Source organism: Gymnodraco acuticeps, unplaced genomic scaffold, assembly GCF_902827175.1.
Source record: "Gymnodraco acuticeps unplaced genomic scaffold, fGymAcu1.1, whole genome shotgun sequence".
NCBI classification, from domain to species: Eukaryota; Metazoa; Chordata; class Actinopteri; order Perciformes; family Bathydraconidae; genus Gymnodraco; species Gymnodraco acuticeps.
Window position 1 is genome coordinate 1,345,968 of NW_022991064.1, and position 72,089 is coordinate 1,418,056.

General features: G+C 39.2%; 2 protein-coding genes across 2 annotated transcripts; both read left to right on the forward strand.

Moving 5' to 3' along the window:
* Nucleotides 1-2,535: 2,535 nt before the first annotated feature.
* Nucleotides 2,536-22,205, forward strand: hivep3a (HIVEP zinc finger 3a). The gene is given in 8 exon segments (XM_034236752.1): nucleotides 2,536-5,838; nucleotides 5,840-8,200; nucleotides 9,124-9,299; nucleotides 15,324-15,460; nucleotides 15,914-15,988; nucleotides 16,724-17,142; nucleotides 20,567-21,011; nucleotides 21,334-22,205. Coding segments are annotated over 7 exon segments (4,965 nt in total). The 5' UTR covers nucleotides 2,536-4,440; the 3' UTR covers nucleotides 20,966-21,011; nucleotides 21,334-22,205.
* Nucleotides 22,206-27,044: 4,839 nt separating this feature from the next.
* Nucleotides 27,045-31,495, forward strand: edn2 (endothelin 2). Its single transcript, XM_034236754.1, has 5 exons — nucleotides 27,045-27,226; nucleotides 28,157-28,277; nucleotides 29,183-29,296; nucleotides 30,328-30,411; nucleotides 31,056-31,495. Exons 1-5 carry the CDS (start codon nucleotides 27,166-27,168, stop codon nucleotides 31,129-31,131), a joined length of 456 nt encoding a protein of 151 aa, XP_034092645.1. The 5' UTR covers nucleotides 27,045-27,165; the 3' UTR covers nucleotides 31,132-31,495.
* Nucleotides 31,496-72,089: the final 40,594 nt, after the last annotated feature.

Sequence of the window (72,089 nt, forward strand, 5' to 3'; positions counted from 1 at the left end):
AAATTATTGCCATTGTAGGTCTAGTTTAATACGACCCAAAGGTGGAAAGAAGGGTTTAAAATGTGCTGGATTTGTATAGAAATGATAGCTTCCTCCAGTTTTCTTTGTCATCCTCCGTGTATGCACTTCCCTTTCTAGTTTCCTCTTGGAAAAGAGTGGAGGAGTATCGGTGTGGAACGGATTTAAGACTCCCAAAGTATTGATTTCCTCTCCAAAAAAAGCTGTAGCTTCGAGGAGGGAGGCACCTTCGCCTGCCTGCCTGCCTCCCTCTGTAGTGGGTGAGGATGCTGGGAGATAAATTTAGCCTCCAGCTCTCCTTCCATCTGCTACCACATGGTTTAGGGCCGTTACCATAGGAACCACCGCTGGGTGCCCATTAGTGTGAGAGGAGGAAATTGACAAGATTTTTAAAAAGCCATTTATACAATATTCTCTTTCCGCGTGGCGGTGTGTGAATGGATAAAGCGTTTATATAAGAGAGTTGTTTTTTTTACTCAACTTGAGGTTTCAGTACCTGTTCACTCTGCAGATTTTAACTGATGCCCACACTGCAACGACATCAGAACATTACTTTATTCTGTGCTATTATATACTATAGCAGCCCCTACAGATTTGTGGATGTTCACTGAATACACTATACATTTATATACTGACATATTGATCATATAACGGGCATATTTTTTCACCTATCATACGTTCCTTACTAAAGGCTGGTGATGTCCTAATGTCTTTAGCAGGAATTGATTGTGTGCTAGTTCTATGAACCTCTGATTAATTTGTATTCATAGGCTGTATATAAAGATTGGATTCAGTTAGCGTGACATCACCCATTGGTTTTCTAGACCAGTGATTCTCAAATGGGGGTACGCGGACCCCTGGGGGTACGTTGGGGTACTGCTGGGGGTACGCGAGATTAAAAAAAAAAAAAAAAGTTAATTAAAAAAATAATCTTAGTAAAATAAGTTAAATAGAAAACACAATTTTATATAAAACATTCCTAGAACCACCAAGGGGGTCCTCATATAAACATATCAAATGTGTGTATTGTATTTGATAGTTTTTCACAATAACATATTACTTAAATTGAAAAACTCCTTGGAAAAATCTGTTTTATAAAAGCGTTATGTTATTTTTTTTCATGCATAAAGTGAAAATATCCTTAGTTTGTTGTAATGCATACCACGAAGGAGTTAATACATCACACACGGAGGGAACATCACTATATTGTAATTATTTATATAGGCTTTTTCGATCAACATTTTTCGGCATCGGTCAGGGGGTACTTGGCTGAGAAAATGTTTCAAAGGGGGTACACTACTGAAAAAAGTTTGAGAAGCACTGATCTAGACTACCGTTTAAAAGCCTTTAGTTTGGCATTTCAGGTTTTTCTGAAATATGAAGTAAAACGAGACGGTGGAGAAAAGTACGACCGAACGCTGGACAAGATATTTTTAGGCAAAAATAATGTTACAATTTACTTTCATGAAATAAGAAAACACTGTAAAAATAGTTTAAGTTTGGGTAAGACAGAAATACGAACAACGTTGTGGAAGCGGTTATCAACCTCAATGTAGCCCCACCCTAATACGTACCCTCTTTATCATCCATTTTACCCTAAATAGGACAATACATTATACATTTAACATTAAAATGATTTGAGGAAGATTTGAAACTAACAATTAGGACCATAAACTCATCGGGAAAAGGTTTAATGAGGTACTGAATCAAGTAAGAAGAAGGGTCATTTTTCATAGACTTCTATAACATTTGTTTTACTAGGAGTGGCCCCAAGCATTACTAGAAAGAATGTGGATTAGTTCTGCATTGGCTTTATCGTCAGGTTGACCATTGTTGGTATGGCATTATGGAAAACTGTAAATAGATCAACCGCAATAATTCATGTTCGCAATAAACATGAACGTTTCTACAGTGATCAAAAAAGCAGCTTGCAATAGTTTCCTTAGAACAACAACTTGCATTTCAATGACAACTCTTGATCCTACCTCAAGAAGCATGTCCTTGATCTGCCTGATTCTCACTCCTGTAGCTCCTCTCCTTGATGAAAGTATAGTCGCTTTCACACCAAGTACTTTGCCGTACTTAGTTCATCAGAACTAAAGAGCAGATCGCGTTCACACCGGAATAATAAGTCCCTGAGGGAGGATTAGGTAAATGAAGCCTCTGACGTCACTTCTTCTTCTTCTGCTTTGGGTTTACTGGCAGGCCGCAAACAACTTCACGGCGTATACTGCCACCCGAAGTCCCCGGCCGGAAGTCCCCGGAGTTGGGGACTGGCTTCAGTAGAAGCTGCTGGGACTCCCAGTAGCTTCTACTGAAGCCTTCCGAGTAAATCGCCAGAACGCCATAGAACGACATAGGAACCTTTTTCTCCCACGAAAGTACTTGCTCTCTAGCAGGGACTGAAAAGGTTCTCATGAACTAAGTTCTAGTTCCAATTTTTTTTGGTGTGAACGCACATTTTCAGAACTATATCGGAACTATACTGAGAAAAGTACTCGGTGTGAAAGCGCCTAATGTCCATCAGTGGGGTGCAATGGTCAAAAGTTGATTCAAGGCTGGTTATTCCCTTGAATTCGTCATTTATCTGTGGACCAAACAAACAGAATAATTAAATATTGCAGACAATTAGTTTTACAGCCTTCATTGAAGAGGGAGAAATCAATCAATTAACTTTACAAGATACCAATCGGCCTAGAATAGCATAGTATCTTTGCATTTACTGTTGATGCAAAGTCTTAACATCACAGCGGCTGATTTCCAAAGACGGATGAAAACAGGATTCGTGTGGAGAGAAGAGTTGAAGAGAAAACAAGTTCCTGGCCATTTGCACAATGAGAGGTGCAAATGAGCAGTCTTTAATTAACTCTGGAAGTGTGACACGCTTCTGTAAATGTGATGCATTGCAAGATGTTTTAGGTGCTAGTTTTGTGACTGCAAGTGCGGGGGCTCTGAAAATCCCACAGTCTGAACTCTGAGGCAAACAAATTCTGTGGGATGACTGAGTCCCTGCCTCTCCTCCAAAAGCTCTAAATCCATTTATAACTCCTGTTGGACCTACATTTAGTCTCACTGCAAGAGTTTTATGACATCTGAATGGTCTTTTACAAAGTACAGATTGCTTTTGGTTTAATATTCGTCCAATACTACAATGTATTTTCTCCCCACAAGTAAAAGCAAAGATGGTTATCAACCTGTTATCAGTCATTTGGAGATAATCCAGCAGCGTCCACCTGCACGTGGGAGTAGAAACCAGCTGGTCAGTGCGTGGGATGCCTTGTTTACCGTTTCAGTTTGCTGGCACTAAAAAGCATTGGGAGATCTCTTCAGTATCTCAACTCAGTCACCTTGTGTAATTCACTCACAGCCGAAAGCAATCCCTCTCCATTACTTGGAAAATCATTAAAAAATCATAGATAAAATGATTAACACGCTATGAGGAAATTATGCTGCCATCCACATCTGATCTAATGTGGCAGTACTGTTCTGGAGTAATGTCTAATGATCGTTATTTTGAAGAAAGTAGATCTGATGCTAGAAAACGTAACATATCAAACGGGCAGCAATAATTAGAGCATGTTGAGACACTGTTAGTATCAATATAAACGTAATTATTCCCTTGTTAAAATGAAAAACTCTTCATTGTACAGCTTTTTTTAAATCTGTTTTGGAGCATTTATTGATTTTATTAAAGTGAGTTTGATATGTAAGGCTGTCTGACAGAAAAGCATTTTGGTCCACTGTTTTCTTTTTTTGGATGAGTAATACACGGTTGAGTACAAATCATTGAAGACCTTGACAATGTAACGTCTCTTTGAATGTTAGCAGAATAATCGTTTTTATTTGCTTACGTGCTGATGTATTTTCATACACAAATATTACATAAGCTTATTCTAATTTAAAATAATTCAGCAGCCGCCGGAAAGCGAAAGCTGAATGTTATGACACATAAAGGGATTATGTAACACATGAAATATAAATATCTATATTTGGAAAGCAGAGCGTCAGAAGATTTTCTGTGTCTCAAAATTGCATCCACTATTTTATATAATGAGTTGTTTGTTTTCACAGATCTTCCTGTTGAGAAGACAGAAGGATAATTCATTCAGCTGAGTCAACTGAGACTGTGTGGCGGAAAAGACAGGCTGAGTGCTTCATGATGGGAAACTTTAGGTCATCACTGCACAGGACTTCCTCCACGCATGATATATCAAGGCTGCATTTCTTGATGCCGCCTTTCTGCAACTAATGGCATCGTTCTGCAATAAAGTTTAAGCAAACAAGTGATGAAGTCAGCTAAAGTGGATGCAAATTGATATAATTCACACTTTAAACCCATTATCCAGTTAATGATTTGGCTTGAACTCTGTAAGCTGGCGCAGGCAGACGCTTCCCACGTGTCTATCTGAGGCCGTCCGTTTTATGGAGGCCTTGCATAGTCGCCTGACGACTGGGGAGCAGTCCGGAGGTCAAGAACATTGTCAACCAGAGTCTCCTCCCCCTCAGAATAAGTCTCCCCCCCAGACTCGTCGACAACAGCAAACTGGCTCTCCGAAGCCCCATGGCACGCTACCGCAACCCAAACAGTCCAGACGACAGCATCCTGGACGCAAACGTCTCAGGCACCAGCGGCAGAGCGTCGACTCAGATACGGCGCCAGAACACAAACATGAGGCTACAAAAACAACCACAGCTTCTAGTCCATCACCGGGCTCGCCTTCCTCAGCAGGAGGACCCAGCGAGTCCAAACCAGACAGCCAGGAGGGCACCCCAAAACAGAAACGAGAGCGCAAGCCTCAGAGACCGGGCAAATATGTCTGTTCGTACTGTGGCCGTGCATGTGCAAAGCCAAGTGTGCTACAGAAACATATTCGTTCCCACACAGGTGAAAGACCCTATCCCTGCGCCCCATGTGGCTTCTCTTTTAAGACCAAGAGTAACTTGTACAAACACCGTAAATCGCACACCCACAGGGTGAAGGCAGGTCTGACCCTTGGGGAGCCGAGACCTTTAGAGGAGCAGGTGACTGAATCAGAAGATGAAACCAGGCAATTATCATCAGCATCAACCCTTTTAGAAAGACAAGACAGCGTAGCCTCAATCAAGAGTCATGAAACGGACGGGGCCAAAGATTGCACTGGAGGAAGCGATGACTCCTTCGCAGTGAAGAAGAGACTGGCTCTGCGTCTAAGTAGAGGAAAGCATGGTCAAAGAGACTCATCTGATGAAAAGACCTCATCTCTAGTTTTAGGGAGTAAAGGTAGTACAGAGTCAGGATATTTCTCTCGCTCTGAAAGTACTGAGCAGACACAAGACAGTCCACCTAACACAAGTGCCAAAAGCTATGCAGAGATCATCCTCGGCAAGTATGGACGTCTCGGACACCTTCAGAGGATGTCTCGGCACCATAACCAGCAGCCCTCTGGTCAGGAGGACAAAAGCATCCCATTCACAGTGCCCAAGAAGCAGGTCATTGACCATATCACCAAACTTATCACTATCAACGAGGCGGTGGTGGACACCAGTAAAATTGACAGTGTAAAACCAAGGAGATTCTCACTCTCCAGGAAGAATAGTTCAGACACTAAAAAGAGTTCAGCTCTGAAAGAAACACTTGTTCAAAGTCTTAAAGCTGTAGATCTGGGCTACAAAGGTGGCTCCATAACCATGGGAGTTCCATGTGAGAAATTTCATCATCCAACCCTAAAAGTGGAGCAACCAGCTGGTCAAACATCTACCGCTCCTTTGTTGAGAAGCAACTCAATGCCATCTGCAGCTAGTTCGTTTGACGCCTCCAGTGGGGGACTCAGTAAATTCCGCCCTAAGTCAGTCTTTTGATGAACGACAGCCGGTGTCCCGTCGTTATGGGATGCTAAGACGGCAGCCAGCTATTGAAATCCCTATTGGAGCCGAACTAACAAAAGAGGAACATGAGGTTTCTCATTCCCTTTTCCCTGACAGCGTTACCACTGTGCCTGACCACACGCTAAGCCAACCGCAGCCGTATGAGTGTGAGGCCTGCGGCACCGGCTGCAAAGACTGGGAAGGTTATAAGAAACACAAACAAAGCCTATGCCTAGCACATCATCCCAGAAACGAGGTGGTAATTAGTCAAATGGGATGCTCCCAGCTAATTAACCATGCAGTCAGAGCAGGAGCTTCAGTAATGCGAAAGAGAAGGAAAGAAGAGAGTTTTGAATTTGATGATCCCTCTTCGCCGTCATTACCCTCTCCTGCGCTCTTGTCGGGGAAGTGTAAAGATGAAAGCAGTTTAGCTTATGAGAGTCCAAGAAGACCTACACTACAAACCTGTTCAGTAATCCAACATACAAGTTCATTTGAAAAACAGGAGTCTTTGTGCAATGAGAATCAAGACCCTCATGAAGAATATCAACTGGTGCCTCAGAAAGAACCGTCGACAAAACAAGCAACTCGAAAGCTGGTCCGCCAACACAGTGTGCTGGTCCCAGAAATACTGGTCACAGAGGATTCAAACATGAGCACAGCGTCCTCAACAGAGACCTCATCCATCGCAAAACATTCAGAGAAACCTGAGGAGTTTCAGTGGCCGCAGAGAAGCCCCTCTCTGGCCCAGCTCCCCATTGAAAAGCTCCCTCCAAAGAAGAAGCGCTTACGTCTAGCCGAGATCGCCCAATCCTCGGGGGAATCCAGTTTCGACTCTATATCCCTGCCTCGCAGCCCGAGTCAGGACAGTAGTGCATCTTACGCATCCAGTCGGTCCACGTCCTTTGAAGAGTCGAATAGACCAGACATGGAGTTGGCAGGATCAACCCCTCTGAGAAGATCAAGAGCAGCTCAAATGTTGATGGTGCCCGGGGTGCATCAGCACCGAGAGATGAGGCGTTCAGCTTCAGAGCAGGCGCCTCATGACCCCCAACTGAGTGTCCTCATGTCTGAGACTCGCAGTAAGTCCTTTGACTACAGTTGCCTGTCGCCTGAACGCTCAGCAGTGGGCTGGAGGGAAAGAAGGAAATGCCTCCTTGTGAGACACACTGCTATTAGAGATCCAGATGAGGAGGAGGAAGAGCGGTGCACAATACAGAACCGTAGTCCTGAACGCCTCAGCTCTACAACAACTTCTAAAGCAAGTCCAACTTCTACGTACAGGTCTCCTGCTTCCCCGTCATTAGGTGATCCAGTCCTGCGTAATCCAGTGAGATTACAATGCAAAGAGATCTTCTCCCAGTGGAAACTAAGTCAAAATATTCAGTTAACCGGCGGCACAGAGCTCACATCTGTAGATCCTGTGAACGAGGAGGTCTTGAACATCCAAACAGAGCAACCCACGCCTCCAGCACCACAGCCGTACCCTTCACATGCAGCATCAGGTGCAGCCAGAGCTCGATACCTCCCCATGTCTACAGGACTGAAGCTAGAGATCCCCCTTCTACATGAGGATTACTCAGAGGTTAGAGTTACTCCGTCCGTCCCTCTTATATCTTCCAGTCTAGAATTAGTTAGGCCGGTCACATCTCCAGCAGTAGCAGTTCGTCTCCAAACAGACACCCTCACCCTTGCATGTGCCATATACACAACATATTCTCAACCCAGCCCCCCAAGACCCCCAGATGCTTTTGATTCACACAATATAGGCATCCCTACAGCTGAATATAGAAACCACAGGTATGCAAGTACGGACGTTCAACTGTGGCCTGACGATGGTCTGAGGGGATCGGGCTCAGGGGGGAACAAACGCATGCTTTCGCCTTCAAATAGCATGGAGCTCCCCCCTGAGTCTAAGCAGCAGCAGAAAAGGGTGAAAGAAGAAGAAGAGGGGAAGGAGGTGGGAAGGGTTGACAAGGCATCAGTGGACACGTGCAATCAGGAACTAAAACATCAGACATCCAGTGTTTACACTCCCATCACACATGTGGGAACATCATACCCCAGTCTGCAGTCCGGCACCTGTAATAGCTGGTGCTATTTGAACTACATTAAACCAAACCCTTCCCCTCTGGATGAACAGAAGCCCTCAGTGTATTCATCCTGGTCCACGAGCGGCTATGACCCCAACCCACCTGGCCTCTCCAGCAAGACAGCGCTCTCTCTGCTGCAGTGCAAGCAGAGGCTCAGTCCCTCCATCTACACCTTCTCCCCCATGACAGTCAGGACAACAGAGTCAATGGAGCAAGAGGACAACAGAAGACCATGCTCAACTGAGGTAATTTCATCACTAATCACCAGAGGTGGACGAAGTACTCAGAACTTGAACTTAAGTAAGAGTAGATATACCATAGTGTAAGAAAACTCTGTTACTCCGCATTACAAATGTTTCTCAACCTAAGAAAAACAAGTATTGGCAACAAAATATACTTAAAGTACCAAAAGTAAAAGTACTCATTATACAGATTGGCCCATTTCAGAATAATATATATATATATGTTTTGATTATAAATATAGTATTAATGTATTAATATGATTATCACAGTTGGTAAAGGTGTAACTAAAGTGTTAATTATATTTGTTATCCATGTCTATGAAGTTACTTAGGGTAAGGTAATACATGTAGTGGAGTAAAAGTACAATAGTTACATCTGAATTGTAGTTGGGTGGAATACAACGTAGCAGAAAATGATAATACTATAATAGAGTATAAGAACCTAAACATTTTACTTTACTGCAGTACTTAGTTACTTTACATCACTGCTAATCATTGATTGCAATACTCTCTGTACATCAACCACTGTCAAATATTTTTAAGCCCTTTTTTTTCTGTCTCGAAATCTACCAAACTCCATTGACAAAAACTGTAATTGTACCTATAGCCAACCACAGGAGTTGCTGTTCTACAACTGCCATCATCGGTTGGTTTATTTGTCATTTTGTGACTTTACTGTTTTAAACGTAGAGTTCGATTCACAATCATAACACAAACTATCTAACCAATGGAGGCAGAAATTAACCAGCAACTTCCCTTTTCCAAAAGGTATCCTCAAAAGGCATTCATTAAACGTTGCTTAGTTATCCAGAACTATTATTTTGTTTGTTTTGAAAAAAACCGTTCAATGAGAATTCCCAATTTCTTTCTCCCTGGGCATGCTGGAGCAGAGTTGGTGAATTTGCCCATGTCTCTTTCGGGTGTAGGTGTACAACAGCCAGTCGTTCTGCAGAGACCGAGAGGAAACGAGGCAGCAGTCAAACAGAAAAGAGGGGCAGGAGAAGAAGAACGATGAGAAGGAGGAGGAGGAGGAGGAGGAGGAGGAAGTACAGTCATGCTCCAGAAGTCAACAACCTCCTGACGTCTGGAAATCTGAGAGAGGGTGAGTGTGAGCTCATGAGAAGCTTCAGGTTTGCCGGTGACATATGGTCTGTATTTACAGAATGAAATCCCTCGTTACTAACAGTGTTGTGGGATTGCGTCACGTATTGTGGTTTGTTGTGGAAACTGTTGTCTGTCTGTTGGACAGGGCGAGGGTTGGCTGTCTGCACCAATAGAGCCGTCTGTTGAGGGGCTGAAGCCAGAAAAAAACGACATTGTTTCCTCTCCGCCTGCAGAGAATCATTTACACCAAACATCCCAGCCACTCACATGGAGGGGCTGTATTTTAAATTCCTACCTAATAGAAAAAAGGAAGATTATTAAGTAGTTGTTGTGGTCGTTGATTGTCAAGAGAGTGATGTTTCAATTTCTGGACTTGTCTTTTAAGTGGACACCAGGAGGAATAGTTGATACTGTGGTAAATGGTATAAATACATCTTAAATAGACAAATCATAGCATTAGTCAAGGGGGCCATATTGAATGGGAAAACACAGACAAACTATTTAAAATCTTGTTTTTTGAGAACATGCTTGGATATCATTTCTTTAAAAGTTACAATTAGCTCCTGGTTGTTGTTTTAGGATTCATACTGATCATTTTATACAGTGTTTATATTGCTATTTCATCTTCCTTTTTATATTATAAATGGGTGAATGAATTGAATCAAGGCTTGAATGCCCCCAAACAGCATTTCACTGTTAACATTAAGGTAAAATTAGGTTTGATTTGGGGATTTTCTTGCCCTGACTAAGGCAGGGTGTCCGCGGGGTCTTAAAAAATATTAAAAGTTGATAAATCAATGTAGCGAAAATGAAGGCTATTAAAAAGTATTAAAGGGCATTTCCCAAGGTATTACATTTTGTAGCTTGTTTTCAATAAGTATATAAATTGAGGTTGTATTCCACAGTCTGCCTGAATGTAATCATGGCGTAGGTGTGTAGTGTGATTCTGTGTAGTTGATTTATGGCATCCCGTTGGATTTGACGTCATCTGAACAGGACATCGCGCGCTCACTGCTTGATAGCGCGCGAAGCTCCGTTTACGCCGGTTGTTAAACAACATCGTTATGGGGAAATGCAAGTTTGTGTCCAATTGGTTGGAAGATAAGGAGGAAGGACAATCAATACTGTATATAGTGAATGTGAGGTAAAGTGTGTCGCCAATGTAACCGGTTAAAACTCTAAGTGGCGATGAGGTCTTAACATGTATGGAAAGGGTCTTAAAAGGGATTACATCTGACTTCAGGATTCCTGCATACCCTGTAAGGCCTCTCAAGCTAAAAGATGTTTATTAGACTCAGTGGCATGCTCAGTAGGCTACTGTAGGTGGTTCTAAGCAGTAAACTCAAACTCCTGGCTCCCACTTTTATAACCTCTGAATGAGGTTATGTTTCCGGTTTGGCTTGTTTGTCAGCAGGATTACGGGAAAACCACTGGCCGGATTTTCATGAGAAATTGCTGGAAGGTTCGGCATCGGCCAAAGAAGAACCCAATAAATGTCCACATTGGTTCTCACATTTGTGAACAACAGAGAATTTGTACTTGGAGGAGGTCTTTGCCACTAAGCGCTCCTTTAGTTTTTACATTTTTGCATATTGAAAACAGTCAGGTTTTAATATATCTTACTATAAATGGGCAGAAGTCTTAATTTGTTGATATCATAGTCACAGAAACAGCTTTTCCTGATTAGCTTGAACCTCTCACAAACATCCAGTGTACACTTAAACACTACCCTAAATCTGTTTGCAAATACAGCATATTAAATATTAAACGGTATCTTTAAATACGATTAGCCAGAGCAACCATACTTATGGCTCGATAACAATACAAATCTACCAATGACATGCAAACACTCAAAACGAAATATTGATGTATGTCCTCAAATAGAAAATATTGGACTCTTTGTTTCTCATAAGTTTGCATAAAACAACATATTAAAATGGTATTTTTAAAAATACAAATAATCAAAGCAACCATACATCTGCTTAATGCTGTATTGACAGATACAACTTGGACCATTGCTGTGTTAAAAACTGATTAACAACATGTTTTCAGTGCCCTAAAATATAAAAGTATTTTGTCCCAGGATCATAGTTTAGGACAATTTCCTGTGTATTATATGTATTAGTTAAAGTTAAAATAATACTATGAACAGAGATGGCAAAAGTACACACATCCTTTACTCAAGTAGAAGTGCAGATACTCATGTTTAAAAATACTCTGGTAAAAGTAGAAGTACTGAATAAACGTCTTTACTCAAGTAAAAGTAAAGAGGCTTTGAAATGTACTTAAGTAAAAAGTACCCATAACTAGCAGCTGTTTTAAAGAGTACCTGACCTCCCTTTATATTAATAGAACAATAATGTCATTGTTAGCTAATGAATGTTTCCATGCTGAACAACGGCAACATGACAACGTTTCCATTGGTCCCTCTTCTTTAGAGAAGACCAGGAAATGATGGATACACGGATCGTGTTCAAATCAATAGGCCCGCAATGACTCTAAAGAATAATGATCACGCATCAAACACACATTCAGACTAAAGGAACCAGCTGTTTGGAAAATGAGAGAAGTAGAAAGTACAGGTATTTGAGTTCAACATGTAAGAAGTAGAAAGTACAGGTATTTGGGTTCAACGTGTAAGAAGTAGAAAGTACAGGTATTTGTGTTCAAAATGTAAGAAGTAGAAAGTACAGGTATTTGAGTTCAACATGTGAGAAGTAGAAAGTACAGGTATTTGGGTTCAACGTGTAAGAAGTAGAAAGTACAGGTATTTGTGTTCAACATGTAAGAAGTAGAAAGTACAGGTATTTGAGTTCAACATGTGAGAAGTAGAAAGTATAGGTATTTGTGTTCAACATGTAAGAAGTAGAAAGTACAGGTATTTGTGTTCAACATGTAAGAAGTAGAAAGTACAGGTATTTGAGTTCAACATGTGAGAAGTAGAAAGTATAGGTATTTGTGTTCAACATGTAAGAAGTAGAAAGTACAGGTATTTGTGTTCAACATGTAAGAAGTAGAAAGTTCAGGTATTTGTGTTCAACATGTAAGAAGTAGAAAGTACAGGTATTTGAGTTCAACATGTGAGAAGTAGAAAGTATAGGTATTTGTGTTCAACATGTAAGAAGTAGAAAGTACAGGTATTTGTGTTCAACATGTGAGAAGTAGAAAGTACAGGTATTTGGGTTCAACATGTAAGAAGTAGAAAGTTCAGGTATTTGTGTTCAACATGTAAGAAGTAGAAAGTACAGGTATTTGGGTTCAACGTGTAAGAAGTAGAAAGTACAGGTATTTGTGTTCAAAATGTAAGAAGTAGAAAGTACAGGTATTTGAGTTCAACATGTGAGAAGTAGAAAGTATAGGTATTTGTGTTCAACATGTAAGAAGTAGAAAGTACAGGTATTTGTGTTCAACATGTGAGAAGTAGAAAGTACAGGTATTTGTGTTCAACATGTAAGAAGTAGAAAGTACAGGTATTTGTGTTCAACATGTAAGAAGTAGAAAGTACAGGTATTTGGGTTCAAAATGTAAGAAGTAGAAAGTACAGGTATTTGTGTTCAGAATGTAAGAAGTAGAAAGTACAGGTATTTGTGTTCAACATGTAAGAAGTAGAAAGTACAGGTATTTGTGTTCAACATGTAAGAAGTAGAAAGTACAGGTATTTGTGTTCAACATGTAAGAAGTAGAAAGTACAGGTATTTGTGTTCAACATGTAAGAAGTAGAAAGTACAGGTATTTGGGTTCAGCATGTAAGAAGTAGAAAGTACAGGTATTTGGGTTCAAAATGTAAGAAGTAGAAAGTACAGGTATTTGTGTTCAACATGTAAGAAGTAGAAAGTACAGGTATTTGTGTTCAACATGTAAGAAGTAGAAAGTACAGGTATTTGTGTTCAACATGTAAGAAGTAGAAAGTGCAGGTATTTGTGTTCAACATGTAAGAAGTAGAAAGTACAGGTATTTGGGTTCAAAATGTAAGAAGTAGAAAGTACAGGTATTTGTGTTCAACATGTAAGAAGTAGAAAGTGCAGGTATTTGTGTTCAGAATGTAAGAAGTAGAAAGTACAGGTATTTGTGTTCAACATGTAAGAAGTAGAAAGTGCAGGTATTTGTGTTCAGAATGTAAGAAGTAGAAAGTACAGGTATTTGTGTTCAACATGTAAGAAGTAGAAAGTACAGGTATTTGAGTTCAACATGTAAGAAGTAGAAAGTACAGGTATTTGTGTTCAACATGTAAGAAGTAGAAAGTACAGGTATTTGGGTTCAACATGTGAGAAGTAGAAAGTACAGGTATTTGTGTTCAACATGTAAGAAGTAGAAAGTACAGGTATTTGAGTTCAACATGTAAGAAGTAGAAAGTACAGGTATTTGTGTTCAACATGTAAGAAGTAGAAAGTACAGGTATTTGGGTTCAACATGTGAGAAGTAGAAAGTACAGGTATTTGTGTTCAACATGTAAGAAGTAGAAAGTACAGGTATTTGAGTTCAACATGTAAGAAGTAGAAAGTACAGGTATTTGGGTTCAACATGTGAGAAGTAGAAAGTACAGGTATTTGGGTTCAACATGTAAGAAGTCAAAGTAAAAGTCGTCAGAGAAATAAGTAGTGGAGTAAAGTACTGATACCAGAAAAATGTACCTAGGTACAGTAACGCAATTTGTACTCCACTACTTCCCTCCTCTGACTATGAATATAATAACAATACAATTAAACATAAAGGGTGTTTATCTGCACACTGTTCTGTTCTTTTTTTCAGTTTTTCTCACATACATGTTCAGCAAGGTTAAAGCAGACAGGCTGAGATAAACACGCTGCGACGCAGAGCGCTGCCATCTGTGACTCTCTTCTGGCTTTGGGAGTCTGTGAACAAATCCCTGTTGGGACTCATGTTGACGCTCCTCACTGCCTTCCTCAAGGAGTGAGTCATCCTCGCTCTCTCCTCCTCCTCAGTCTGTCTGAGGAGGAGGAGAGAGCCAACAGAGGCAGAGGAGTAGTTGTTGGGGAAAGGGGAAAAGCAGGGGCAACTAGACTCAAATCTCAGGTGGGAAAAGGTGCTGCATGAAAGGCTGATGATGTTGGGAGGGTCACTTAAAAGATGTATTCCATTACAATGACTAGTTATCTGTAGAAATATGTAATCAGTAACCTAATCTGAGTATCACAATATAAAAGTAAAGTAACCTGACTACTTTCTGTTACTTTTGGATTACCTCAATATCAAATGCAATGTAAATAAATACTAGAGAAAACAAATATCAATGTTTTACTTAAGTATGAGTGTCACCTTATTGGGCCCTATTAATACAAAATAACAAACCCATTTACTTCAGTTCATTAAGAATTGTTTCGGAATTCTCGCGTCATTTCTACATTCTAATTTTAATTCCAGAATGGAATCGTCGTCTTCATTTGGAATAATGTCATATAGAAAATTAAAGGTAATCTGATTTTTTTATGTAACTTTAATGGATACCTTCTTTCTTGTGTCCTGATTTTCCCGTTACATGTAATCCATTAGCCTGGACATGAAGTGGAACTATAAGCGCCCCTAAATGAAATGTTTCTCTTTCATTAAGACCGTAAAAGCCACCCTGCGCCGAAAATAGAAGCAAAAACAGTCGATGATAATCAGAAGGATTGTTTGTCGTAGGAATGTGTTTTTATTTTGGGTGTTTTTTCACGCTTATTTGCAGCAGCAGCTGGTCTCGGCCAGGGTTTCCCTCCCTCTCCCGACTGTTTGTGTTGGCTTCCTTGCAGCTAAAAGGCCCTGAAACCTTGGGCCAGGCTGTTTGGACTGGTGTGAGCCATGATGGGTGGGGGGTTGTGCTGGTTTTGGCGTATGAAAGCCCCTCTGTTGCAGTGAAGTGGGAGCCCCTTCAGTGTACATGTGTGGCAGCTCAGTGTGTAGATAACGTACTTACGCTGGATACACAGAGGCTGCTTACAGGTGCCTGTCAGATCTTGTTACTCCTATCGATTGAGCAGCATCAATGCACATCTGACAGGGAAACCTCTCTTTACACCTGCAGATCAAATGAGAAGCATCCACTCCTGCATGGTGATGGTGGAGGGAAGAAGTGCCAAAGTGAGGACAGTGGATCCAACCTCCCAACATGCAGCCACGGCGTCACACAATCCCCATCGAACACCTGTCTCAAAGACAAAAGTAAGAGTTATTATTTATTAGTTTGTGATTTCCATTTCCTGTGCATCCATTATCCATTCTTCTCCAGTTGGACTCAGATGAGGGTGTCACACATTTCCTTGCACATGTGATGTTTTGGTGTTTTGTTAACTGTCAAGTGGGAACTAAGTATTTTTTGTAGTAGTTTTTGTGTTTCTCTTATTTTCCTACGATACCGTTATGTTTGGCTGTGAATGAGTAAATATGCAGGACAGACCATCTATTTCTATTTATTTTGTTTTTTTTAGAAAGGGGCGGGTCATATACGATTATTTTCTTCTCCCTACTCCTTTTCGCTCAATGGTGTGTTTACAGAGACATGTTTTGTTAATAATTGTTAGACATTAAGTTGTGCCTACCGTGAACGGAACAAATAAAAATGAAATGAAATGATAAGCTTGTTTGTTGTTGTTGTTGTTGATGTTGTTGTTTCAGGAAGCAGCGTCGAACACCTGAAGTCTGAAGCACATGGAGAAGAAACCGTTTGCTCCCCGGACAGCACAAATAAAGGTATCATTTTTTACGAGGTTGTTTTTCATACTTCTAATGCTGTTTTCACTCTAGACGAGGCGCCTTTGTTGTTCATTCCCCTTATTGAAATTCATCTGGTTTTCTACTGTAGAGGCAAAACATATATATATCTTCAGTCTCCAGGAATTATGCATTTCAACATTTTAACCATCTCTCTGTTACTTAGCTTACTATCTAAAACATTCAGCCATTACTTTGAGGTTTTAATTTCCTGCTTGACGGCCACACATATTCGCTCAACCCTAACCCTAACCCTAACCCTAACCCTAACCCTAACCAATTGTGTTCAGGTTTGTTTGTATTTATATGCACATGTTTTCAAATTAATTGATCTACTATTACCCTTTTTCTGATCCCCTGTTCAGTGTAAAAGTACAATAGGAATCAGAGCAGTTATCCAAAATCAGCTTCACTCTGAAAAACCTGAACCGTTGACTTTAATTCAATGTTTTATATCAACAGATTTCACATAAATGTATTGGCTTAGTTGAAAGCAATAATAATAAATTGACCCCAATCCTTTTTTATTTAAACTTAATATTATTGCTTTCAACTAACCTAACACATTTATGTGAAATCTGTTGATATAATACATTTAATTAAAGTAAACGTTTTCCGGTTTTTCCCTAAAGAATAAGAGATGGTAAGTGCAAGAAAAATGGAGAGGAATTAAAACAAAATGTGTTAGATATGACTTTTTTCTTTTTGCCCCAGGAGGCTGTGAAGATCGTCCTCTTCCCCCAGATACAAGTCAACATAATGAGGATAACAAGGATGGCCGTCGTGATGAAGACACCAGCTCCAAAGCACCTGAAATCCCTCACCCTGCCTCCTCTGAGGGAGATAAACCTCACCCAGGAGGTCAGGAGATGAAACTCGAACACAAAGAATCCCCCCGGAGGAGCTCGGCCTCCGCCATGAGGGCCGCCTTCGCCCGCAGACGATTAGACGCATCAACGTCCTCCGGAGAATCTGCACGAACTAAAGAGACGTCTCCCCCTCAGAGCCTTTCTCCTCCCCCCTCCTCCCCCTCCACATCCAGTTGTCATGTCTCCATCTCCACCCTAACTCCTCTAACAGTGCAGTGTCACACCCGTCTCCCCCCGAGAGACAGACCGACTACAGCGAGACAGGTGAGTCACTTAAAGGTCACCTATTATGCAAAATCCACTTTTTATTGTCTTTTATACATCAACATGTGTCCCCTCTTCTTCATGTCTCTTCTACATCACCATGTGTCCCCTCTTCTTCATGTCTCTTCTACATCAACATGTGTCCCCTCTTCTTCATGTCTCTTCTACATCACCATGTGTCCCCTCTTCTTCATGTCTCTTCTACATCAACATGTGTCCCCTCTTCTTCATGTCTCTTCTACATCAACATGTGGAAACTCTGTGGAAAGAGATTCTGAAAGTTTCAGGAACAAAGATTCTCTCACTTTTTGTCCTGATCCATTTATATAAAAAAACGAGTTTTTCAATAGCTAACAGTCCATAAAAAATGTGCATTAAAATGTATATTTGAAAGGTTATTAAGAAATCTAGTCTGGTTAATATTTAAACATAATGTATGCACATACTGTATATGTACCCATCAAATATTGAGGTGTATACAAATGTCTCCCCTTACCACACAAACCCAGTTAACAGGTGTAGAAATGTTTGCAGCTGTGAAAAACACCCTGCAGAGAATAAGCCTCTCCTCCTCAGAGACCTATATCAGTGTGAGAGGAAGTGGTGAGGTTACACCGAAACATAACCACACTTTTAGAGTAGTTTTTGTATTATTATATTAGGGAGAAGTGAGATATTCTCCCTGGTTGTTTGACATGTGGTTCCCATCTTTGGTTTTTAACGATGGCCTGTTTTATCAGCGGCTGCCCAGGGACAACATGTTGCGTCTATTTGGGAGCTCTGCGCTTTATTTAAAGGAGCTGCAGGCTGGGTTTGAGCGATAATAAAACAAGAAGAGATTTGCCTTTTCCTTCCTTTTGCAATAAATGTGCAGCTTTTAAAATAACCCTCGTATGTACCAGCCTATCTATATTTGTTCTAGGTGTTGACTCACTGAGCCACACAAGATTATCTTTGTGAGCCCAAAGCTGCTGTGTGTAAAAACTGTCGGCTAAACTAACACAGTTGCAGGTGAGTGAAAAGACGGCGGTTTGAACAAAAGCCACGCTCTGACCAAGTGTTAATTATACACACGACTAAAACAGATTCAGAATACATGAAAAACAATAATTAAATGCAGATTTTATGTTGAAATCTGATGAAAATGCTGCAGAAGATGTGGTTGCATTTTCCATCTGTTGTTTGTCATTTCATGCTTATACCTTGCATAATCTGTTTATTCCACATATCCACATATTTATATATTATCAAAGTATACAGTATTTATTCTACTGTACATTTATTAATCTATATATTTTGTATGGATATAATTTTCTTCTTCCTGCAACTCACTTTCGCCATTATGTCTGATGCACTGTTTCAAGATGTGTCCCCGGTGTGTTGGGGAACTCACGCAGCGTCAGAAAATAAAAGCCTCTCTCTTTTCCTCCGTACCCAAATCTCTAAAAACGGGGGAACAACGGAGCTGATCCAGATTTGCGTCCGATATGACGTAATATCTGAAATGTGGACCCACGGCCCAATCAGAAACGTTGCTATCAGAAACAATGCCCGACTGTTTTGGACGTAATATGGTCGGTGTTTACATTAGCATCGCTAACACTCAGAGCTAACCTGTACTGGAGAGCATGTGTGTGAAGAAGCAGGAAGTAAAAAGGAACTCACCTTGTGGTATAACCGGCAAGAGAGAAAGCCTTTGAGCTCCAAACTGTTTCAGAGAGAGTCCTTGATAATCCATGATATGGCGTTTCATCACGGAAGTATTTAGTTTAGACAGTATGAGCTCAGCCCCCTCCTTTTTTATTTATCAATCGTTTTGTTTTTTAAAGCTGTATAGTATACCCCAAATCAGCACTTTTGAAACAGGAAGTGAAATAGAGGGATATGAGGCATGGCTAGAATGGGTGATCTGTTTGGTATTTTTTTTTTAATATATTTGTATATATCTGAGACCCATGCTATTGCCTGAAAATAGCATGATAGGTGACCTTTAAGTATATTGTATTTTGCATTGTTGGAGGATCCTGAGATTTTAATTCCCAAAACGACAGTGTGGTTATTGTGCATATGAAAAATATAACCTTTAAATTATATTTAAATGATGACGAACAGGTTGTTCACTTTCTGTCAACCGTAGTTGTGGAATTTTAGGCTTACTGTAAATGAACAAATAAAAGGTTGAAATTGTTAGTTTAAATAATAAATAAATAGTTTTAGTTCAATGCTGCTACTCACAGTCAGTTAATTTAAAAATCACGGTAGATAAATCAATATCCTAATTTCTCAAAATGATGAACAGCCTTTATATTTTCTGTCATTATTTCTAAAAAACAGAAAAGCCCAGGTGGTTTTTCTGTCTCTGCAACTCAACTCCCTTTGAATAATCTGATGTCACCGTGTTATGTCCCCTATCATACTGTTTTTCATCAATATATAATAGCTCTCAGATATATATACAAATATGTCTCTGAAGTGTTTGGCTCCAAACACCAAACAGATCATGGCAGCATTACCCATAATCCCCTCTGTTTCAGCCCTGTTTCCAAAGTGCTGATTCTCTGTCTGTTACTTTAGATGAAAATAAGGAGCCCCTCCCCACGCCCCTCTGAGAGAGATTTGGTTACAAAGAACTCAATGGTGCTCTAGGAGGAGATTCAGGTGATAAGGTGGGGGGGGGGGGGGGGTTACCCTGGTTGCTGATTGGCTAATGGTCACACAAGCCAAAAAATCGTTATGACATCATAAAGTGGCCAAAATCTGATCAGCTCATTTTCAGACAGGTTTTTAAAGAAATGGATCAGGACAAAAAGAGAGAGAATCTTTGTTCCTGAAACTTTCAGAGTCTCTTTCCACAGAGGGGACACATGTTGATGTAGAAGAGACGTGAAGAAGAGGGGACACATGTTGATGTAGAAGAGACATGAAGAAGAGGGGACACATGTTGATGTAGAAGAGACATGAAGAAGAGGGGACACATGTTGATGTAGAAGAGACGTGAAGAAGAGGGGACACATGTTGATGTAGAAGAGACATGAAGAAGAGGGGACACATGTTGATGTAGAAAATACATGGAGAAGAGGGGACACATGTTGATGTAGAAGAGACATGAAGAAGAGGGGACACATGTTGATGTAGAAGAGACATGAAGAAGAGGGGACACATGTTGATGTAGAAAAGACATGGAGAAGAGGGGACACATGTTGATGTAGAAGAGACATGAAGAAGAGGGGACACATGTTGATGTAGAAGAGACATGAAGAAGAGGGGACACATGTTGATGTAGAAGAGACATGAAGAAGAGGGGACACATGTTGATGTAGAAGAGACATGAAGAAGAGGGGACACATGTTGATGTAGAAGAGACGTGAACAAGTGGATTTTGCATAATTAATAGGTGATTAATTTTCCTCTTGTTTTGTTGCAGTATGTGGATGAGGTTGGTCTGACCCTCACCCCCCCACATCCCCCTCGACCCCGAGGGAACCATAACCTCCTGAGTCACCTCCCCCTGCACTCCCAGCAGCCCGGCCGGACCCCCACCCCCCTGATCCCCATCGGGGGGATCCACATGATCACGCCCCGCTCCACCATGCCCCTCTACAGCCTGGAGAGCAGACCCTCAGCGGGGGCGTCCTGGAGGCTGGGGGGGTTTCCTCCGCTGCAGCGCCACGAAACTCTGGAAGAAACGCAGCGAGACCCAGAGGTGTTGGTGGGAATACAGAGAAACACCAGAGGAGGTGTTCAACAACCGTCGAGTCCCGGGGAAGAGGCAAGACATCCGGGTATCAATACGGAAAGACGTGCTGTGTTGAAGAAGACTTGAAACTACCGATTGAGGGCTTAAATTGATCAGGAAAATGTTTACTGAGGTAATAAATCAAGTTAGAAGTTTCTCATAGACCTCTATACAATCAGACTTGCTTAGTTAAAGGTCACCTATTATGTAAAATCCACTTGTTCATGTCTCTTCTACATAAACATGTGTCCCCTCTGTGGAAAGAGATTCTCTTGTTGTCCTGATCCATTTATATAAAAACCTGTCTGAAAATGAGCTGATCAGATTCTGGCCACTTTATGATGTCATAACGATTTGTTGGCTTGAGTAACCATTAGCCAATCACCAACCAAGGTACATTTGAATTGCTTTTCTTTATATTACTGCCACTAATAATGCCATTTTCTCACCTGCAGCCTCGGGAAACTCTTAAAGAGACGTCGGCCAGCAGCGACACCCGGGTCAAAGACGAAGATCCGGATGTGGACAAACATGTGGCAGAAAGACCCGTTTACCCCGAGACCCCCAAAGGCCAAAAAGAGACTCCTTCCTCCGAGACACAACTCTTATAGGAGGCGGAGTCTTAAAGGGACAGTGCAAAAAGACTAAAAACCAGAGTCTGGTGTAAAAAAACACGACAAAAAAGCACTTCAGCACCGCTTCTGAATGACGCTGTTATGTAATTATATGAATAATATATATAGACACTACGTTAGATATGCAGTACGTTTTGTAAATCTTTTTTTACCCTCTGGTTTGATGTCATCGGTGTTAATTTATTTAAAGGCTATTATGCAAACTCTGTACTATATGCAAAAGCAGCTGGAATGAAAATAGAAGTTTTAATCTGTTTTTTCTTATTAACCCCTTATAACAGCTCTGATATATTATTGCTGTGTAAATGTACTGTATTACCAAAATGGATATAAGAAGGTACTACAAATATTTATCCACCCGACCAGTATTTTGAAGTGCAATTTATGTCGAGATTGTGGTTTGAAACGTCATTCTTAAAGGCTGTGATTATTATTATTTGTATTATTATTTGTTTGTTGTTGTCTTTGTTTGTGTTTTGAAGAAGCAGGGTTTACAATCACCTCCTTTTCTAACGTCAGATCAGATCAAGCACTGAAAAATAATTTGATATCCAAAAGGGAAACCTGTTTTCACGTACATGGTAGCTACGGTGCAGTTTCTTTTCATAAACAGATTACATGTATTTTTGTGTTGTTGCTTTTATAAACGATGCAATCACTCCGTCATTTTCATGTTTTCCATTAAACTTCTCATTTTTACAGATTTATATGAAAACTGGGTTACGTGTGTGTGTGGTTCTTCAGTTTGGCTATAAGGTTTTTAATGAAGTGAATATATCTGCACTTTCCTTGTTGTTCGGAGATAGAATCTTTATGGTTTTTGCACTTATTGTAAGTCGCTTTGGATAAAAGCCTCAGCCAAATGTGCTGTAATGTTTTTTAAATGAATGGTTCCTTGAAAGGTAGGAAAAACATATTTAGCCATCTTTAACCAGTTTTAACTCGTTATTAGTTTAAATTAATGGCATTTTCTTCATGTTGCTCAAAGCGTTAAAAAATGACTTTTAAATCAAATTAATACATAAAGTAAATCAAGTAAAAGTCCATTCAAATACTTCAAGTATTTTCGTTTCGTTATAGTACGTGGTAAAAAAGTCATAGTATATTATGTCGATAAAAAAGTCATAATATACTACGTCGAAAAAAGTCATAGTATTTTTTTTTAAATCATCAAAAAATTCTAGTATAGTATGTTAATAAATATTAGAAAAAATACAATTATAGTATGTCAAAAAATATCATAGTATCATTTGAGTAATTGTTATCAGGTACTTTCCAGCATTGGGCTATGGTAACATTTTATTTGATGTTGAAATTCTACTTAATAGAAAGCACTCATTTTAACATCGTTATACTTTAATTACCTGCCTTCAATTTGCTTTTTAGATGTGTCCTTTTCCTCCTCTCCTGAAGCTTCTACCTGTAACCACTGGGTGGCAGGAGAAACCCACCTAAAGTCCACTTTAGCTCACGCTGCAACTTTCTCCTAAAATATAACATCCGGGAGATGACACACACGCACACGCATGCCCACGCACACACACACAGGAGACTTCAAGCTTCATTTGGTGTGATTCACTTTGATTATCCCTCCTTTTATCAATAAACTGTCGCTCTGTTTGGGAGAAGCTCCAAATATAATGACACATTAACAAAAGAGGCAAGCTTTGATAAGGTTCCCTAGAAGAGGAGAGCCCAAAAGACAAATACACTATTATGGGATGAAAACATCTATTAGAACACTGAAGGAAACCAGAAGGAGACAACTGTTTCATGGCAACAAATACGTTGTAAAACAAATGCAAATATAGAAATATACTACGAATTTACTAGAATGTCGAAAGTGATACTATGGTATGTCAAAGAAGTCGAAAAACATCTGATTGATATCTGATAGATCTGAAATATCCAATTGTATGCTATTTAAAAAGGTATTATGTGTGTACAGACAGAGATATATTGAAATACCGTTTCCCACAATCCCAAATTCAAAAACAAATATATATAAAAATATGTATATACCTATATATACATACATAATCAACAGACACATTTATACATATGCACACATTTACCCTTGTGTTGTGTTAGCGGGTCAATTTTGACCCATGATTTATCTCAGTCCAAAACACAAAATAACTATCATCCGATATTGTTTTCACTACATCATAACTAATTTATTATGCAGTCATAACCATACAATCCTGTCATTATTTTTATTGTATAGCTCCAAAACACATCACATATTTAAGTAAAAAATGTGATTAAATTCACTCATTATATTTCCCACAGTGGATCTTTACGTTATCTGACTAATAGACTATTAGAATACAATTTCCCCCCAAAACATTTGACATTATTGTTACAGTGGAGGAAGGGGGAGGGGTGTCTAAAGTCAAAGATGAATCTGGATTGGGCCACATTTGATCCCGAGTCACACAAAACAATATTGCTTTTATTTTAAGAGACCTTCAGACTTGGCTAAAATTGTCAAAATCAGTTTTGTAGTGTTTATAAAGTTGTGGAGGATATCATGAAGCCTGGTTCCGATAAAAAAAACTAGAGCGTAGTTATTATATAACTTTAACTTGAAACGGGTCACGGGAGACCCGAACACAACATAAGGGTTAAGACATAAATAAAAGCACAACAATCAATATATACAATCAATATATACAACATAGCAGTCACTTCACTTCAATATCTCTGAGGTATAGGTTATAGAATTTCAAGAAACACTTACAAATCAATACATTTGCTGTGTCATGCTATCATTTGTTCTCATTGACCTCAGCCCCCTTTGTTTCCACTGTTTCCAGAATGTGTGATTGTGTGTCACATCTAACCTCAGCCCAGAGCAACAACAGAGGACTCAATGGTTCCTGGTGTGTTGATCATCATCGCGGTGCGGCCTCACATTCCTGTCGCCCTCAGCAGGAAGTGGAAACAGATAAAAGTTCCTTTGCATCACGGCGGCAAAGTCCTCCTTCGATGCCTAATCTGAAGAAAGCTGGAGGTCAATGGGTTTCCTTATACACAAATATTTGCTTTAGATTAGTTATTTTCCCTCTTTGATAGATAGCTGGTGCAATGCCACCATCCTGTTGTTACATCCTTCTGGCATTTCCCCCAGCACTTAACCCACACACTCACACAAAGGCACTCACACACACTTAATGTTGTCAGTTTTGTTATTTCCTTTTGCTGTTGGTGCTTCTTTCCATGTTTTACATTCCTGCTGGAGTTCTGAGGAAAAAATCCTCAACCATTGCGAGAGTTTCCGTCTTACACCTTAAACCATTTAAGGTACAAAAAAAAATACATATCTATATATATATTTCAAATATTTCATATATATATACATCTTCTATTCATTACTAAAACAAATCGCAGGTGATCTTTGGAAAAACCTCCTTTTTAGGATGAAACCAACCTTTTTTTAATTTTTATTAAATTGACAAATGTATATATTTACATTTGTGTATTTATATATTTGTTTGTTTATTTTATAGGCTTATTTATTTCTATATGTATTAAGTTATTATTTATATAGCCATTTTTATCTATTTATTTATGATAATTTCTAATATTTAACTCAATGGCATTTCATGGCTGATTGCTGTGATATGAAGCTTTTAAATCAGTCAATCTACAAAGAAATCAATTAGAAAAATTATCCGAATTTTAAATCTTTTAAATGAACGTGTCTTTATCTTATTTTTTATAATTATATTTATTCAAATTTGTATCTGTATCTGTGGATTTGATTCATATAACCTTATAACTTAAATAGCAGATAAGAGCGAGGAATACGTTGCATGACAGATGTTACTACACTTATGACTGTGTTGGAGGCTGTGGTCAAATTCAGGATGTCAGTGAGTGAGTGTGTGTGTGTGTGTGTGTGTGTGTGTGTGTGTGTGTGTGTGTGTGTGTGTGTGTGTGTGTGTGTGTGTGTGTGTGTGTGTGTGTGTGTGTGTGTGTGTGTGTGTGTGTGTGTGTGTGTGTGTGTGTGTGTGTGTGTGTGTGTGTGTGTGTGTGTGTGTGTGTGTGTGTGTGTGTGTGTGTGTGTGTGTGTAACAGAGAGCTGATGTGGCAGCCGGCTGCGTATCTCTTTATGAAGGTCAGAGCATGTTGCACGCAGAGATTCTGTTTGTGTGACAGTAAAGACGGTGCCATGACCTCACTTTCCTGCAGGGGTGTGTGTGTGTGTGTGTGTGTGTGTGTGTGTGTGTGTGTGTGTGTGTGTGTGTGTGTGTGTGTGTGTGTGTGTGTGTGTGTGTGTGTGTGTGTGTGTGTGTGTGTGTGTGTGTGTGTGTGTTGACAGCTTACCCCAACTTCATCCTCCTCATATCAGCGGCACATGCAGGCCTCGCTCTGTTTCTGCCGCTCATCCTGCAGCGCCTCTGGAAAAACACAGAATGAAAAACATGAAGCACGTCACCTCACACAACCTCCTGTCTCCGTCACAATACTGAGGTATTTTAAATATGTGTTTAGTTATTACTAATACTTGCACCAAAGACTGCAGTTGCAACTAATCGTTTTATTAAACAAAAAACCCAGTTTTGGGATCTTTTTTGATTTCTCACTCAGAAATCCTTTTTTCGTCCCACAGCGGGGATATTTTTAAGAAAAATATTAAACATAGATGCCAGCACACAACTATAGTAAACAATCAGTAGCAACATTACAAAGTAAACAGTGAATAAATGGTTAGCATGATGCAATTGGGTAATGGTGTTCATCATAATGTATTGTCATGTCATCAGTTGTTGTTTTTGAATTCCTCTTGTAACATATTAACAGTTAATACAAATGACCGAAAGAGACACAAATAAAACACAGACACAAAACATCCCCGATAAAACATTTACTATTGGGCGACTACAATAACTACAAATCATTAAAAAATCACACAAAAGGTGCAAAAATTATCTCCGAGAGATAAAAAAGACACAAAAACACAATATAGCCTACAACCCAGAGAGACACAAATTATCACACAGACATACAAATAATAATGTTTAATGATGTTCAGGGGAGGCTGTGGCTCAGTGGGTAGTGTGCTGGACTTTGAATCAGGGGGTAGCAAGTTCGAGTCCCACTGCTTCAGCATGTCGTTGTGTCCCTGAGACACTTCACCCCAAATTGCTCCTGTGGGGATTGCCCATGTAAATCGCTTTGGATAAAAGCGTCTAAAAAATGACATGTAATGTTCTATCGGTGTATACCCTAAATATTTGTATTTTAGTATTCTTTAGAATGTGAAAATCTAGTTCCAATCCACATAAAACCGAACACCATCAGTAAATGTCAGTAAATAGATCTTCTCCATGTGCTCCTTCACCCTTCTTGGCCTGTAGGGGGCGCTCACAATACTGCATGTTCTGGTCACTTCAGGAATGTGAGGAGGGCAGGTGTGTTGTGTAACAGATGTGTTGTGACGAGCACAGTGCAGTAGGAGGTGCTGCAGTGATTAGTATAAGTAGATGATCTGGAGGAGCCTGAACACAAAGCACCTGCTCTCCGGACTCAACTAACTCTAAAGACTCTGAAAACTTAAAGAAGTGTATACTTCAGAGACTTTTAAGACTTTTAAGAGTTTAGTTGCTGCTGTTTTTCGCATCAGGACATCACACACTGATAAGGATGTCTTCCTTCATGTGCAGGACTCTGACTTTACTCATCATCTGCATGGCTCTGCAAGACGGTGAGGAACTTAATTTACTTACTTAGAGTTTTTTTTACTTAAAATATCATGGAAGTGTTTTTCATGACTTAATACTTTAGGGGAATTTTAAGGTGTTTTTTTTAATACTAGATAACTATTTTTGCAATATATTTTTTTAATATTTGATCATTAATTTTACATGTATTTATTTTAGTACTACTTAACGAATCAGTTGATATTTGTTTTATACTTAATGATTGATTCAAATCTTAGTTTAAAAAACCCGAAATCATTTTGTTAGAATTCTTGATTTTTAAATTCTTGATTTTAAATTTTCATAATTCTTTGGTTGTTAATGCAACAAATCATCAGTTCTTTCTTGGCTGGTTAAGATAAAGGCTCTATAATACTTAATCATAATTTCTTAGAATGTATTTTAAAATACTAGATATCATTTTTATGGTGTATAAGACTATGCTACAAAAAAAACAAACACTTGCTACTTTGACTCTCTGCAAATCTCCAGAGAAAGCACAATCTAAGATCTGGGTTTAACCTTCCAGAGAACATTAACCCACCTTTTTATTGAAAAACAATCATCTTTATTGATTTAAAACACTCGTTGCATGATTGTTTGACTTGGGTATTGATTCATAACATAATACATATGTTCCTCCATTAATCACAATCCCATTTGTTTAACTGCAACAGTGGGTGTTAACCGGCTTGTTGGATGTCTTTGTGTCAAAGTGCACAGTGTTCTTTTTGTCATTGCTATTACTGTAATGGTCTTTTTATGTTATTATCATTATTGTTTTGTTGTTATAGCACCCGCATTTGTACTCTGTATGTTATTGTGTTATGTATGGGACAAACCAATAAATAAAGTGTTTAAAGAAAGTGCACCGTCACCCTGCAGAGTATTAGTCGGCACTTTTTTAATCTCGGGCTCCTTTGTGTGTGTTCCAGGTTGTGGACACCCGTTATCAGAGCATCACGTCAGGACCAAACGCTGCTCCTGCAACAGCTGGGACGATAAAGAGTGCATCTACTTCTGCCATCTGGACATTATCTGGGTCAACACGCCCAGGTGAGGCTGCACACAGGAACCTAGTACAACATTTATTACTGCAATTAAATAAAAAATATAACATGACTAGTGTTTTCTAGTCTTGCTACTTTCTACTTCTCCTCTACTTCAATTCCAAAGGGAACGGATGCTCTTTGTCACTCCATGATATGTATTTAACAACTTAAGTCACAGATTTTTGCAAACAAAACTAATTGAATTACTAAATTATTGAGGTATGTTATCAATCAGTAGGTCAGGAAATATTCAGATCTGTTACTTGAGTAAAAGTAGTAATCCGAAGTATAAATATCAATTCCATACAAGCTTGTCTTCTTGATTTATGATAAACTAGTTATCCTTTTCTTTGCTAATATACAGTGTTACTTAAGGACAAATACCACACTTTAAACTATTATAGTACAAACCTAAACTCTTTTAAAAGTCCTGCATTTAAATGTTACCCAAGTAAAATGATGTAGATGTAAAATATTGTTATAAAGTGGAAGTAATCAATTCAGAAAAATATTCACATTTCAGAAGGTGAAAATATGATGTCCTCTTACATGAAAAATCAATGAAATGTCAATATTGTTTTTATTTTTGCCGACCTGTAGGCCTTTATCTTGTTAGAAATGTAATTAATGACAATGTGCCATTAGCAAAGTGACTAAAGATGTTATATGGATGTACTGGAGTAGAAGTATAAAGTAGCCTAAAATGGAAAAAAGTACTACAAAATTGTATTTAGGCAAAGTGGTGGAATAAATGTCTTTAGTTGAATTCCACCACTGAGTGTTTCAATAATGTAAAATACTCACAATCACAGATAGAGTGAAGAACAATTTTCTTAGTAATGGTTGATTTTAAAAACCTTTCCATTCCCGGACACACCTTCCTAAAATATCTCTTCTTCTGTTTTCCAGTAAACTCCTTCCTTATGGTCTTGGAAGTCCCCTGTCGCGTCGCCGCCGTTCAGCCGAGCGTTGCGAATGTCTCAACTCGGCCGATAAAACCTGTTCCAGGTTCTGCCAAAAAAGGTAAGCGCCCTTCCCTTTTCTTCTTCTTCCATTCACCTAGACCAGGGGTGTCCAAACTTTTTTCACGAGGGCCACATACAGGAAGTTTATTGCCTCATAAGTTATAAGTTAGAAAAATCAATCAAATGTAGGTAAATGATTAATACTTGAATATGCTTTAAGAAAAACAACAGTCTCCATCACAGATCTCTGTGGGGTTTCATTTATTTTGTTGATAGCTCATTCCTTACAACAGAAGCCTCATATTGCCTATAATAAGAGGATATAGGAAGGGTATATTTCAAGGTTGTTATGAAAATAAGTTATTGGGCTTTTTTCTCATCAACTTAGATTTGTTAGAAAAATGTTTCAACTTTAACCGACCGAATTTATTTGAAAAGTGGGCTTCTTAACACATGAACACTGTGTAATATCTGTTTTCATCTATATTTAAGAAGTAAAACACAAGCACAAGTTTCATTTGAGAGCCATATTGCATTATATTTTTAGAATTAGCTGAGGGCCGATTCAAAATGGCTCGCAAGCCGCATTTTGCCATAGTTTGGACACCCCTGATCGAGACCTACAGCAAAGCACCATCACGTACATGTTTTTTTAGAGGATCAAAGAAGATGATGTGTCTTCTTCAACAAGTCTGAAGTATGATTCAACGTGTGATAAAGTCACATAGGGGTAGTAGTAATATCGAGAATAGCCCGCATTTCTTTGACGGCCTTGAAAGAAAACCACCATGCTGCTATTTCTGGATAGTTCTTGAATTTCTGCTTTCACTCAAGGAAATGTTTGTTGCGTCTCCGAGTTATTGCGGTCATGAAGCCACCATTACAGATTAGTCACTGTCTCTAGATGTTATCCGAGGCGATGTTTACGAAGCACACCCCTGCATTCCTGGGTATCTACGGATACATTCGTCTGAAAACTCGACTAGATCAAGAAACTATTAGCGTGATAATGCCCGACAAGAATCCTCTAATTCCAAGAAGTAATTGGCAGGGATATGTTTTTAATGCTGTTGTGTTTTCTGTCCGCAGCTCAGAGAAACCAAGGAGGAATATCGTTGGACCATTGGTGGATTCTACAAGTACAAACAGCAACAAGCTGCTGGCATCTTTCAGGTACATTAACGATAATTTAAGGTTGATTTAAATACATACTGTGCTGTGTAGGGATGTCATAATATCAGGAATTAAGGGGTCAATACTAAAACAAGTGAAAATCCACGTTTCTTGACACCAATAACACAAAATCCAATGTACTTCGACGTACAGTTGTTCATTACTGTAGGCAAAACTAGTTCTTGTTAGGAAGTGAAACAGGTCATAATTCCTACTTTAATATCTATTCTGAATTGTTCTGAAAACATCTTCAACAACTGTGTATATAGTTTATCGCTAAAAAGTCACACAATACACAGTTTTTGCTGAATAGATGCAAGTTGTCTCATCCTGCTGCTTATGGCTAACTCAAACTAGCTTGCCTCTTGTAGCATTATCATGGAAATGTTTTTATTGTGTAGATAGCGAACTTACAAAGAACTTACAAAGTTTCAAAACCAATTTTCTATAGTCCTGTGAAATCCGTTTAAGGCCTTGATGGTTCTACGGTATCTCCGGTACTCGAATATGGTCACGTTTTAGAACATTTGACATCAACTTTGCACACGATTATTGGTTTTCGTTGCATCCCTAGTGCTGTGCTTGACGGTCATTTCTAAAGCGATCAAAGCTAACCTATGTTTTTTCTTTTGTTCTTCTTGCAGATCTAGAGTCGAGACCAACACTGTGATCGCCAAATACTTTCTGTCTATGAAACCCAGAGGAGTAAAAACTGGCTGAAGAGCAAAACAACAGAGAGGTAGAGGACCAGAAGAAGTTCAACCTCAATGGGCCGGAGACCCCACGGTTCGAGAACTCATCAAGAGTCTTACCAACTCTTGGGATGTAGAGGGGGAATGGTAAAAGGAAAAGAGGCAGTGGATCGAGAACTTGGTCAACAAAAACCAAGCCTCGGAGGCCTGGCACCAGGAAACAAAGCTGGGTGGAGACGTTTAGAGTCGCTTATTGAACTCTCTTTGAACTTTTTAACAGCAGATGCCAAGAAAGGATCCATTAAAGCCAAGGACATGGAAACTGGTGTCTGGCCCTTTGGGGAACTACCAATAAACAACAATCAAGACATGACTATTGTTCAGAGGAGGAATATAACAAAGTACTTCTCCTATTCTACAATTCAAAAGGAAATATTATTGACTTCACTACATTTATCTGACAGCTGAATACTACTACTACTTTACAAATTAAGATTTTTGCACAGATTACCTGTAATATGTGACCTGCTCCATCGAAATCAGTCGCATTGAGCCGAAGACACATTTTGAGTTGTATACACTGTGGGAAAGAGGAGATTCCTAGCTTTCTAATGATATCAGGATTGTTTTTGTACTTCAAATATTAAGCAAAATATGTCACATTATATAATGACTGTCACCGAGTCCTCATTTTGAGAAAAAGGCCTTCACAGTTTTCTCTTCTCTGGAATCCATCGATCTGATTGATTATTAGTGGAGCAAATGATCAAAATACTACGGAGGGAAGATATTTTCATTTGGAGGGGAAGCTCGCGAGTGTGTGTGTATGCGTGTGTGTGTGTGTGTGTTTGTGTAATTTTGCGTTTGTGTGTATTGTGTTTGTTTCCCGGGGAAAACACTCACGAGAAACACCGGCTGTTGCTATGCCTGCTGTGACGTCAAGTTACTCCATTCTCCGCTTGTAATTATGCTGAAGCTTCAAAGTTGTATTTATCATCTGAATTTGTCGAAACAAGTTTAATATTCTGAAAGCCAAGACTTTGTTTAATTGAAATCAGATGAAAACAAACTGTAACGGACCCTGCCGTGTTATCTATGATTACTATACGCCTTACATTCATAACATCAGCCGGAGGGAGGGGGGCGGCGCTGCGGAAGAGCAGATTGCGAGGGAGAGGTGCCTGTCTTCGTCCCTTTACAAGCTTCAAAAATGTATTTATCGTGTGATTTTGGAAATAAAAGTTTCATATTCTGAAAGCCAAGACTTTGTTTGTTTAAAATCAAACAAAACACCCGAACCCCGAAAAAATAGTTTTTTACGTAAATCCACGTTTATTTTGAAATGAGCCGTTGCGACTTCCGACTGATTTCGATAGAGCGGGTCACATATAGGTTTTGTTTTTTTATAGGTAATCATTCATAAAACATTTCATGGTTCAAACTTCTCAAATGTAAAATGTACAGGTCTTACTGGTCTAGCACATTTTTTGATTTGGACCGTTACTCTCATACGACATTGTGAAGTTATCAATTTGGCCTTTGGATAATTGGCATCTTCACAATTTTTACCGAGTACTTTTCAGTGTGATTCTGGGTATTTTACATAAGAAACAATCTTAATACTATATTATCCACTGCTGTTGTTAAAATCAGTTAATGTCGATCACCGGGAATTGTTTTTCAATGTTTACTAAAAAGTCATTGCTGACCTTTGGTTCAGTTTCATGTTCCTCTGTATCAGAGCGGCGATCTGCTGTCCTGCCTGAGTTTAAGGCAAATTGCTTTTTTAATTATCAGGCAGTACTTGAAACATATTCACTCATAGCCCAGGGAAATGAAGGTCATCTCTTCGGGGTTTATCTCATAAACAGCTCTACATAAGGCCCATTGTCAGCTCCTATACAGCAGTCTGCTTTCTGCTAGCATAACAACAACAGTGGGTCCATTGTGTTGGCTCAAGTGTTTATTGCATAGCTCTCGTTTAATGTTTTGATTGAAGATAAGCCAAATAGTTTCAATGACGAGCAGCTTGCCAAAAAATGCACCAATGGTTTTTTCCTCTCCTGACAAACACTAACTTAATTCCTTCGTTATTACCCACTGGGAAATGATGACTTGAGTTTATGCACTGCAAAAGTTAACCATGTTAGGAATGCACTTTCTCCGTGACACAGATCCGTTGTCACATGGAAATATAAACCTTCATCCTCAAATATCTCAATGCTGCAAACGATGGATAGTTTGCCAGCTTAGAAGTTTACTGTTACATGCTTTGTTGTATATAGAACTATTTATTTATTCTCTAACTTATTCAGAGATGTATTTATATTTGTATGAATGATGCATTGGATTGTGTATGAGAAAATAAAGAAAAGAACATTTGCAAGAAAACTTCTCGTACCAAAATGGTTATTTATTTGACTTTTTGTATTTTAATGACATTTCTGTTTCCCACTGTTTCTCCAGCTACACAATGCAAACACTTGTAATCATTTTAAATAGAATATAATTAGAATTGAATAGAATTGGGAGGGATGAACCCCTCTTTAATGGTCACACATGCAGAGCACACAGCACACAGTGACATTTGGCCTCTGCTTTTAACCCATCCTAGTACCAGGAGTCTAGCACTAGGAGCAGTGGGCAGCTATTGCACAGCGCCCGGGGAGCAATGGGAGTGAGGGGGGAAGGGGGGGAAGGGGGGTGCCTTGCTCAAGGGCATCACGGCAGGGCAGGAGGTGAACTGGGACCTCTCCAAGTAGCAGTCCACACTCCATATTTTAGGTCTGGTCCGGGACTTGAACCGGCGACCCTACAGCTCCCAGTCCAAGCCCCTAATACTGACATGCCAGTAAGCACAAGCACAAGTTCACCACTGGATGTACTGTTAACTTTCCCTTTCTTTTAGGAGGAAATAATCCATACATGTACTCTATGTCAAGGGACATTGATACTTTCACTTTACACAATGGATTTCCGCAAATGTAGTCTCATTGTTTAATCAATATGAACGCTTATTGTTAAGAAACTAAAGTTTGCTAGACTTAAACAAAATAACTGTAGTCTTTGGGTGTAACACCAGTTCATAGACATTTTACTAATATATTAAGCAAACACAACAAAATAATGGACTTTGAAAGGACAAATAGACATGCTGCAGTGATTTCAGTATATAAATGATAACTTTTTTATCATTTCATTGAATCTTTTAAAACAAACAATCAATGATCTATTAATCTGACCAGTTGTGACGTTTAGAAAATGCCATTAAGTTGAAGAAATTAGATTTTCTTTTTTTGAAAGTATATATATTTAATAGAAATGGCTCAGATCCGTCTACATTTGATAAATGATTAAAGGTTAATTAAAACGATGTCCATTATTCCTGCGAGTCTAATTGAATACAAGAAAAGCTTCCCATTATAAAAGATTGATATCTAACTTGTTTTGTAAATTAAACTACAGGGTTTTGTAATAGCAGAAATGTGATTTGAGCATGAATTCGAAAGCTCTTCTATTGATACACTATTGGTCATACATCTTTCAAGAACCCATCTTAAGATACGAAACCTATGAAGCATATATTTAATGCACAGAAAATGCACATGTCATCACATTAAGGCAGTTCATTAAGTTCATCACAATCAATATGGATAGCAAGCAGTAACACATGTTTAATTTGGCTACAAAACACTTTCTCCTCCTGTCTCTACCTGTTTTTCGTAATAGCGTGTGGTTATTTTGCACTAATAATGCACGTAATCAGTCCTTTCTATGTAAGCCGGGGGGGACGCGGATTATGCCAAAGACATGCCTCTGTGATTGCATGAATGTTTCAACTTGAGCAAAACGCATGCACGTATCCCGAGGCTTTCTGAATCCTCAAAACATACAGATACAAGAGGCAAAAAGTCTACATCAGAGAGTAATGGAGATTTTGGGGAAAGGGTGGAACAGTCTTCAAAAAAAGTGCCTGAACTTTGCATTTTTGCTAATTTTTCAATCCGAGGTAAAGAGAAGTGGGCTTTGTGGTTGTGACAGCACCCGTGTTGGTGTTAGTTTGTTAGATAACTTTCAACGTTGACCTACGGTAGCTGCAAACATTGTAAATTATAGCCTCAACTTCTTTCCAACATTAACATTTGAATACCTGTTAGCTAACGTCTTTTTCTCCCGTGTTTTTGGAGGAGCAATGCAGAAGCTAAGGACAGATAATTTGGTGGTCGTCTTGTAAAATTAGATATTAAAAACATAATGCAAGTTGCTACTTTTACAATAAAGGCTTCCACAAAAAGGCAGAACAATGCAAACTGCAATAGACTTCAGACTGCAAACTGTTTATTTTTCTTCTTTGGTTTTAAAACTTTCATGTAAATGTTCTTTATTGCTGATTGTAACAAATCATTTGCACATTAACAAGGGCGTCATAGTTCCGAGATATTTACTATGACTGTATCATCCATAGTTATTATTGTCCAATTGACTAGTTTTAAAAAACAAAACAATGTATGAGGACATTACAATTGTTCATTTTCTGAATGCATGCTGAAAGACTACAGTATAACATGGATGATGTATTGACAGGGACAATACATGTAAGCATTGCTAAACTTAAATCAAGTATTCCCAAAAAATAGCTTTGTACAGTTCTATTTCATTAGCTTCTGATCCAATACTTTGGAGCTTGAGCGTAGGATGACATTGCTGAAGAGAAATATAATGAAATCATGGTGTGGATATATATTTTGTACTGTGACAATATAAAAACCAGTATGGCTTGAAGTATTAACAGATGTTTTAAGTTGTAGGTTGTATGTATGAACTTATGTATAAATGAATAAAGATGAAATCCCTGGTCAAGTCTCTAGACTGATCAGGTGAATATATGTAATAGTCTACTCAATATTTAACTACAGAACAGGCCCACAGTGAACCTGCTGTCGTATTTCGTTTCTGCACACAGCATTTCTTTGTACAGTATAATGTAGCCTGCAGAAGTGTTGAGTTTGTCCCCTTGTCGCTCCGTGCACTGATGTTTACTTTAGATAGGCTGTCCTCCGAGAGCGACGTGTTTACTATAGAGGATGTCGGAGACTTCTGATTATCTGCAGGACTTCCAGGTCACAGGACAAATGTTTAAGGAATGACAGATTACACAGTAAATGAGGCATTAGCAACATTCAAAGTCAAACACAGGTTAATATGTGTTTTTTTGTGTGCATTGAAAACTTTTGTTGGGGAAAGAAAATGAGGAGAATGATGCAGAAACACACCTTGATAATGTGCACCTGCGCCCATTACCATAGTGACATCCTCGTCATTTAGCCTGACGTCAGTAGGATTTCCATAGTGAATACAGAGTGTGAAAAGCTGACTAAGAGCGAGGAATGAAAACAGGATGCTTTTTCTGCATTCCTACCGAATTCCTTTAGCGCAGGAGAAAACCGGGAGGAAAAAGAAACAAAGGAAAAGCAGGAGCACGTCTGCTGTTTGCTCAGGGAACTGATATGGGCTGGATGGAGGAGTGAGATTACAACCTTAATCACGCTGTTGTCAAAACACTCCTCGCATTGTTTGCCTTTGTTTTAGTCCTCGTTCGATGATGTTGCCCTCATTTCTTTTCTTTTCCCGACATGTGGGCTGATGGTAAATCACGATTGTGTTGCTGTAATTGTTTATGAAAGTCTCACTGGGATCAGGAGTGTTGTTTTTGCTTGGAAACATTTCAGGTTAGGACATTGTGCTTGTTGTGAATTTACAGTAGCCGATTTAGGAACTGCATGAAAAAAAAATACTGGGCTGAGGAGAGGGATAAGATCTCAAACTGCATGAACTTTATCTGGGCAGGTAGTCTTTTTCAAGAGATACCTGATACAGAGCAAACATATTCCACCATGAATAACTTACTCAATACATCCCTGAAATTATCTAGAGGACAGGTTTCCAAATTTGGAGTCGATCCAAAGATCAAACAGCATAATCATGATCCAATAATCAGGAACACTTTCCAAGGCTTTGAATAACCATGATCTAGAGCAGGGGTGTCAAACTCAAATACACAGTGGGCCAAAATAAAAAATGGGTACTAGTGGAGGGCCGGACTGGTTCAATGTTTATTGCAGAACTTATTGAAATTAACTTATTGCACATATTAAACCTGGAACCAACCAAGCTTAAATGATTGCCTATAAAAACAACATTAAACATTAAATAATCAGTTGCATTCATTTCTTATGGCTCTATCTGCAGCTTTTCCAGAGTCATTTCTTATGATTACATTTTCCCACAGGCCAACAACAGCTTCAACAAAAACTATTTCCCTCAAAGAGAAAAACAAACATGCCCTGTTGTTGTGAGAGAAAAAGTGCAGAAGGAAACATCCATTGAACTCAGTGTGCTGCTCTGTGATGCTAGTTCAGATACTTGGCATCTCATCTTGGGTGCAAGGTCATCAATGTTTGGGCTCAGGCTCTGAGCTGAGGAGACCCTCAGGATGGAGTGAAGGTGTGCGTGCAATATACCGGCGGGCCAGATCTAATAGCAATTAGAAATGATCCTGCGGGCCGAAATTAAATCCACCACGGGCCTGATTTGGCCCCCGGGTCTTGAGTTTGACACATTGATCTAGACTAAATTATCCCAATTATTCTGACTGGACTTTAAACAGACTCAACCCTTCCAATGTACTAACACAAGGTCTGTTGAAAGTCTGAACACAATGCACAGCCGAGGCTGATTGATATGTCTTTAGTCACAGAAACCACAGTAATCAATTATGACCTGAACAAATTGGGGAATAATTGAAATCTATGGAAACGAAGAAGTCATTTGGAGGTAATAAAATAACAAGTGGTTAACCAACCACCAATCATCAACCTTAGAAGAGGAATAAACAATTCCAAATTGATGGTAATATATAACGAAAGGCTTCACCTAAATTGTAATACCGGGCAACTTTATGATATATTCAAATGTATGTTTAACTTTTCGTTAAGATGCAAAAGAAAGTGAAGGAACTCCCTGACTCTGGTAAAGTCCTCGTCTGATGGGAGAAATGAATCCCTGAAACTGTGACAGGACTGTTGCTGCATTTAACAAAATTGTGCAACCCCGAATCCCATCATTAACAACTCTTTATTTCATGGGTTTCATAAAAACCTCCAAGGGCATGCTAAAATATGAATTTCATGTACAAATAACCTGAAAGATGTATTGGGATATGTGTTACGACATCATCTAGACACTACCAAACTTCAAATGTTTTTGTGTTTTCGCTTAGTGTTGTGCAGTTCTGCGATTACAGTAAAAGTCCCCGTCAGTACATTCCTGCTCTTCCTGGTTTTGTTTGCTGGGACCACAGTGGCTCGGGGACAGACTGGGGACAGACCGGCCTATCAGCACCGCCGGCCCGAAACATGCCCGCTGATACCAAAACATAAAGTCTAGTCTAAGCGAGATCCAGCAGGAAGGAAGCAGGCTCGCTCTGAGACGCTGTCTGCATTAATGGGTAACTTTCCAAGCAAGTGTCATGTATAAACAATGACGGAGATGTTTTGAATAGCAGGCATTCCTGGATGCTTCCTCAGCGACTCAAAGGTGAGACTCATTACGGAGAAACACAAATGACATTGTCATTTTTCTTGCTGTAATGGTCACAGACTGCCAGACATTCCTCCTCCTGCTTAAACCGTGATAAGTAGCTGTTTTGCAAAACGGCCATACTTATAGAGAGGCAGAAACTCTTAGTGTATCGTTTTGTAATAAAATCCAAAATCTGAATAAAATATATTTTAAAAGACACCTCACCTCAGCGGCATGTTTGCACTGGAGGGCATTCTTCACATCCAGATTATCATCACATTCCCCTGTGTGTGGGCACACGTACACCTGATGTATGGAGGTGATAGCCGCTCACATTGCAACAGTATAAACAACCTGAGTAAACAGTCGCCGTCCTCTGTGTGACACCGATGATCCAAATCTTAATTATGCCATTCAGACCCACCATGATGTCCATCTTTTATCAGACAGGTAAAGCAGGTGAATACGGGATGAAATGTGGCTGAACATAGGGCGCAGAGATACAGTGTTGTTGTGCACGTCCACTGGGACCAGGCTGACACATAGTGAGTAGCATGAACTCATCGTGGTTGTAGGACAGCACGTGATATCTTAGCACAATAACAAAGAAGCAAAACAAGAATACTTGCATTTTTTTTACCTTAACTATGTGGACCACCTTTTTCAAACCTTGAGTTCTGACGAGCTGGGAAAGAGTGACGTCTTGGTGCCATTAGCAGCTAATGTATGCTAGCTTGGTTCACACTTTGCTTCCTTAATTCAAGTTAACTGAGATATGTTTTGAGATGCAAACTTTGCGAGCTAAAACCAGCTTTGTTGGTAAGGCAAGGCAAGTTTATTTATATATCACTTTTCAACACAAGGCAATTCAAAGTGCTTTACAAAAAATGAAAGACATTAAGAAAATGGCATTTCAGTCATTAAAAAGAAAAGCTAATAAAATAAACATTAAAAGAAAAAGTACATGGATAAAAGTTACAGTGCAGTCTAAGATATGAATAGTTCAATTAAAAGCAGCGACAAAAAGAAAAGTCTTCAGCCTGGATTTAAAAGTAGTCAGAGTTGCAGCGGACCTGCAGGTTTCTGGGAGTTTGTTCCAGATATTTGGAGCATAATAACTGAACGCTGCTTCTCCATGTTTAGTTCTGACTCTGGGGACAGAAAGCTGGTAGTGAAATGACCAGACAATTAGTAATTTAGAACAACTGACTGCTGAAGAACACTTATATAGCGACTTGTTAATCACAAAGGAGCCACACTTTGAACACCACTCATCAACTATATTGTGTATTTTACTCTAAATGGTGCCACAATGTACAAAATGAACATAATGAAGAATTGAAAAATACTTCAAAGTAGCGATTAAGTGCATAAACTAATTAGGAAAATGTTTCCTGAGGTAATAAATCAAGTGAGAAGTAAGGTACATTTCTCATAGACTTCTATAAAATGTTTGGATGTGTTGTTTTTCTTGAAAAAAATTATTATGTCAATATGGATAATTCATTTGCACAGTTTTTGAGTGTGTGTTGATGGACATGTGCCAAGTAATTAAAGTACAGCAAGGTGTTGAGTTGAACAAATATAAATAAATAAAAAATTATCTTTTTAATAGAAAAGGTGTAAATAAAGTGTAATAACTATTCTCTTTGCCAAACACCTATGATTCACACAATGTGAACAAAAACTAAACCCTCTTCACAGTCACACAAGGTCACAGCTGTCTATTTAAGCATTGTTTAAACACTTCTCAGTAGACCAAAGGAGAGACGGGAAATCTCTGAATGTAGGACTGGAACTGGATACCGGAAGGATGCATTTTTAATACGCCACAACAGCAACGTCATGCATTTGTGTCACAAACAAAAGGACATTCCTTGAATTGGTAATGTCATCTTCACAGAGAATGACCAAAAAAGGAAAATATTTGTTTTTCATTTCTACCTGCTCATGCTGAGTAACACGCGGAAGTCATGCAACAAGAATGTCGACCCTCCCTCCTCTCCACGTGGGGTCTCCACTCAGTTGTTTATTAAGTACTTCTTCACCTATTTAGTCATCATGAGGGCAGTAAATCTTCCCCTTCCACCGCGTCCAGCCTCAGAGAGTTTTGATCAATGAAATCCTTCACATCCGATCATGAATCACTCTGAAACGGGGCCTGCAGTGGTTGTTTGATTTTCTGCAGATATGAACCTCCATAGCCTCACACCTCATCTAACAAAGCAGCGTTTGTTTGATTAGTGGAATAGATAACACCTCTCCATTCCTGATGAAATATGCTCTTTGTCATCGAATATTGAAGTACAGAGCGTTACCTTTGGTCAAAGAGACGAGACTGTAATGGACGCTTTGACTGGAATTGTTTCTATTTCTGGTAAACTGTTTTGCAACTTGATTCATATCGTCCTTAAGGCCCTTAAGGACGATATGAATCAAGATGCAAAACAGCAAGTTATATGTTTACCACGTTAACCTAACGTGGTAAAAATATAACTTGCTGTGTTTGTCATACCTGCCACTTATCACCACTATGTGTGACTTGTGCTTTTGCAGATGAACCAAAAAAGGAGGAACTTTTGAGATTCTTTGGCAAAGAGGAAGGATGTTCACTCGACTTCTTTCTGATTTTTTTATGATCTCTTTAACCCTCCTGTTGTCTTCGGGTCAAACCTGACCGATTTACTACTTTCATCAATCATAACTTTTTTGTTTTACATTCGATTGCATTAAGGCTTTATGATATCCTTCACAGTAGACATTTGAACATATATAAATGCTGATTACCACTTTCATTGCATTTTGAATGATTTAGTCAACTTTGTAACACAGTATTGGAATTAGTTACCATCCGGATCAGATAAAACACACACACACACATACCATGTATACATCACTTCAGGGGACATTACATTGACTTACATGCATTTCCTGGAGACTTATCCTAACCTTAACCATAACCAACACATGCCTAACTCTAACCCTTATCCTTAACCTTAACCTTAACCTAACCCTAAACCTAACCAAGTCTTCACCCTAAAATTAATTATTCCCCTCATGGGGACCTCCAATTTGTCCCCATAAGGGAAGCCAGTCCCCACACGTGACTATGTAAACAGATTTAGGTCCCCACAAGTATAGTAATGCTAGACCACACACACACACACACACACACACACACACACACACACACACACACACACACACACACACACACACACACACACACACACACACACACACACACACACACACACACGCACACACACACACACACACACACACACACAATCCCCCCATGTGAATCACACCTGGCACTCACAAACACACACACACACAGAACAATTTCACACATGTCCCGCTCTTATGTGCCCACCCCCCCACATGGATCACACCTGGCACACGCAATACATGTTCAGTGTCTATTCTTTGTATATTTACTGCAGTTTTTCATGTATACCAGTAGTCTAATATAATATTTACAGTTTGAAAGGGTGTTAAATTAAATTTGGTGATGATTAATGGTTTTTGTGTTAATGTACTAGTATTTAAAACAGGACCGGTCAAATTTGACCGCAAACACCAAAGTAAGGGGGGGAACACGAACACAACAGGAGGGTTAAAAGAAAACTTTTTTCATCTTAATGAGGATTAGAGTCCTTTATCTCGGCACACAATTTGACTTCCTGTGATAGCAGTGAATGAGCAGGTGTAATTAATGATGTTAATCAGCAGCGCAGCAACAGCTCCTTGGAACTGGCTCAGCTGAAAGGCATGCAGCCATCGTTACTGTTATCAGACACACCTGGGCTTCCCCTGCTGAAGGCCTGTCAACATGTCTGCTCTCATAAAGTCTATTGGAGTTATTTAAAGAGGACATATTACAATTTGTTTAGGTTAATATTTGTATTTTTTGTCTCTACTCTGACGTGTCTCCATGCTTTAATGTTCAAAAAGCTCTTTATTTTTCTCATACTGCCTGTGCTGCAGTACCTCTTTTCACCCTCTGTCTGAAACCAGAGCCCAGTCTGCTCTGATTGGTTAGCTGGCCGGCTCGGTTGTGATTGGTCAACCGCTTAGAGATGTCCCGCCCCTTAGCCTATCAAGTACAATGTGTTGGAGCGCTAGCTAATTGAAGTGCAAGTGTTAAGGCGTGTAGGGAAAGAAACCTCTTCAGGAGGGAACTTTGGGATTGTAGCCTTTGCCGACCATTTACATGCACTAAAACCTATAGAACACATGAAAGGAAAGGGAAAACCCCTAAAAGCTAAATATGGCCTAAGGTTAGTACGTTTTTACGTTTAACTCACAGATTTCATTTTATGTTTGCAACAAACAACAAAAAGGTCTAATAAAAATGCATACAACAGCTTTAGATGGGCTGGTATTTTACTTTAGAGATAGTTTAGAGATAGTCTAAGCTAACCACCGCTAAGCTAAACTAAACACGTCCTAACTTTAGCTCAGTACCACAAAAACATGCTATTGATCTTATTTAAAGGGGACCTATCATGCAAAATGCACTTTTTGATGTCTTTTATACATATGTGTCCCCGGTGTGTCGGTGAACTCACGCAGCGTCAGAAAATAAAACCCTCTCTCTTTTCCTCCGTACCCAAATCTCTAAAAACGGGGCTACAACGGAGCTGATCCAGATTTGCATCCGATATGACGTAATATCTGAAATGTGGACCCACGGCCCTATCAGAAACGTTGCTATCAGAAACAATGCCCGACTGTTTTGGACGTAATATGGTCGGTGCATGTTTACATTAGCATTGCTAACACTCAGAGCTAACCTGTACTGGGGAGAGCATGTGTGTGAAGAAGCAGGAAGTAAAAAGGAACTCACCTTGTGGTATAACCGGCAAGAGAGAAAGCCTTTGAGCTCCAGACTGTTTCAGAGATAATCCTTGATAATCCATGATATGGCGTTTCATCACGGCAGCATTTAGTTTAGACAGTAGCTGCCGGGTCCCGCATGAGCTCAGACCCCTCCTTTTTTCTTTTTTTTTAAACCTTTATATCCAAATCAGCACTTTTGAAACAGGAAGTGAAATAGAGGGATATGAGGCATGGCTAGAATAGGTGATCTGTTTGGTATTTTGAGCAAAACACTTCATAGATCTGTTTTATATATATTTTTTTATATCTGAGACCTATGCTATTGCCTAAAAATAGCATGACAGGTGACCTTTAAACAAAAAACTTAGCAACCCCTTTCCTGGTTCATTTAGCTGCACGTTCACCAAGCAAACACCCTTAATGTGAACCTGGCATTCATTTTTACTGGATTCATAAAGGTTAATAATTCCTCTTCTTTGATCTACGGCTTGTTTTCCCATAAATCACGTTCACCACACCTATTTTTGTTGCAGGACACCGTGAACCATAACAAAACTCAACTAACCAAAACCATCACGTCTGCCTCAGGCCGCCGTGTTTCAGCTAACGTGCAGCGGCGCATCGGATGGGCGTGATTTGAGGTTTATCAACACCTTTCTTTTGTGGAGCCAAACCATAGTGAACACAATTAAGCAGCTAATCATTTAACATTCACATTTCTACCCAAACATGTTCTAATGTGTCCGGCATTCTTTCTTTTTTTCTGGTTCGACGTGTTGTTGATCCAGTAATGTGGGAGGTAAGACCATTAACAAGGTTCACGAAGGAATGTGGGTAAATTCCACCTCAGTACGAGACACTATAATAACATGTCATTATTGTACATGTGGGGGAAAAACTGATCCAATGGGGAATGTTTATCCTCTTATAAACACGGCAGACACTCGCTCCAAACCTCTATCTTATCATTCTACGGCGCGCTCACAAATTCCTTCACTTCGGACACCTTTGTTTTATTTTCTAGCCTAAATATATCTGACACTCTGCAGATCTTTCGGTAACTAATTATAGTCCGAGGAATCTCCCTTTAAAAACAAAGAACATTTCCTCATGCAAACCTTTTTTATCAAGTTTCCGTGATGCTCCCTCTCCCCTGGGTGTATTCCCATTCTTAGCTTTTATCAGCGGGGACGCCCAGCATGATGGTCGTCTTTATTCGTGGTGACAGGAGAGGGGGAGACATGGGGATGGGATGACAATCACTGTGCCACACAATGGGCTTCAAGCAGCAACAATGTCTGAAATGTTTCCTATGTTTCCTCTTAGTTTTCTGTTAAGAGATGAAATAAGAAACGTCTCGTCCAAATCTGCTCTTACCCTGCATGTGTGCTATATAATAAAACCATACTTGATCATAAATTGGTGGCTATGGTTGATTTAGTTTATTATTAGCATAGGTCACATAAACACCATGGCTCTGCCTTATTTGCGTACTTTTGTAAATACCTTTGCTATTTTGAGTGCATCACTGTGTTCGAATGTGTAAAATGGCAAAATGAATTGTGTAATGGGATGATGCAACGTTCAAAAAGTTGGTTGTCGAACGTGGGACACTTCTCACACTCAAAGACCGCCATCTTGGCTGCATAACCGGTAAACCCTTCCCATACAAATTAAACATATTTGTTCTATATTTAATACAGGTATCTGCTTAACTGAGAAATATGTGATGATTTAGGTAGCTAGCTTACAGTGGTTATCATATCTTCCGACAGCGCTACACGGTCGAAATTCACACATTGCAGCAAGTGTTCATAATGGGAAGTATCCGAATTGAGACACAGCATAAGAGACCTTCCATGTGCAAATGTTCTGGCACATGCCGAAGCATTGGAGAGATGCAAACAAAAAAATACTGCAAGAAGAAGAACTTCAGCAAATGGAGGTACTGATAAATAAACTAAAACAAAGTAAACATGTTTTTCCAAAGCGTGAGTGCTGGTTTCATTTATTTGATCTGGTGTTTGTGTGTGTTTAGATACACAAACATGTAATGGAATAGAAGTAGTAGAAGGGACCTCAAATTTGTACTTCATTACTTAAATTGCATCGCTGCATTAAGTTCACAATTGTGCACCATTTGGTTCAAAAAAGTAATTGAACAGGGAAAATAAATGTTCCAGAACAATAAGTTGCCACTGACTAATGTCTCATAACTGTCTCCAAACTATTCCAACGTTAATGTCAAGTTAATTCAGGGTTGAATTCAAGTTAATTATGCAAGCTAATAAGTTACAATATCTTCCTCAACAGTCAACACTGACAATACTGCTGGCTATTATTCAATTCTTCAATTCAAAGTTCACCCAAAGTTTAACCAACACAAAAGTTATTGCAGATTTACTCTCGATGCCATGACCAGGCCTTTAGTATGAGGCTGTGTACAGTTAAATGTGGCCTTTAATTACACAGTCTATTAAAGGTGGGGTAGGTAAGTTTGAGAAACCGGCTCGAGATGCACTTTTTGTTATATTCCATGGAATGCTCTTAACATCCCGATAGCAATGAATATCTTAAGTGCTTTGACAAAAAATCCATAAAAAAATGTCATCTGTGGAAGCCGTAAAGCCTGTAAAAAGTACAACCAATCGGATTGGATTGCCGCCCTGTCTGTCAGCCTTCCATCTCGTGCACGCACAAATGTATCTCGTGCCCTCATTGGGCGTGCCGTCATTGGGCGTGCATTGCAGCAGTACTTCAATGACTCGCCAGCAACAGGCGGCCACTTTCACCAGTCTGCTGACGTCATGTGCGCGTTCATGTGTGTTGGAGGAGGTGCTCTGTAAGGAAGTCTGAAGGAAGGGGCGGATTCTTTTCGGCTGTGTACTTTCAAATTTTAGTGCACTCGAGCCGGGTTCTGAAACTTACCTACCCCACCTTTAAGTTTCTGTTTTCAACCAATAGCTTCGCCAGCTTTTTCAACCAGAACACACGGATGAACACCTTGATGCCAAATATGAGATCATAGAACCATAACATGTTAGTAGTATTAGTTGTTGGAGTTGTAGAGCACTGTTTGTCTTAAAATCTCCTTTACAATATTGAGGTTATATGTTTTGCTTTGTATTTGAACAGGTATTAGATTTAAAAACAGTCAATCGATAAATATTTTGGTGATTTCAAGCTGCTGTAAAGTCTGGTTCGTTAAAGGCACATGGTATTTGCAACAAGTGGTTATTTACACCCGGGGTAAAACACTTAAATTCAAGTGACTTTGTTGTTCCACTTTTAATTTGGAATAAAAGTGTTTACAGTGTCTTTTCTTGGTCTTTTTTGCCTCAATATTACTGCATGAAAGTAGCAGCCATATCATCTTCAGAGGGACTAAGCAAACTCTTAACTATTATGACTAACACTGTAATGCTCCCTGTGACTTATGGTCTGTCTGTCTGCCCTTCATAAAACTGTGTTTGTTCTCTACAGTGACATGTCTGCCTCTCGTGTGTTTAACTTCATGTAAAGACGATGTGTCATCACAGACCGACAGAAGACCTTGTCCTTTAGATGTGACATGTCTGTTAAATTTATCCAGATAGCGCTTTTGTACTTTTCCTTAACCCGTTAACAAGTAATGGAACTTTATGTCAAAAGTATTATTTACTTTGTACATTTCCTTACTGTCTTCTGTTTGACGTAACAAGTAACCGATGGAGGACCGTCCATGCTAGCTGGCCTCATTTTATACCTCAAAAATATAAGTAGACACTGAGACACTGGATACACTCATTTAGCCTGAGAAAAACATGGGTGCCGAACCCTTGGCCTTACATTTTAAAGGTCCCCTATTATACTATTTTTCATTACTTTATTATAGGTCTCAGATATATACAAACATGTCTCTGAAGTGTTTGGCTCCAAACACCAAACAGATCATTGCAGCATTACCCATAATCCCCTCTGTTTCAGCCCTGTTTCCAAAGTGCTGATTCTCTGTCTGTTACTTTAGATGAAAATAAGGAGCCCCTCCCCACGACCCTCTGAGAGAGATTTGGTTACAAAGAACACAATAGGCGCTTTCACACTGCGGTACTTTTCCCACAAAGGTTCATGTGAACTTAGTTCATGAGAACTCTTCAGTTCTCATGAACTAAGTACAGATCGCGTTCACACTGGAAAAAGTCCCTGGGGGTGGATTAGGCAAATGAAGCCGCTGACGTCACTTGTTCTTCTTCTGCTTTGGGTTTACTGGCAGGCCGCAAACCACTTCACGGCGTATACTGCCGCCCAAAGTCCCCGGCCGGAAGTCCCCGGAGTTGGGGACTGGCTTCAGTAGAAGCTGCTGGGACTCCCAGCAGCTTCTACTGAAGCCTTCCGAGTAAATCGCCAGAACGCCGACACCTCCTCATCTCCACCACTCCCATGTTTTATTTTGTGTTGCCATAAGTTAGTCTCTCTGCATTTCTGCGCTGGGTTAATGCTAATGCTAATAATGCTAATGCGAGGATAATAAAATGGCGGCTTCACAAAACTTTTTGGGAGTTTTACGGGGCGTGGTTTGCAATCCTTCCAGCCAATCAGAAATGTAGCTCTTTTCTCACAAAAGAGCCGTTCGAAAGTCCCTGCTCTCTAGCAGGGACTTTCGAGGGGGTAAAAAGGTTCACATGAACTAATTTTAGTACCGGCTCTTTTTGGTGTGAACGCGATAAAAGAGTTCACATGAACTAAGTTCACATGAACCTTTGTGGGAAAAGTACCGCAGTGTGAAAGCGCCTAATGGTGCTCTAGGAGGAGATTCAGGTGATAAGGTGGGGGGGGGGGGGGGGTTACATTGGTTGCTGATTGGCTAATGGTTACTCAAGCAAAAAAAATCGTTATGACATCATAAAGTGGCCAAAATCTGATCAGTTCATTTTCAGACAGGTTTTTATAGAAATTGATCAGGACAAAAAGAGAGAGAATCTTTTTTCCTGAAACTTTCAGAATCTCTTTACACAGAGGGGACACATGTTGATGTAGAAGAGACATGAAGAAGAGGGGACACATGTTGATGTAGAAGAGACATGAAGAAGAGGGGACACATGTTGATGTAGAAGAGACATGAAGAAGAGGGGACACATGTTGATGTAGGAGAGACATGAAGAAGAGGGGACACATGTTGATGTAGAAGAGACATGAAGAAGAGGGGACACATGTTGATGTAGAAGAGACATGAAGAAGTGGATTTTGCATAATATGTGACCTTTAAAACCAATGCTTACACATCTAGTGTAAGAAAACACAATTGTGGTATGTCAAACATGTACTCAGGGATTAAGTACTTCTACCTTTGAAAGGTAATTGGCAAAGCAGTTTCGTTGTATGGAAACGTGATATTTAGGAGAGTGCTCCGAGGTTTTAATCATTGCTCCATCAGAGGCTCCTCTTGATAAAAAAAATACTTCTATGGTTTCCAAATGATCCTGTCAGTCACAACATTGTCAATCACTGTCAAACAACCATTTAACTGTGACTATCTTCTAAGATAACAGATAAAACTGAGAGTAACCGGGTAGATGAATCACATTTTGGGTGAGATTGCATCCTTCGTTTGATTCTTTAAAGATTTTAACACCAGCCTTTCAAACTTCAAAACTAACACAGTGCTTTTTATCTTCTTGTCTTTTCAAACATCATTGTTTAAGCTGCATCTTATCGGAGCTCTTCAGGGTGTTTCGGTTTGTCAGCTAAGAACCAATTTGGCACTAAAGTTCGTATTTATTTTTAGCTGGATTGGATACAAATTTTAAAAAAGTCTCAGTGTAAGGTTTCTGCAGAGATCATATCCAACAAAAGCGTACACATGACTTTAGGTGCATTTTATCCTCCACTGCTCAATGTCAAATGATTGAAAAGTGAAACAAAGACACACCTAATAATCATAAATAGTTCTCTTAACTTAAAGGTCCCATGCTTTTCTGGTTATTACTCTTTTTCCATTGTTTACTTCTTATAATATAGTATAGTGACGTATTTCGGGTATGGTGACGTAACGTCCGCGGCGTCGTTACGTTTGGACCAATCCGCGGACTTCCTCACACACACACATTCGGCGGGACGTTGCGAGGCTCGCTGCTTCGAGGAGCGGGACACTGTGAGCTGGCTCACTGGTGTGGGGTCGGCGAGACAGCGAGACACCGCGGAACTCAGCCTGGGCACACACACAAACTCCCAGCCAGGCTGCGGGTGTGTGCCCAGGCTGAGTTTTGCAGTGTCTCGCAGACGGCCACTGGGCTCAGGGAGGGGGGGCAGGGATTTTAAGCGCCATGAAAAGATAATCACATTGGTTACTTAAACATTTTTTTCTTAATGTTCTAAAATTGTTTGGGCCCCTGTCAGTCACGGGCCCTTAGAATCGTCCTAACTTTTCACCCCCTTATGGCGCCCCTGCTCACAGGGAGGGGGGGGCAGGAGTTCCAACAAGCCGTTTAGGACAGAGAGTGAATACACATAGGCTACTAGACAGAGATGCTGTTTGAGAAACCAATGTAAGTTTGGAAAATTGCACAATATAAATCTATTCTAGTATACCTCAACAATGGAATTATGATCAGTAGAAATGGCCATGACATGGGACCTTTAATACAAACTACTGTTGATTGCCTGGTGTATGTTGGTCATCTCTATCACAATTGCAGAACGCTTTGCTAGTTAAATACAGCTAACGTTAGCTACACTCGACAACCGTTAGCCAAATAATTAGCTAGCTTTGATTTAGCCACCGTCATAAATTCATAGATCAGTCTTAGCATTATGCAGAAGTGGCCAAGAAATATGACGGCTATGGTAGCTCTGAAAAACAGCAATTTGTGGCACTGACTTCATGCATTTATTGATAATCAGACCACATGTGAGACAAGAGTAAGCTAGCTGACAAGAATAAGCTAGTTAACCACACAATATAGTTAAAAACAAATTTGTTCCAAGAAAAGTGTTCCTTGTCCTTTCTTCTAACTGACTAACTTATTTTAAAAAGGTTAAACAAAGCCTCTGTAATGTTTTGTCTCTAATTTTGCAGGAATAGGCATAGGCAACTCAAAATGGCTAATCAAAATATTGTTAGCTCATGTACGTCCAAGTCTCACGGCATTTCGTGTTATAGTCACGAAATGAATTTAATTCGTGTTCACCAACACGATTTTTGCATTTTTTTCGTGTCACACATAACGATTTATTTTAAAAGCAATGTATTTCTATTGGTAGTGTGTTTCGTGCCTGCACCACGTCTTTTTGTCCGCTCGGGTCTTGGAATACCAGAAGCTGTGTGGTTCATAAAAACATTTTCTTACTCAATATCTTACCCTAAGCCTAACCCTATCCCTTTTATTTTAAATTGTATAATGTCGGAGTTTTTTTGCCATCCGCGAGGAAAATAAATGGCTCAGAGCCTCATAATACTGAAATCTGTATTTTTTTAAATCTGTTTTTCCTTCTAATTTGTTATTATTTACATTGCTTTTAAAATCGTTCTGTGTGACACGGGAAAAAAATGCGAAATCGTGTTGTTGAACACGAATCAATAGATTTATTTCGTGACTATAACACGAAATGCCGCGACACTGTGTTGGTACGTCATTTAGAGACATTCGTATTAAACTGGGAGCATTTCATAACAATGTAAAAGTTCATTCTAGGTACTTAATTTGAATTGCATATATTTAAATTACTTTATTAGGGATAACACTTAAGCCACAGACCTGTGTAGTAGATCAATGTTGGGCTAACGATAACTTATTTACTGTCAATCCATAGAAATGCATCATATTTTACAAGATCATCCCAATTCCTTCCTAAAATACTGCAGCAAAAACCTAATAATGCAGTAGGGAAAATTCAAGCTTTGATTCATATTATGAATTTCAGCTTTTTTAAAAGGTATTTGACCGAACATCCCATTAAGGCAGTGACATTAGGATTATAGCAAGGTTTAATTTGCACTGAAATAATGAATAGATTTGTAATTCTGCTTGGATAATTGTATAATTAGTTTGTAAGGACTAATTGTAAAGTGGAGAGTGATCGACATGTTGCCGTTCAGGTTTTTTTAAAGGTCAGTAAAGAGGGTTATAATCATGAATCACACATAATCTGTTTTTCAGGATTGCTTTGCATTGGCTTATCTAATGTTTGAGTGAAACCGTGATAGGGAGTGTTAAATCGGCCTCTGTGTGCACGGTGATGAGCGCATTGTTTTCCTGTCTGTTTCCTGCACGGTGACAAAAGGAAAGTGTAGGCGGCTCTTTTATCAGGACAGTGGTTTCACCCTTGCTTCCAAATATAACCTGCATTTCTTTGCTTTTGCTGATTCACGTTTTCCATCGTTTTATTTGGGTTAAGAGGGGAGGGTTATTACATTACATTACATTTAGCTGACGCTTTTATCCAAAGCGACGTACAATAAGTGCGTTCGACCAACAAAATACAAACTTGAAGAAAACAGAATCATATAAGTACATCAGGCCTCATAGATCAAAAACATTTCAAGTGCTACTCAACTGGCTTTAGATAAGCCAGTCCTTTATTAGTATATAAGTGGGTTATTATGTAAAAATAGACTCTTGTAAATAAGGAATACCATGGAAATGATGTCGTCTTTACTACTGTACATGTAAATAGAAGAAGATTAGTAAGCAAAAACGTGAAATAAAAGATTAAATGAAATACATACTAACATACTAAATTACGGTAATAGGTCCAATAAAGATAATCCAATCCAATCCAATCCAACTTTATTTATATAGCACTTTAAAACCTTCAGACCAAAGTGCTGTACAGAGAGATAAGCTCACACAACATAATATAAATACATTTAAAATACAAGATACAAACACAAAACAAACCAGAATAAATATAATAATTAAAAAATACAGCCATATAATAAAAACAATAGACCACTGAAAGCAAATAATATAATATAATATATATAATATAAAATATGATACAAACATAATAAGTCGATTGGGGTATAATTAACTCCACCCTAATGTATTACAGTATGAACTTTATACTGATGGCAAGTACTTATCTGCTATAAGATAATAATACATTAAAGGTGGATCACTTTAGGAAAACAGATACTATACTTAATTACAATTAATGCTATTTTATACTCCATTACTTCTAGGGTGCTAATAAAATATGATTCAAAACATAAATCTACAAATTAATCATTATATATCAATGTTACTAAGCAGTATGTAAAATAACTAAAGTCACCTCTTTATCACCTGCGACATCAAAGTGAGCACATTAATGCATTTATAATATGTATTATTCTTAAATTGAGCCATTCTGCTTGATGAGTACTTTTACTTTTGGTACTTTAAGTAAATGTTGATGCTAATACTTGTGTACTTTTACATAATTAAGATTTTGAAGGCATGACTTTTACTTGTAACTAATTATGTGACATTGTTTGCCCCATCAGAGCACATTATAACAACCTCAGAGCACATTACAACAACTGTGAACACACACACACGCACGCACACGCACGTGCACGCAAACACACACACACACACACACACACACACACACACACACACTGAAACGCTGCTGGGGAGATGGAAAAGACACTGCATCCATGTTGATTCAGCCCAGGAAATAAACAGACTGACACACGCGCATGCACGCACACACACACACACACACACACACACACACACACACACACACACACACACACACACACACACACACACACACACACACACACACACACACACACACACACACACTCTACCCCTCAAAGACGGCAAGCATTACTATTTAGAAATACTTATGGCTATTTTACTAATATATATTTAGACTGTAAGTGTAAATATGCATATTGACACCGTATTTTATCTCGTTGCACTATCATCGCTACTACCTCTGCTTTTACCACTCTTATTTATTTATTGTCTCTATTTTTTACTGCAGTGAGAGTTACCAAGGAAATGTTGTTGTACTTTGTATGATGACAATAAAGATATATTCTAATATAACAATAAAAAGGATGTACTGTGTGTAAGAACAACTGAATTTCCCCTGATAAATAAAGGGTATTCTTCTACTAGTTTTACCTAAAGCAGCATCAACTCTTATCAGATATCTATTATTCTGTAAAGTTCTGAAGTTAAACAGATAAATATCAGCACATTTTCCGACTTATTAACCCAAAGTAATGATGTTCAGATCAAATTTGTCTCAGGAAATTAGTATCTTAAATAGAGACACAACAAAAGTATTATTTATAATTCTGCTGACTAATTATAGATTTGCAGACGTGGGTGTAGCTAATCAAACGGCACATGCATTGTGCAGATTCAAACGTATTTATAGTTAGCCTTTTCAGGGTTCAGTGATGCCGGTTTCCTCTGTTTGTTTCACTGTTTCTGAGCTCAATATGAGGAGGTTTCAAGAAAGATCACAACGCCGATTGGCAAATAACTCTTTTAGCTGGAAAATACCCATAATGGCATGTGATACGTGGTGAAAACTGCGTCTGCTTGGTGGAAAAACCCAAGAAAGAAAAGGACAATATGTTCAAAAACTGCATGTATCTGTGGCTACAGGGAATATGACTGTTAGGTCAGTCAGGAAGTATTGCGGCTGTGTTATAAAGTACATTTTTGATAAATGTATTGATTTTCAGTTCACAAATGAGACAAGAATTAACCATCCCTCAGTCTCCCCGCCTTATTCCCGTATGCATCTGAGCCGCTGTTGCCAAATCCTACAGGAAACAACTGCCAAAGTATATCATAAATATACTAGAAATAATAAATGTAAATCAGGAAACAGAGTGCACATTCAGCATTGATTTTAAGTCCCCTGTTGAACTGTTTTAGGAGGGAAATACATATAATCAAATGTAAAACATGATGAAAAGTGAGTCTGCCTCATGGAAAAACACAACAAAAGCACGACAACATTTTCAAGAACATCATGTTTCTGTGTATCCACAGGATATCACTGTAAGGTCCGTCTGAAGTATTGTGACATGGTTTGGGTTCAAATACATAGTATAGTATATATAAGTAGTAAATATGATACTTACATTATGTGGTTACTGAGTAAGCCTAATGTAATTACTGTATGTACGTTACTTAAAGGTCACCTATCATGCTATTTTAGGCAATAGCATAGGTCTCAGATATATACAAATATTTAAAAAAACATGTCTATGAAGTGTTTTGCTCAAAATACCAAACAGATCACCCATTCTAGCCACGCCTCATATCCCTCTATTTCACTTCCTGTTTCAAAAGTGCTGATTCTGGGTATAAAGCTTTTTTTAAATAATAAAAAGGAGGGGTCTGAGCTCATACGGGACCCGGCAGCTACTGTCTAAACTAAATACTGCCGCGATGAAACGCCATATCATGGATTATCAAGGATTATTTCTGAAACAGTTTGGAGCTCAAAGGCTTTCTCTCTTGCCGGTTATACCACAAGGTGAGTTCCTTTTTATTTCCTGCTTCTTCACACACATGCTCTCCAGTACAGGTTAGCTCTGAGTGTTAGCGATGCTAATGTAAACACCGACCATATTACGTCCAAAACAGTCGGGCATTGTTTCTGATAGCAACGTTTCTGATTGGGCCGTGGGTCCACATTTCAGATATTACATCATATCGGACGCAAATCTGGATCAGCTCGTTGTACCCCGTTTTTAGAGATTTGGGTACGGAGGAAAAGAGAGAGGCTTTTATTTTCTGACGCTGCGTGAGTTCCCTGACACACATATTTATTTTATATATTTATTTATGTATAACAGACATCAAAAAGTGCATTTTGCACGATAGGTCCCCTTTAAAATAACTCATTGTGTTCAGTCATGGAATCACATGGGACACTGATTCCTGAGAGAAAATACTGTATTACTTATTATTCCAATGTACATTTTTAATATGTAATACTATTTTATTTATAGTTATAACACTTTCTTATATAAACAGTGAATTTCTATTTTATTTGATATTTTTTTGCACATTTTTTACTTTCACTTCTAATGATTATATACACATGTTTGTTTAATTGCATTCTAATGGAGCAAAATCCAATCCAATACTTCCTAACTCTTGTTGTTGTTAATGTATTTAAATGTTATATGTGTTTTTCTCCTATATGCTCTTATGGTTTTTACATTTTTGTAAAGCACTCTGAATTGCCTTGAAATAAATAGACTTACTTTCCTTGTATTTTACATATACATAATTTTAAATGTAATTATGTGTATAGGTTGTCTCATGCCTTTTGTGTATATAACATCCCACTAAATCTATCATACAGTATTGTACCACTTGTTGAAAAAGCAATGAAACCTAAATAAAAAAGCCTCCAGCCTGGAACAGTGACGCAGCAAAAAAACCTTGTATAAAATCCTAAAAAAAGAGTTCCTATAATTAAAAATAGTGGAGACCCTGTCTGGGGCAGTGGGAATACACCGGGTCAGAGTAAAGGTCAGCTGCAGGCTCTCTTTGTGTCCTTCAGACCCAACAGTTCCTCTAGATGTCGAGAATTCAGCAGAAAAACAACTCCAGACTGGGAATGTCTGCGGCCGCTATTCTCACAGCAGAAACACTGTTTACTTTCTAATACCAGGCTGACAAAGGGCACATAAATGTACATGAAAAGCACCGCTGCAGTATCGGCGCTGGCATCGACGCCTTGTTCTTCGATGGCTGCAAATATTTGAGGAGTGTCTGGGAAAATATCAGAGGAACTATATGTTGTCTAAATATTGTCTTCATTTTGTATTCTTGCAATAGCCTTAGCTTTTATAATTGTATTATTTGTTGGGTTATTTTCTGGTTGGTATTCTTCTTTCTGTGTCTCTGTCTGCACCAGGGGGGTCAAACTCAAATACACAGTTGGCCAAAATAAAAAAATGGGTGCTAGTCGAGGGCCGGACTGGTTCAATGTTTATTGCAGAACTTATTGAAATGAACTTATTGCACATATTAAACCTGGAACTAACAAAGCTTAAATTATTGCCTATAAAAACAACATTAAACATTAAATAATCAGTTGCATTCATTTCTTATGGCTCTATCTGCAGCTTTTCCAGAGTCATTTCTTATGATTACATTTTTCCACAGGCCAACAACAGCTTCAACAAAACTATTTCCCTCAAAGAGAAAAACAAACTTGCCCTGTTGTCGTGAGAGAGAAAGTGCAGAAGGAAACATCCATTAAACTCAGTGTGCTGCTCTGTGATGCTAGTTCAAGCAGATACTTGGCATCTCATCTTGGGTGCAAGGTCATCAATGTTTGGGCTCAGCTGAGGAAAGGTGAAGGTGTGAGTGCAATATACCGGCGGGCCAGATCTAATAGTAATATACAAATTATCCTGCAGGCCGAAATTAAATCCACCACGGGCCGGATTTGGCCACCGGGCCTTGAGTATGACACATGTGACTTATACCAAAGCAAATTCCTCATATATAGACTTGGTAATAAAGCAGATTCTGATTCTAAAAGTAACTTTTTCCATGTTTATTCTTTCATTTAGCGATTTGATAGGGTTTTATATTTTATATTATTGCATCAACTCAGTTGTCTTGTGTCTTACCTGTCAGAGAGAAACGATTATTTATTTAATTACATTTGTATTATCATACCTTTTACCTCCTTGTGTCCAATAACCTGATAAAATGTAATATGTTGCTGCATGTACCTTTTAAAGTTCATAACAAATAATCTGAGGGGAATTTCTTGTTGCTTGTTTTTAACTTGTGATGTGTCAAGCACTTTGAGCTGTATGAAAAGTGCTATAAAGCTTTATGATTATTATTATTATTTAGTTTGATTAAGACGTTTTAATTTAACAAAAAGGCAGTGGTGGAAGTACAATTACTTAATTACAAATTTGAGGTATTATGATTTCCACTTTATGCTACTTTCTACTTTACATTACATTTAGCTGACGCTTTTATCCAAAGTGACTTACAATAAGTGCATTCGACCAAGAAGATACAACCTTGAAGAAAACAGAATCATAAGTACATCAGGTTTCATAGAGCCAAAACTACTCTTATACTGACTGAGCTACGACTTATTATATTTTTTATCTGACGACTGAATATCTTTAGCCGATATAAGAACCAAAAAACCTTTATTTGTCCGACAGAAGGGAATTTTACATTGTTACAGGCAGCACAAGTATAGATAGTTAAATGCGGGACATGTACTTGTGTATTATCATTGTGGTTTTGTACTTTTTGCCACCTCTGAAAAAAGTGATGCATTTTACAGGTGATTATTGAGTAGTTTTTCTTTCTCGCCCTGCACCTTTTGCACTCTGTGTCAGAGTCTTTACCAACCAGTAGATGGCAGACACATCTTTAAACTATGGCGTATCAGCCACAAACACTTGCAATGTGTTCATAACATGCAGTTCAACAAACGACCAGGAGAGATCACAATGTTCAAACTTTTTGACTGCTGATCCTTCTGTAGAAACAGGGATGTGGGTTTTACTGACTGAGGTTTAAGGAGTTGAATGAAACTCAAAATGTAGATAGCAGAAATAAGCTGGAAATGTCTCCACAAGCTATTTATTTGAAAACAATTATATATACATGTAATATAATGCTATTTTATTTCCTCCCAAATTAAAATAGACATATTTTATGTCCTTACATTTGGGAAATGTTTCAATCTGTTTTGAAATCAAAGTGATGAAACAAATGGCTTTATTTAAAATTAATGAGAGAAATATACTTAGAATTTACTAAATGAAGAAAAGCGTACATCATTTGATTATTGTTTTCTGGAAAAATAATCCATTGTTTGGTTTGTAAATCAGGAAATGATAAAATAAATCTTTCTTTACTGTCAAATTACTGTAATTACCGCCAAAAGAGATGATCTCTTGTCAAACTCTTCATATGTTCTGTGTGAAAAAAGCTTAATTTTTAAAGTATTAAATAAAGATGTAGTAGTAGTATATTGTGCTTGCAAATTGGAAATATGTTAAATTAGGGGGGGGGGGGGGGAAACAAACCCTTCCCTGTCCCTATAACTAAAGTGTTAGTTATTCACCGTAACATTTATTTTGTTATGGTTACAATCTTTAACAAATTATCCAGCCAGCACAGCATCCAGGGAGCTCAGCTGGTCACGTGATCTCGCGGTGTTTACAGTTCACTAGATGGGGGAGCAGTCACCCTGCTCTGAAGTGCGCATGCGCAGCCGTACTTAATCTGCCTACCGAGTTAACCATGCAACACCTTTTCTGACAGCAAAGTTCTAACAAACGTTTTTTTTTTTAAAACAACAACATTTAGCGGCTGTTACTCCAATTGGGGAACAACTCAGACGATACCTGAATGCTTTGGTTGTTTTTTGTTGTTAGTTTTGTGACTTTATTCGGGTCAGAAGGTAGTTAGTGAAGCTGCTTCCGCCTTGTGATGGACAGCAGCGACAAGTGTCAAAAGTAATCAGGTACGGGATAAACAACGACAAAGGAGGATAACAACACGACACTTACCTTTTGGATACACTCCAATACAGGATAACCGACTATAAGAAAAGGTGAGTAACTTCTGTGGACCATAATGCATACGTTTTGTTGAAATCCAACGGCAAATGTGAGCTAATTTGTGTTAGCTAACTAAGCTAATTGCTAAAGTACTGGAACAGCCGTTGAAGCTGTTTTTTATGAATGGACGTATTGGCCAAACGACGGTACTACAGCTTGCGTGACGTCGTTTTAGGTCAGAAAGACTTTTCCCCATTGATTTAGAATAGACAGAGAGACAACATAAACAATATATACATATTCTCAGTAAACAATACGTATGTAAACCTTATAAAATATACATAATACAATATAATACTATCTAATATACTAATCTGTTGAACATATAAACATAGTGTACTTTATACATAAAGAGAACCGTTTACAGTAGTTTGAAATTAAAAGTAAAATATATATCCTGTACCTTGGGAAATTAACGTATATAAATCAGGATTTAAGACATTTTAACTACCCATTTTGAACACTTTAATAGCCCTTATTTAAATCATTATCTTCTAAAAGTCGGAGAGCAGGAGATAAGGGAAACCTCTACTGCGCATGGTCTGTGGGCCCACATCCGGGTACTTTCTTGATCTACAGTCGCTCTATTTCTGGCTTCATGCGCCACTGAGTAACTCTCATGGAAATGAATGGAGCCCCGCCTCTCTCTCTCTTTATACATCCATCAGCTACCTGTTGCTGCTCTCTGCTGCTTTACCCAGGCTAGCAGAGGATTAGCATTATGGCATTGCGTCTCTATCTTTAGCTCTCACACCTAGATCTAGTGTGTCACATTAGTAAGGAGAAGAGAAAACAGAGAAGGAAAATGACTGGATTCAGACTTTGGTAATAGATAACTTGTCTTTACAAGTACCTGCTACCTTTACCTGTATTGTATAAGCTTGCAGAGGTGGAAGAAGTAATCAGATATTGGAATTAAGTAAAAGTACCAGAGTGTTAGAATACTGTGTTACAAGTAAAAGTCCTGCTTTCAAAATGTTACTCAAGTAAAAATAGAAAAGTATGAGCATTAAAATATACTTAAGGTAAAAGTAGTCATTCTGCAGATTGGTCCATTTCACAATAATATGATTATATTTCCCATCATTAATCCAAATCTGTAAAGTAACTAAAGGTATTAAATACATGTAGTGGTGTAAAAGTACACAATTTACAAAGTAGCAAAACAACAACAATCAAGTAAAGTACATGTATCTGAAAATTGTAGTTAAAGTACTCGAGTATGTACTTAGTTACTTTACACCACTGTTAGGTTGTTGGGTTACATGTAACAGTAGTTAAAGCTATGTTACAGCAACAGACATTGTACAGGAGTTAGAAAATACGGTAAACATTTGGAAATTCCTCATAGGGATTAACTCTAATTACACTCTTATCATACTCAATAATTGAGTGTTATTATTAAGACTAAACTATAATTGCTAAGAGGACTTCTGGTTCAACCAAATGCAACAATTTAGCAGCTTTAATTGTGAGTCTCTTGTTCAGTATTAAATATATTTAGCTTGCAGGTTAAGAAAAAAAAGTGCCTGTCTCTTTAGCATTCACTGCATTCCTTTCACAGGCCCGTCTACTTGTTCCAACAAGCAGACATTTCTTTAGTACTGACTGAAAGCACTAATACGCCCTATAGGACATCACAGACTCTTTAAAAGAGGAAAGACAAAGGGAACTGCAGCTATTTGTTCTAGATAGGCCGCATTGTAATCAGGTCGGTCGTGTTATTGGGCTTTGTATTCAGATAGTGGGTCGTCGCATCTGACAGAGATTCAGCCTGGCGTCCATGGAACTGAAGACATGATGGTACATTTCATTTTCAATCTGAGTTATGTAAAAGCAGGTTGTATTTCAGGTTGGTGGGGATGTGGCATGTTGCAGGGGATTGGTATTGATTTCTCAGAGGATTCGAGTGGTGACCCTTCATGAACTTAAACTGTAGTCTTTTTCTCAAATAACACCTTCTATTGCAGCTATCCAACTTTCAATGCATGAGATACTTTATCCTCAGCTGAAGAGATATTGCTTTTGTCTGATGGAGAGGAGCGAGTCTCAAGAACTTGAAACATTTTTACGGAGTGGCACAACAACACATACTTTTTTCTGGTCAATTTGTTGAAATGCTAGTAAAAATATCCAAGATACACATTGAGGTGTTCACTAGTGTGGTCTATTTACATCTGTAGATGTATCCCTAACTGACAACAAGTGAGCGTTAGATAATGCTATTTGTAGTTTTTAACATGTAACACTTAAAGTAATATGACTTAAGGTAAGTAATTAACTGGAGATATTTCATGATATTAGTGCGTTTTCCATGGTTACTTGGTTTTACTCTTGTAGTATCTTTCAAAATGTGTGGAGATTGACCATACATACCTTCCTCGTCTTTTTTTAATGAATTTTCAAGTCATCTGTATTCTGAAGTTTTTACTGAGCCTTTTTTTTCTGACATCATTCATAGCCTGATTCAAATAACTTAAAAACCCACCAAACATGTTTTTGTATGGCTTTTAACTGATTTAAGTAATACAAAGAGATATCAAAAATCACCTCGCTAAAATACCATGGACTCTAATATGTCAACAACATCCAACAAGAATTTTCAACGTGGTTGAATCCAATGTTCAGATTCCTGTTCAAACTTTGCAGAGGAACTTTTTTTTGATGCATTTCTAGGAATATGCTTAAAAACATTCTAGTTTCTGCTAGTTTTTCCTGTACTTCTACACACCAAGGAACAATATCTGCCACATATTTTCTGAACCAAGATATTCCTAAACAGGGTATCCGCGGGATCTTAAAAAGTATTACAAGTTGATAAATCAATTTAGCGAAGATTAAGGCTATTAAAAAGTATTAAACTGCATTTTCCAAGGTATTACATTTTGTAGCTTGTTTTCAATAAGTCTATAAATGATCCAAAGAGGTTGTATTCTACAGTCTGCCTGAATGTAATCATTGCGTAGGTGTGTAGTGTGATTCTGTGTAGTTTATTTATGGCATCCCGTTGGATTGGACGTCATCTGAACAGGACATCGCACGCTCACTGCTTGATAGCGCGCGGAGGTCAGTTTACGCCGGTTGTTGAACAACATCGTTATGGGGAAATGCAAGTCTGCGTCCAAATGGTGGAAGATAAGGAGGAAGGACAATCAATACTGTATATAGTCAATGTGAGGTAAAGTGTGTCGCCAAGGTAACCGGTTAGAACTCAAAGTGGCGATGAGGTCTTAACATGTATGGAAAGGGTCTTAAAAAAGGTCTTGAAAGGTCTTACATCTGACTTCAGGATTCCTGCATATATGCAGATGAATGCTCTGATTTCTAGTCAATTTTGCATTGTAAATAAACTGTCAAAGTTGCTAAAACAAGCTACTTTGAATAGTCATGAATAGAAAGCAGAGATGTGTTCAGAATGGAGTTGCTTGAGTATTTGAATGTTGTGGTTGTCTGTGTGGGATGTTTGTTGTCAGCCATAGCGGCTGACAGAGGCCTCTTTGAGATGCATGCATCGTTCCCAAACAAACAGCCTCCTGGTTCTTCATTCACTCTGAGCCAAGTGTGCAGAATGAGCCTGAAGCTGATGAAACCCTCTCAGCCTTTCATCCAGAGGACTGCCAGTTCCCAACCAGCTAATTAGGAGCTCATTGTGAACAAACAGGATTGTGTGGAATGTATGAACTTTCAGAGCAAACAAAGAACAGCTGATTTTAAACCGCTAACTTTGTAAAAGGGATATTATGTCAACTATCCATTATTGAACTACCTCGGACATTTCCTACCGTCAATCATTGGAGTTATTTAGTTCCTTTGGCCTTGAGTACAATCTACATTTTTAAGGTTTGTTTACAGTTTAGATTGCGAATATTATTACAAGGGAAAGTGTCTTGGAAAAATGCAGAATCTAAATGGTATTGTTTTGCTTCTTGCCCAGTATGAACAGTTCACATAAACAGTATTTGGATGTCTTTGACCAAGTATTAGTTTATTGCCTGCATGACAGTTATTATGCAAACAATGAAAGACATACAGTAACCATTCTCTAGAAGCATTTTCTAGATGAATCAATTCATCATTTGCTATTTTTAAAATGTGAGAAAATAGAGAAAACTACCCATAGCAGTCCAAGCGTATCTCTTTAAATGTCTTGTTTTGTCATTAAAAGATATTCACTTTATCATGATATCAAATAGAGGAAAAAAGGAACTCTCCATTCTTTAGCGACTGAAACCTAACTTATCGATTTATTAAAAGAGTTTCTGCTGATTATTTTTCTGACTATAGACTAATCATGCACCTATAACTATCAAACACACATATGGACTAACTATAAATGGACTGTACTTATAAAGCGCTTTATCCAGTCTTTAAGACCCCTCAAAGCGCTTTACATTCACCCATTCATACAGAGCAGTGTACCTTACTCTAGGACCTAACATTCACACACCGTTGGCCATCGGGAGCAACTCAGGGTTAAGTACCTTGCCCAAGGATACATCAACATGTTGACTGCACGGGCTGGGATCGAACCCACAACCTTCTGGTTGAAAAACGACCGCACTCCCTCGCAGCCACAGTCGCCCTGTTTATTTGACACATTGCATTATATTGACATTTTTTGTAGACTTTATTCATATTGCAATACCAACCGTTCTTTTACGTGGATTTAAAGGGTTAGGGTTAGTCTTTATATGATTGCAGGCTTTTTGAATAATGCATAAGAGGCCTCGGAGCTCGACTCTATTATGGCGCGTTTCCACTGCAGCGGTAGCTCGCTTTAAGCGTGCCGAGCCGTGCGGGGCCCGTTTTTGGTTGCGTTTCCACTTGGCCTAGTACCGGCTAGCGGGTCCTAATTCACAGTTTTTCTGGACCCATAAAATCGTGGTTCTAGGGCCAGGAAGAACCAGGCTGAGTCGGGCTGAGTATGCTAAACTAGAGAGAGAATCGCTGGCAAGGGGGCTACAACTACAACAAGATGAACATATTTGACCGTGATTTAATTGTAATACACGTTTCAAAATGATGCCGAAGTAACAACATACTGATACCGGTTAGTAAAAACCATGAATTAATGCTTTGACAAGTCTGCAGACAGACGGCAGGCGAAAAACCCTTTAAAATGCGTGTTTTCTAAATGGAGCTTGGCTAAGCTAACGCAGTATATGCTCCGACCGTCCACACTCACAACAACGGCCTATACAGACATAAATAAACCAGCGACTGTACTCGTCATGACACAGGCAGTCTGTGGTTTGTACTTGTTTAACTTTTGTCTAGTTTCTGAACAGATATGAGGAGCTGTGAGCTCTGAGTGCTAAGAGCTAACGGCTGTGTTGTTTTTCTGAGGCTCTCATTGAAGATTACGTCACGGCTCCGCCTACACTGCGTTACTATAGTAACTACCCCAGTGAGCCGGGCCTAATAAGGCCTAACCAAACCGAGCGAGGCCTGCAGTGGAAACTCGCCAATAACAGAATAAGGCGTTCACACTTGCACTCGTGTGAAAATACTAAAATACCGCGGATGGATCTTGTTACAAAACCTGTAAATCTGGCTGCCGATTTGCTTACCGTGGTTTAAATTGTACTCGGTGATTGTGGAGATAATTGTCACAGAGACAACAAAGACTTGAAACCGGACATGAGGAAACTCAACCTTTGGATTGTGTGTGAAATGATGAGGACTGGGTGGGTGTGTGTGTGTGTGTGACGTGGTGTTCTCCATATTACAATGCAGGGACTGAGTGGATTAGTTTGGCTGAACATTAACTCACCTGTTTGCTTTTCGCCGGCTCCTGTAGTTTATTTCGAGCTGGAGTGCTGTGGAGGATACTTGAGACCAGACTTTATCTCGTCAATTATTTGTGCGTTGAAGTGCGGATCAACTTCTCTCCTTATGGGCAGGTCGGAGGGAGTGAATAATGCATGGATAAAGTAGCTTTTTTTTAATGATGAGTCGTCAAATTTTTTGTTATTCAGCTATTTTATTGGATTGATTTTCAGGCTGAAAAAATAACTATGTTCCAAAAATGTTTCTTTTACCTGTGCGTTGTTGACAATACATGGATGTGTCAGGGTTGGTATGGTATGGGATTTGTATCGGGTTAATACACTATTATTATCATTTGTTCTGTCAGTAACAATGACCCCTAAAAAGAACAGAATTAGAAACCTAATAAAAACACTGGCTTGTAACCATAAAACCATCATTTGTTCAAAACTAAAGCATGTTTGTTTACACGTTAGCAGCACTTTAGCATGTTACATTAACTACTAAACTATTTGGTCAGCTTTCAAAATAATGCGCTATGGTTATTAATAATTCAAATTAGGGCTGCACGATTTGGGGAAATAATGTATGTGCGATTTTTCTGACAGATATTGCGATTGCGATATTTGTTTTTAAGCGACCCAACGGAAGTTTATTGTAAAATGCGGCCATATCTCCGGCTAGGAAGGTCGTATCAACGTGCTCCCGTCTCTAGCAGCCCGAGCTACGAGTGAAAGAACTAAACTTGCATGAAACTTCCGTTGGGTTGCTTTAAAGTCAAGCTTCAGTTTAAGATTCATTACATTGCATTTAGCTGACGCTTGTGGGAACATTTAGGAAGGTTGAAGACCAGACGAGCCGCTGCATTCTGGATGAGCTGCAGAGGTCGGATGGCACATGCAGGTAGACCAGCCAGGAGGGAGTTGCAGTAGTCTAGGCGTGAGATGACGAGAGCCTGGACCAGAACCTGAGTGGCTTTCTGGGTCAGCTGGGGACGTATCCTCCTGATGTTGTAAAGCGTGTATCTGCAGCAGCGATGTTTGCAGTAATTCACCCTGTAATAGATGTAAAACATGTGATGGAGCATTACTAACCTGACTCAGAAGGTTTGTTTCTCCAAGCCATCTAGGAAAGCTCCATTGGAAGCCATTTGGAAAGGGCAGGCACTTTCAAAATACTTGGCAGGTGATTGGATCAATCTGTCTATCACCTTCTATCATGGGCCACTTCTGATTGGTTAACAATGGCTGGTACATGTGGAGCACAGCACTTCTGATTGGTGTGGATGACTGACACACAAGAAGAACGCAGCCTTTGCGATTTGATAATCGCATCATTTCAAATTTCGATTTAAAATCGATTAATCGTTCAGCCCTAATTCAAATATACTTTAGGTGCTCCTATTTTTACTTATGTAAGTATTTTTCAGTACTGAAGATAAACACATGTACACAGTATGATAACCATCAACTTTAATACTCTGGCATGCCACGATACCATTTACCCCTAGTGTGTATTTATTGGAAATGAATGATTTGATGGTACCAGTAAGAGCTCAGTTACCTGATAAGAGTCACGTTTTCTGATTTAACCCCACTTTATTAAATACTTCCTGCTGTGAGCAGTTACATTATCTACATTTGAAAGTAGATCAATCTTTCAGGATTAGCTTTAAATCGCTCTTTATTTGAGTATTTCTGTGAACATATCGTGGACAACCTGATGGACCTAATGCACATTAGAGCAGTGGACGTTGTTTTTTTAAAGAACCCTTTGCATGAGTTTACAGTGCAGACATGTGTCCCCGCCTACAGCTGTTGGACATGTGCTGTGTACATAACAGCAACACTTGTCAGACCGGTTGGACTGAACCAAAGCGGACCAGACAGAGGGGTGTCTGAAGTTAGCAAGCTAAAAGAAACTGCTTTGATAGTATTTTTATTTTGCATGTCATGTAGTTAACTCATTTTTTTTCTTCTTCTAATTAATTATTTATTGCACTTATTAATTGATATCCTCTTGTTAGTGTCTGTATGATAGATCTCTGTCAGGTCACTTTTAAAAACCCACTTTTATAGTATTTCTTTGTGATTTTTATTAGGTTTCATTTCTTTCTATTTGTTTCATTTCTTTGTTTAGTTGCTGTCTTTAAGTATATTTTATTTCTTTGTTTGTTTGTATAAAATGTTTAGTTATTATGTGAAAGCACTTGTTCGAATGCTTCTATATAAATAAAATGTATTATTCATATTATTATAATTATTAATAATCTTTGTTTGTTTACCTTACAGGAGTTCCCCGATTTTGCTGCTACGTTGTCCCACTGCCGACAGATTTCAAGGACAGCATTTTGACTCTACGATCAATGATCTCAAACAAAAGTAAGTTTGTGAAACAACACAACATTTTACAACTGAATAAAGTCACGTACTCTATTGCCATTTTCTTAACACACATACATTTTAGTGCTGAATTCCCCAGAGAAACAGTGCTCTATCTTTCCATCTGAGCAGGGCCTCGTCCACCTGGTAAGGAGGTCAAATAGGTGCATTCCACCTCTCCCTTTCTCTTATGCAGCACACACACACACACACACACACACACACACACACACACACACACACACACACACACACACACACAGTTTTTGACACTCCAAAGGTCAGCCTGATACCGCTGAAGGACCCTCCCCTGTTAGCGTTAGCATGTAGCCTGCTAATGTTGACCAATCACAGGCCGGGCTGTGATTTAAACACAGACGGCCGTTATGTTGGTCGATGCCAGCCTCTTATCTGTGCTGGTGATCCTGATATTGACACTATTGATCCTCCCTTCCCCGGCTGCTCTGCCCTGAAGCTACAGGACGTTTAGTGTTGGTGTTGTATTCATCACTTCCTCCTTCCCTGTGCTTTGACATCTTGATTTCCTGTTTGAAGGCACATAGTTAAGAACACAACAATTTATACAGGACTGCGTAGTACATATTTAAGTGTCAAATTGTGCATTTTAATCGCAGGAATTATTAAAATATGGACATAACGATAAACAGTAAATCACAGCATAGCATTTTTCTATGTGAAATAACCAAATGTAAAGCATAGTTATATGAATTTAAATAAGGAAAACATGATATTAAGGGTGACTTTGGCTGCGAGGTAGTGTTGAATGATGACTTGATGCTGAATCAAAATGTAATATATCCTTAAAAAACTCATCAGATTTTCTGCTAAACATTTTTTAAGTATGTGCTTTTTTTACTTCAGCTATATGTGTATATCACATTTGTTTGTATTTTTTTCATTTGATCTTTTTCTATTGGACATTTTGCGATGTGTAATATTTTAATGATATCTTTGATTTATTCATATTTTATTTCATTCCAAGACACGATTCGCCCCTGGATATATAACGTATTCTGATTATTGTCATCTTATTTTGCTACTATTTCTGCAGCTTTGTGCACATTTGGCCTCACTTCATCTCAGCCTTGTCACACTGTGAAATACTGAGTGTGTTTTGTTATTCATTGGATTGTGTGGGATTGATTTGGTGCTAAAACAAACTGGGGTGATTTGTCAGAAGTGTCGATTGTCCCTCGGTGTTCAGCAACAACACATCAGAGAGGCTGCTCTGCTGCATTTGTGATTCAGCTTGTTCAAACGTTTCAACAGTAACTTCACTGCTGCTGACATCTTGAGGACATTTGCATTATTCACATGCTCAAGTTGTGACCGGACTTTAAATATTTGGTGATTTTTTGTTTGTAATTTTAGATCTTGTATCACAAATAAACCCATAAACAAAAACATGATCATAGATCAAGCTTTCTGTAAAACATGAGGATTCAAGACAAATGTGATTTATTTGATTATTTACAATTAATCTTTAAAGGGGACCTATCATGGAAAATAAACTTTTTGATGTCTTTCATACATAAATATGTGTCCCCGGTGTGTCAGGGAACTCACGCAGCGTCAAGAAATAAAACCCTCTCTCTTTTCCTCCGTACCCAAATCTCTAAAAACGGGGCTACAACGGAGCTGATCCAGATTTGCGTCCGATATGACGTAATATCTGAAATGTGGACCCACGGCCCTATCAGAAAGTTGCTATCGGAAACAATGCCCGACTGTTTTGGACGTAATATGGTCGGTGTTTACATTAGCATCGCTAACACTCAGAGCTAACCTGTACTGGAGAGCATGTGTGTGAAGAAGCAGGAAATAAAAAGGAACTCGCCTTGTGGTATAACCGGCAAGAGAGAAAGCCTTTGAGCTCCATACTGTTTCAGAGAGAATCCTTGATCGAATGGCGCGTTTCCACTGCAGGCCTCGCTCGGCCTCGCTCGGTTTGGTTAGGCCTTATTAGGCCCGGCTCACTTTAATGCTGCACTTCCATTACAGTTTAGGAACTGGGGTAGTTACTATAGTAACGCAGTGTAGGCAGAGCCGTGACGTCATCTTCAATGAGCGCCCCAGAAAAACAACACAGCCGTTAGCTCTTAGCCCTCTGAGCTCACAGCTCCTCATATCTGTTCAGAAACTAGACAAAAGTTAAACAAGTACAAACCACAGACTGCCTGTGTCATGGCGAATACAGTTGCTGGTTTATTTATGTCTGTATAGGCCGTTGCTGTGAGTGTGGACGGTCGGAGCATATATAACGTTAGCTTAGCCAAGCTCCGTTTAGAAAACACGCATTTTAAAAGGGTTTTTTGCCTGCCGTCTGTCTGCAGACTTGTCAAAGCATTAATTCATGGTTTTTACTAACCGGTATCAGTATGTTGTTACTTCGGCATCATTTTGAAACGTGTATTACAATTAAATCACGGTCAAATATGTTCATCTTGTTGTAGTTGTAGCCCCCTTGCCAGCGATTCTCTCTCTAGTTTAGCATACTCAGCCCGACTCAGCCTGGTTGTTCCTGGCCCTAGAACCACGATTTTATGGGGCCAGAAAAACTGTGAATTAGGACCCGCTAGCCGGTACTAGGCCAAGTGGAAACGCAACCAAAAACAGGCCCCGCACGGCTCGGCACGCTTAAAGCGAGCTACCCGCTGCAGTGGAAACGCGCCATAATAATCCATGTTTCATCACCGCAGCATTTTAGACAGTGTCCTCCAGGTCCCGCATGAGCCGACGTTGGCTCCGCCCCCTCTTATTTTTATACAGGTGAAAATCTCATTGAGACACGGAGGGTTTTTTATCAATGTTGAGGAGGCTTGCTTGGTAGCACATGTACCTCCGAGTCAGGTCCTTCAGAAGCGAGGAAAGAATCCTTCCTAGCCTCGGAAAACAAAGAATGGTGGAACAGGCTAACAGGTGTGTGTCATATGCGAGGCCCCGCCTTAAATGGAGCGTGATTTCCGCCAAAGATTTGGAAATTGGTCCGTGCGCAAAGCATTGTAGGGATTTTAAGACCGGAGTCTACACATGTCCAGCCTCGAAATTTTCCCGCAACGAAGTACGCCGGCCTCGGTAGAATTCCAAGTATCCTGGACATTGGAACAGTCCTTCGGCGGGCACTCAATGACGTAGCATCCTTGAAATAGTGGCTCTGGAGCAGCCATCCTCGACATTGAGAAACACCCAGCGTCTCATTCTCAAGAGAGACCTGTTAATACCCCAAATCAGCACTTTTGAAACAGGAAGTGAAATAGAGGGATATGAGATATGGCTAGAATGGGTGATCTGCTTGGTTTTTTGAGCAAAACACTTCATAGACATGTTTTTTTATATATTTGTATATATCTGAGACCTATGCTATTGCCTACAAATAGCATGATAGGTGACCTTTAAATTCAGTCAAAATGTTTCCATCTATTCGAATGTTTGTATTACAATAGTATAGTGTTGCACGGTGTACCGATACTTGAAAGGTACCGCGATACCCTGCCGTTAAAAACGGTACGATTCCTCCGTTTCATTAGTATCGGTACTTTAAGAATGACGGGGAAAAGTACTCCGGTGAGAAAGCGCCGTTTTAATAAGAGCCGTGTGTGTTCAGCGCTCTGCTTCCACTCCCTGCACTGCAGCCGTGCCTGCAGTCCCGCCCCTCTCAAGCACGTTTTAAGTCCCTCCCCTCTCTCGTGCACTCGGCCACGCTCTAGCTCATGTGAGAGAAAACGAGAAGCATGGCTGCAAGTGGGAGTGCAACTGCCGCTGCGCCTCGGCTTGTTGACAAAAAAGACGCCAGAAGCGAAATTTGGAAGTATTTGAGCTATATCTCTGACAGTGAGGGCAAGCCTACGGACACCATGAGGCCCGTCTGTGAGAAATGTTTTAGATCCCTGCAAACCAAGGGAGCCAACACATCAAACTTGGCTAAGCACCCGCCGACTGGCATCCAGAGCTGTTTAAAGAATTTAAAGACAGATAGGTTAGCGAATGTGATAGATCAGGGGTTCCCAACCTTTATTGTGCCAAGGACCGGCAGATAGGCTACATTAAAAAAAAATCGCGGACCGGTTGTCAATTTGAACTGATTTTAATATTTACTCACCAGCAGGTAGCAACAGAGGCTAATTGTATGTAACAGCCTGAACAAATAATAGAACAATGCATCCAAAACATATTAACAACGTTTAAAAAAGAACCGGTGTCGTTTTTTGTTTTTTCGGAAAACCAAAAAACCGACGTTATTCAATTTTTAAACCAAAACGGGAAAACAGATAAATCAACGTTTTGGTTTTGTTTGTATGATTTACGGATAATCCAGTGATGGGAAAACGAGGTGAAGGTGCATTATGAAGGAGGTGTGTGTGTGTGTGTGTGACACTGGCATTTGTTTTCAGAAGATATTATGATAGTGACGTTCGTTCCGGTGCACGTCCGACAGCATTTAGCACTACATCGAGATTAAGATTAAACTAATTTATTTTGGGAACACCCGCATATAGGAGTTAGCCAGATGTGTGTAAATTACTGTCCATGGTCATTTATATATACACACACACACACACACACACACACACACACACACACACACACACACACACACACACACACACCCTTCATGAAACTAATAAAAGGCGGGAGTAATCGGGCAGTTCGATGTGTGTGGTTAACACGTAGCAGCCTGCAGTCACTCGCTGTTCTGATGAAGGTAAACACAGCGAAGGCGGTGCGTAAAAAGGCACAGCTCTCGGCGCGCTGGTGCTGCACTTCTCAGAAGCGGAGTTACACGTCCCGCTGCCTCCTGATGCTGCCTGCAGCCATTTCATAAAG

Coding starts and splice junctions, on each gene's coding strand:
- edn2 (XM_034236754.1), top strand. CDS start 27,166: ATGTCTTCCTTCATGTGCAGGACTCTGACTTTACTCATCATCTGCATG. Junction 29,297..30,327: donor TCCAGGTTCTGCCAAAAAAG/GTAAGCGCCCTT, acceptor TTCTGTCCGCAG/CTCAGAGAAACCAAGGAGGA. Junction 30,412..31,055: donor AAGCTGCTGGCATCTTTCAG/GTACATTAACGA, acceptor TTCTTCTTGCAG/ATCTAGAGTCGAGACCAACA.